At 47.7% G+C, this 71,036-nt stretch overlaps 2 protein-coding genes across 2 annotated transcripts; both read left to right on the top strand.

Annotated features, from left to right (window-relative positions):
• The first annotated feature begins 12,984 nt into the window (after positions 1 to 12,984).
• GGCT (gamma-glutamylcyclotransferase) lies at positions 12,985 to 22,715 on the top strand. The gene is made up of 4 exons (XM_056118332.1): positions 12,985 to 13,203; positions 18,061 to 18,206; positions 19,153 to 19,288; positions 21,419 to 22,715. The coding sequence occupies exons 1-4, from the start codon at positions 13,060 to 13,062 to the stop codon at positions 21,560 to 21,562; spliced, it is 570 nt and encodes a 189-aa protein (XP_055974307.1). The 5' UTR covers positions 12,985 to 13,059; the 3' UTR covers positions 21,563 to 22,715.
• A 22,614-nt stretch (positions 22,716 to 45,329) lies between these two features.
• On the top strand, positions 45,330 to 70,540 carry NOD1 (nucleotide binding oligomerization domain containing 1). The gene is made up of 12 exons (XM_056118365.1): positions 45,330 to 45,391; positions 47,823 to 48,240; positions 49,148 to 49,322; positions 51,151 to 52,975; positions 56,146 to 56,229; positions 57,704 to 57,787; positions 59,277 to 59,360; positions 62,255 to 62,338; positions 62,701 to 62,784; positions 65,563 to 65,646; positions 66,416 to 66,499; positions 69,444 to 70,540. Exons 2-12 carry the CDS (start codon positions 48,040 to 48,042, stop codon positions 69,514 to 69,516), a joined length of 2,862 nt encoding a protein of 953 aa, XP_055974340.1. The 5' UTR covers positions 45,330 to 45,391; positions 47,823 to 48,039; the 3' UTR covers positions 69,517 to 70,540.
• The last annotated feature ends 496 nt before the right edge of the window (positions 70,541 to 71,036 follow it).

Raw genomic sequence — 71,036 nt, 5'->3', positions numbered from 1 at the left:
ACTCAAAGATGAGCGAGACCCTCAGAGCGGATCATCCCAGCTCCAAAGTCCCTGAACCATAACAGCTGCATATGTGGCTCTGTAACACCTCCCAACTTCACAGAGCTGACATCCCAGAGAAACAAGAACAGTAGGTGGGAACATTGAGTAGAAGAAGCCAGAAGTTCAGTGAGTGAAACAGTAACACAGAAAGCCCCACTCACACCTGACAGCTCAGTAATCCTCAGGTTGTGGCTTTAGCAACACCATTATGAGATGTATGTTGGAATAAGCAATATAAGGTAAATTGATTAGGGAACAGACTTGGGGAGTGGGTGAGAAACTAGGGACATTAGTGGAGGGAAGTGCACATTGATGGTGGGACTGGTGTTAGAATATTGACTATCTGAAACAACTATATTGTGAACAATTTTGTAAATCACTTGTATCACTTTGTCATCCCATTGATCTTCGATTTGCTCGAGTGGGCACCAGTAACGTCTCCATTCATTCCTATTGTGTGCTAGTGTAGCCCAATGGTATCTGCTTGCTCCAGGAACACAAAGAGCCTCAAACTGTTTGTTCAGGGTTTTGACGAAGAAAACTCTGACCGTCTCGTAGGTGGGTGGCCATGCGACCTTTTGATGTCCTGTGGAATCCAGTCGGTAATGGCTCTAGTCCAGCAGTCGTTTCTAAATCGTATTACGTATCCAGCCCATCTGATTTTCCATGCCTTGGCAAATGAGATAGCGTCCCTGATTCTTGATCATTGACAGAGGTCAGAACTCTGGATTCCTTCTCTCACTTGAGTGAAATGTGATATTCCAAGCATAGCTCTTTCGATTCCTCTTTGGGATACCTGAATAGCATTCTCGTCCTGTTTTCATAGGGCCCTGGTCTCTGACACATATATTAGTGCAGGAAGAACAGTGGAGTCAAAGAGATGTGCCTGGAGCCTGAGTTTCTTTGTCCTCTTAACAAATTCTTTGATGCTCTTGAAGGCGTTCCACACTGCTCTCTTCCTCCTGCGCAGCTCTGGTGCTAAGTCCTTCCTCATGTTGAGTTCTTGACCCAGGTACACATAGCTGCTGCATTCAGACATGTTCGTTTCATTGAGAGCAAATGGAACATCAGGGACTAGTTCATTTTTCATAAACATTGTCTTGGTGAGATTCAGCTGCAGTCCAACCTTTCCACACTCACGGTCAAAGTTGGCCAGCATTTGTGCCGTTTGGCTAATATTTGGTGTTATTAGAAGGATAACATCAGCGAAGTGGAGGTGCTGTAGTTGCCAACATCTATCTTCACTCCCATTTCTTCCCATTCCAGTTGTCGCATGATGTTCTTAAGGGTGGCACTGAAGAGTTTTGGTGAAATGGTATCACCTTGCTGAACCCCTCTCTTGATGTCGATCATCACTTCCTTGTAGAATGGTGAGATTCTGGTGGTGAATCCGTAATACAGTTTGCAGAGGATCCTGATGTATTGAGTTTAAATGCCCTATTTGGCTTGGGCTTTGATGACCACTTCAGTTTCAACAGAATCAAAGGCCTTCTCTAAACCAATGAACATTAGACAGAGCAGCATCTTGAACTCCTGAGAAACCTCAATGAGCTTGGTTACTGTGTGGATATGGTTGATCGTGCTGAATCCTTTTCAGAACCTGGCTTGCTTGCATGGTTGTCCTTCGTCTAATGTTCTGCCTATTCTATTCAGGATGACTCTAGTGAACAACTTGTAGATGACAGACAACAGGCAAATCAACGAATAGTTGCTGGTGTCGCGGATGTCTCCCTTCTTGTACAACAGAACAGTCCTGCGAGTTTTCCACTGGGAAAGAACCTTGCATTCAGACAGGTAGCATGTGAAGAGCCGAGCCAGTGTATTGATGAGTACTAGCGGCAGATTCTTTAGGTGTTCGGGTCTTTGTCTGGACCAGATGCTGTATGCTTCTTTACCGATGAAATGGCCACTACCCAGCTGCTGCCACACTCCAGGCCACTTTCTGGACATCGCGGGCCAAGCCTCATGCATGAGTGAAGCCCCACAAAACCAGGTAAAGCAGAACTTTGTGACCTTGGACTCCAGGTGCAATTGGACCGGAAACAGAGATCCTCTGCCTGCTTCCACCAATCTCCGGCGACCCAGGGATCAGACCCACCCTGCCGGTGCCAGATAAATACCTCATCGTCCGACCTCTACTACCTCCACTACCCAGGTGCCGGCCACGCTTCAGGCCACTTTCCGGACTGTGTGATACATCATAAGACACTTACTATTTTCTATAATTACTGCACCATATTTTATGAGGTTCAAATATAGTGTGAACCATGGGGCGCCTTTAAGGGTGATTAGAAGCCACCCTAAAAGTTTCCATCCCTCTCAGAGAGCCCGGCAAGCTACTGAGAATATCCCGTCTACATGGCAGAGCCTGGCAAGCTACCCGTGGTGTATTCAACATGCCAAATTTTGTAAATCATGGTGTTTAAATAAAGTTTTAAAAGTGAAAAAAATTCCCCAGGCAAGTATGGGCAGTGCCAGGGTTTGAACGCTCGGTCTTGGGACTAGAGAGACAGTATAGCAGGTAAGGTGTTTGCCTTGTATGTGTTGAGCCAGGTTTGATACCTGGCACCCTGTGTGGACCTCGAGCTCTGCTTGGAGTGATCCCTGTGCTTAGAACCAGGAGTAAGCTCCAAGCATCGCTGAGTGTGGCCCCAAAACAAAACAAATTAACTCTCAGCTTTTTATTTACTAGACAAGTGCTTTAACACATTGACGCCAGTACTGCAGTTTGTGTTAAACTACACTCAACTGAGAACCACCGTGGTACATGACAGCATCAACGTGGTAAGCTATGTATTCAAAAATAATGTATGGACTCTCTTCCATCACGTGTGTTCAGGGGCCATGAGCCCCACCCTGGCCTGCAGCCATTGTCAATAGTTGCATGAACAGGGCCGCCACACTGGTTGGTGATCAGTTTCAATCTCCATCCAGCCATTTATTCCATTCTCCCTGCACACCCATTCCTACCTCACTGTGTGCCCCATTCCAGTCTCACACTGCCCCTCATTCCCGGCTCCTCTTGTCCTTCATATGAGTCTCCCCATAGCCAGTCTTCCAGCCTTAGTCAAGAGCTCAACTACACGTAGGTCAGATAGCACTATATATATATATATATATATATATATATATATATATATATAAAGCCCTTCCCCTCCTTCTGGGGAAGCTCTTCTAAGACAAAAATCCCCTCCTGCTAGGAGATCCGCTTAAGAGCAGAATTTTATCTAAGGACATACTTCTCCTTTCCTTAGTCCATAAACAGTCATCCTAGATTTACTTCTTAATGATCTTTCTAGTCATTTTGTATGGACACGGTAAGAGATAGATTAAGTTTAAAGGGTGGCTCTCCTGGGGACATCTCACTATAAATCCCAGACTACAGTGCTCAGGCCAGATTAGTCCTCCCTAACCCTAGAGGGTCCTTGTCTAGTCACTTCTTTTTGGGTCATGACAAAATCCGTCCACGACCATGCTCTTAGCTTATTAACTTATAGTTAAGTTTTATGGCACTTAGTCTGTTCCATTTCAATGCCAGAGTAGCTTACAGCTTGTTCTGGGTCCATCCAGTCCTTTTTCTGGAACCCTGCTTTTGGGATGCTAGGAATTAAGGGCAACTGAGGCTTAAGTCAAGTAAAAATGACAGATACCCAGGAATAAATATTATTTGGAGTCAATTAACTCCTAAGTTACAAAAGCATAGCATTAACTGTCTTCCTGTGTCTATACAAAAAGGACATTGTTTAAAATAAACTATGCAAAGGACATAAGGGAAAGAGAAAAGCAATATTTCACTTACAAATACAAAATACAGAGTCCTTGTTACAAGTCACAGGGTCTGAATTGGAGATATACGTGATTAACAGACAAGGAATGTAGAGCACAGAGAAGTTAAAGATGAATATCAAGGAAATAGGATTACTCCCAGAGCATTGTGATGGGTATAACCCAATAAACCTAAGCTCCCTCCGCAAGGGAGAAAGGACAAACCAATGTTACCCTACAATAAACCTCGAGCCATCTTCCAAATCCTCAAACTAGCATTCTGAATCCATTGCTTCTGAGTCTTATTAGGATAAATATGCTCCCAGATCCCAAACTGAGTTTAGTCACAGAAAGCCTACTCCCTATCCTATGAAAGCACCGCTGTCCCAAAGGTCCTGGCCTCAGCTTCCAGTGGTTCTCCTCGGCAGACATGCTGCCTTCTTTCAATACAACTCTTCGAATTTGCCATGAGAAGCAAACATTTTAGGTTGCAATATTTTGTTTTCTAATTCATTAAATTATAATGCTAAAATCAGTTACAGAACTCCTATTTAAAATGGATGAACAATCTGACCCATTAAGGGGTGGGGGTTGATAACAAGCAAAATTATATATATATATATATATATATTTATATATATATATTTGTTGTTGTTGTTGTTGTTGTATGTTGTTGTATTTCACTCTGGAGCTATTTAAGCCCATATATAAGAGAATACAAGCAAGTATGTTAAAACATACAGCGCAGAGTCTCCTGCCTCTACACCTGGCTGTCCTCACCGGGGCCCCTTGGAGGAGAGCCCCGGCAGCTGAAGACCTCTGGTTCCAGCCACAGTCATGCTTAAGACCACTCTCCACACATTTGGACGAGCCTTATGCATGAAGGAACCAGCAGAGAAGCCCAGGTATGAGGGACCCGGGTCTTAGATCTCCAAGCCTGCTCGAATCAGGACTGGGCCTCCTCCACCCAGATCCCCCATCTTCCAGTATGTAGGCGTTACACCCACCAACTGCCCCCGGCGCCATGGAATCCCATCAACGGCCAAGACCCAGAGACTATAAAACCTAGCTCCCAGAAGCACACAGCCGCAAATGCGCCTGTGTGACATCTTATTATCTAGTTCTTAGTCTGGAGAATCTGGCAGGCTACCGAAAGTATCCTGCCCGCATGGCAGAGTCTGGCAAACTCCCCGTGCTTATTCAATATGCCAAAACTCAGTAACAATGATGGGTCTCATTCTCCTGACTCTAAAAGAACCTCGAACATGGCACTTTCTAAAATCTCAGGGCTATGACGAAGGAGACATTATTGGTGCCTGCTCGAGGAAATTGATGAACAACAGGATAACAGTGATACAGTGATGTTAAAACAAAACAAATGTGTGTTACTTTTGGTACATAAGTGTGCTAGAGTATAAGAGGTTAGAGGGAAATTCAACCTGCCCCCCTCCCAGGTGCCCTGGTGAAGACAGCCTGGCTGGTGCAGGGTCAGGAAATTCTGCCCAAAATTATATTTTAAATTTATTTCTAATCTGCAATATCAGAAAGAATTCTTTTGCCTCAGCATCCTTTGTCCTTGCCTTTACTCTATTTAGTGAGAAAGCTTCTACACTAGTATAGAACATTCGCCAGTGGTGGGGCACTGTCCCTCACTCATCCCTTCCCTTTTGGTGCCTCATAGCTAACTGTAATTGATCTGTCCTTGGCTTAGGGGATTTACAGACAACTAACTCTCATATTAAAAATTCGGCAAAGAACTAAACTAAGGTTCTTATTAAAACTGCAAACACATGGAAAGAAGAAAGATAAGGCAGACATTTCTGTCTTCTGAATAAGCTTTCTATTACCTGTATTTAAAAATAAATGATGACATAGTAAGATCTCATATGGTCAGTGAAAAAAGTAGAGATTTGTGGGAGGACTATTTTAAACAGAGAGTTCTAGTTACAAACATATATATTACACACACACACACACACACACACACATACACACACATTTGGTTGCTTCTTATGGGGGAGTGAACCCAGGGTCTCAGACATGGAAGGGAAGTTCTCTACTACTGGGAACCCCCACCCCACCCCCCACTGCCGCAGCCCTCCATAGTATTTTAAGCAATTTTTGTGCGGAGGCAGGGGTGTAAGCCAGATTCTCATACAGACAAAGCAGGATCACTGCTGCTGAGCTACAGCTCGGCTCCACCATCTTTTGATTGGTCTCTTCCTGCATGAACTTGACTTCAGGACTAGTGAACAATTGATCAAAATTATCACAATTATTATGAGAGTTAAAGGAGTGATTTGTGGTTGTTACTTCATGTCTTTATGCATATATAATATACACAATCAAAAACTTCAAATTCCACCAAGTTAAAAGATGGCATCTGGAAGAAGTCTGAACTGTCTGTATTCTCAAGTGACTTAAAGTCAGAACTATTTTAAAGCATCCTTATGGAGAGGCGAGGGATTACAGGGCTCAGATGGCTTCGAGGTCATGAGGCCCACATACACTGAACACCTGTTCATTCTGCTTTTTGAATCTGGCAGCAACCTTTGTCCTCAAAAGATGACATGTTGTTAAGGTTAGCAGTTGCATACTCACCTGATAAGCTTACTTTATCATGTGTAAAATAAAATGCAAGTATAAAACCTCTGAAGTCAAAACTCCACTTGAAGTGGGAAATATTCACACCAATTAAATGCCTAGAAGCAATGCATCCTCAGTCAGATTTTTATCTCTACATAGCACTCCCCATCCTTAAACGTACAAGACTTTTTGGAGAAGTGGCTGATGCCAGGTCAAGAGCTGGTAATGAATTGCTCTTGGCATATTTTATGGCCTAAAGTCAGGAATCAGTCAAGATAAATGAAGTCTTCTCCAAAGACATGGGAAGTAACTTCTAGGAAGATCCACTGTACAAATTAGAACAAATTTATTCTTAAAAATAACAATGACTGAAATTAATTGGGAACATTAGATATGTAAAACATTTCCAGAACAAGTGAGCTCGAAAAGCCAGCTTTAAAACCGCACCATATATATGCATATATGTAGATAAAGATGTATGTGTACATAATTTTATTCACCTACCCACCATCCCTCTGTTGATGTTGTGTTAACCCATGGTCTCATGATCTCATGTTGGTCATGGTGGTCACACATTTAGTTGCAGTGTGGTGCTGGCTAGAACTGCCCTGTAAGGTGGTAGAGCTTAAGTCCCAGACTTAAGTCATGGTGCTCACACAAATGCTGCTGCTCAGACTCCCGGTCTGGTGCTCAGCGTAGGGTCTTGACTTTAGTTTCAGTGCCTGCACATAGTTGGCCTCGCCTGTGGGGATTACACAGCAGAGCTGCCATGCACAAACTCCAGTATCTCCAGGGCACAGGCTAGCCCTGGCCCAGGGAGGGACTGCAAACCTCACACCTATCAGACAGGTGCTTTCACGACTGCTTTGTCTCTCACCCCCTGCAACCTCACCATATGGGTCATGATAGGGGTGGCGATTATTCTGCCAACTCTTTTCTCTGAAAGAGGTCACTTAAACGAATAATTAGGTCAGAGTGAGAGTCCAAGTACTAGAGCACATGCCAGCACGTGCAGGGCCCTGAGTTCCATCCTGGGTGGCACCTGCTGCCCCTGCTTCACCCCTGGGTGTAGCTCTGGTGGCCTCTGAGCACCCAATGACTTGGCTGTGCAATCCCAGGTCCCTCAAGCTCCACTGGATTTTTTTCTACTGAGGAAATCAACCAATTCATTAAACACTTATCTTGCCTTTCTAGTTGCAGTTTTATTTCAGGGAAGCTAGCTGCCATCAATGGGGAAACAGTTCTCTTTACAAGAGCATGCTAACTATATAATGTAAAAATAAATGATAGAATTAGAAATCATTCCTTTGCACCCCCAATGTTAGTATTGGTTCATGCCACAATCATCAGTAAAGTTTTTTGATGAAAGGAATATAAGGAACATGATATCCAAGCCACCAAATTAACTCCAGAGATTACTTGCCATAACCAAGGGAAAAACACAATGTGGTGGAGTCTGCCCTTCCCACCTTGCCCATGATCAGTTTTACCATCACTGAAAGTGAACCCATCATATGGGACTGTGTCTCCTGATGAGCTAAAATACAGAGCACTGGTATCGCCTATGAAGTATCATTTCTAGAAATCATTAACTTCAATATATCCATGTGGAAGCCTCAAAGATGGAAAAATAAAGAATCAGAAAAAATCGAGAGTAAAAGATGAAACCACTCCCAGAAAAAATGCTTTAGACTCTTGAGTTAAGGTCAGTATCATTCAAGGAGAAAAGCAAGAACAACTAGGACCACTGCTGAGCTGCCTTGATCAAAGAAACCCAAGAAAGATAATATCCCAATGCAGCAGACTGTCCTTCATTGGGGTTTAGTGAACCAGGTGGAAAAGATACTCTGGGGACAACTGGGGTAAATCTGAATATGGACAGGAGGTTAAATGATGTTACATAATGTTTTTAACACTAGGTACAATCATGGCATTGTAGATACCATGTACCCTTGTAGAAAAATATCTATTTTAAAAGACATGTATGGGTGTACTTAGGGGTTTGATATTTACATCTTAATAAAATGTAAAAATATATGTGGGAACTATTAAATGCCAACTAATGTGTATATCAATGTTCATCTTGTTATTCTATTTTTTTTGATGAATAGACTTTTGGGTCACACCCAGGAGTGTTCAGGACTTACTCCTGATTTTTGTACTCAGGGATCACTCTTGGCAATGCTTGGAGAATTATAAGCACCTTAACCCCTGTATTATCTCCCTGGTCCTTTATTATTCTATTATTTCTATATATTGTTCTATATATTGGACACTTTCACGTTAAAAGGTAAAAAGGAAAGGGAGGTTCATGGAAATAGTTCAAAGGATTGGAGTGCCAGCTTAGCATTCAAGAGTCCAGGTTCAATTCCTGGCACAACATGGTCCCCCACTCAGCACCACCAAGAGTCAACCTCCAGTCCCCAGTTCCCAGTCATCAATAGCCCAATAGCCCCTGAGCACTACAGGGAATGACCCCCAAAACCAATAAAAAGAAAAAAATCCCCATGATGTTCTAAAAGTACTTGACATATAATGAACATTAAATAAGCAATAGCATCGGGACTATATCATCTGTAGAGAGAAAAATTTATATTCATACTTTACCTCCAAATATCAAAGCAGAACTTGGAATATGTATTTGATCATATTTGTATTTGATCAAGCAAAACTCATCTTTCTGGGCAGGATTCCTTCCTGGTGTGTCCCATCTTTGCACCCAAGCACGCAGGGTCTGGGGTGATACTCAGAAGGATGGCACATGCCTGGAGTGTGTGAAGTCTGTCTGTCTGCCTTTCACATGTTTCAGGAGCTGAAAATGTGAGTATTCTTTAATGAATTCCTTTGAAAGTCTTTGCTTTCTTTTCTTTTCCGATACTTCTTGCTAAGCGCCTAATTTCTCAGAAGCTGTTTTTTCACTGTACCATTTGAACACTTTTTTTTTCTAAAGTTAATCACTGATGGTTACTCAAACACAAAAATATTTTCTTACTCCCCTGAAGCATTTATTTAGCTTCCCAGTATAGATTTCAGTGTATTGACCCATGTCAGTCAACTCACAGAGGAGGGGGCAGTCCCCTCTGGTTTGCTTTTTTGTTTTGTTTTTGTTTGCTTGTGTCAGGGCTAGAACCCAGGGCCTCACACATTCAAGACAAGTGCCATACAATGAGCATCATCCCTGACTCGCCTTATTTTTTCTTTCTCAAATTAAATCAAAACCTATTTAATATCAGTCTACATTGATCACATATATTGCACCAAGCACTCACTAAACTAAATTTATATGTATATTATATATTTATCCTGGGATCTTAAAATAGCCCTATGCAAAAAGCATTTTTATCTTCATTTTACAGTTAAGAAACTGTAGGTGTAGTGGAATAATTTCTTGCCACTGTCATGCTCAGCAAAGCAGAAATGAACAGTCAAGCAACCTGGCTGTCTGCATTAAGTCCGACAGGTCCTTCCTGCCCCAGTGTCCCCAGCTGTGAAGTCCTATTGATTGACATGTAACTGGTTTTTATAGTAATGCCCTTTACTCTTCAGGACCTCAGTTACAGTCAACTGTATTCTGAAAATATTACTCACTGTAAACTATTTTGTGAGTGATCCCATTTACATGACTTATAACAGTATGTTGCTGTAAGTGTCCATGGATATGTTGTATTTATTATCAGTGATTGCTGTTAATCTCTTACTGTGCCTAACTTGTAAACCACCATACTTCACCATAAGCAGGGATAGACAGGAAAACACGTAGTGTGTATATGATTTGACTATAACAGCAATTTCAGGCATCCACTAGAGGACAATATCCCCCAGGGACAAAGGGTGACCCACTGCAGTCTGCGTTCAAGTGTAATCTCTTTCTTCAAATCAGAAAATATGTATTTATGTCCCCTCACAGCCACCTACTGATGTTGATGCTGAAGAGATGAATGTTAGTATTCTTTAATGAATTCCTTTGAAAGTCTCAACTTTCTTTCCTCTTCCTACACTTCAATGCTAAGAGCCTAATTCGTCAGAAGCTGGTTTTTCACTGTACCACCTCCCCTGGCTGTGCTTATCTGGCTTGCACACTTGCCTAGGTGTGCTCACTGAGGTTTGCCCTCCCTCAGCTGCAGCTCTGGAACACATGCCCATGGGGGCTCCAGGTCACGGCTGTGGTGCTTGTTGGGGGTCACTGTGGTGCCCACACACAAGCTTGGCAGCAGATCACACTTTCTGCCTGCAGCGCCTGAGGACCTATTAGCTGCTGTGCACCTCAGGGGTTGTTCCCCTTTTTGTGGTGCTCACACAAACATAACTATGGTGCAGCTGGAATTAAAATGTGTGAACACCACAACCAAAGCATGTGTAGACCCCCCCAGTTAACAGACACCAACTGAGGAAACAGTACATGATGTGGAAATTATACACACACACACACACACACACACACACACACACACACATATGCCAGAGAGACAGTACAGCAGGCAGTGCATTTGCTTTGCACACAGCTCACCTGGATTTGGGTTTGATCCCAGGCATCCCATCCAGTTCCCTGAGCTCCACCAGGACTAATTCCTGAGAGTAGAGCCAGGACTAACCCCTGAGCATCAATGACAAAGGGAGGACCAAAAATAACAGACACACACACACACAAATTGCAACTCAGCTCTCACCCACTGAGAAATATCTTTATCTGCCTGTGTTTTATCTGGATATTACAGTTAATTGCAGCCATTGTTACTTTTAAGGCTCAGTTTGTTCTCATTTTTGCTCAGCAGACATTCCTAGAAGTTGCCTCCCATGTCTTTTGAAAGGACTTCATTTTTCTTGGCTACTGCCTGGCTTTCGGCCATAAGATGTTTCAAGAACAGGAGCGAGAGAGTATAGAGGATAAGGCATTTTTCTTGAATGTGGTGGACCTAGGTTCGATCCTGGCACTATATATGGCCCCCTGTTTCACTTTCAGTAATGATTCCTGAGCATAGAGCTAGGAGTATACCCTGAGCACTGCTAGGTCCAAAACAGACAAAAAGATTTTCTAAGCATGATTCACTCCCAGCTCCTGTCTTGGTATCAATTACTTCTATGAGGAGCCTTGGTACCTTTTAGTGGGGCAGTGGTACGTAGAGATGAAAATCGGGGTAAGGAGTCATTGCTGTCTATGGTCACATCACCCTGAACGTGCCTGATCTCCGCTGATCTTGGAAGGAGTCATTGCTTCCAGGCCCTTACTTTGTAAAACTACTTTTCATTTCATATAAAGTTTTTACTCCATCTTTACACTCCTGTCATTTTACAGTGGCATTTTTGTACTTAATAACATTAGCAAAATTACCCATTTGTTTTCTCTTTTAAGTAAAAGAGTGGTTTTTTTTTAAATGTGTTTAGGGAAATGTGAATGGAGTGAGAGAGAGAGACAAAGACAGAGACAGAGAGACACAGAGAGACAGAGAAAGAGAGAGAGAGAAGTGGGGGACAAGTGGGCGGTGAAAGCAGAGAATGACTAAGACAGAGAATTCTTTTGGGAATTTATATGCAATTTCTCCAAATTGTGATGGCCTAAAATTATTCATCTGGATACTTTCACTAGCCCCATGAGGGCATCAAACAAAATGTTACTCAAACTCATAATCTTAATCTTATTTTTTTTTTACTTTTTAATTGAATCACCGTGAGGAAGACCTTACAAAGCTGTTCATGATTAGAGTTCAGTCATACAATATTCCAACGCCCATCTGTTCACCAGTGCACATTTCCCTGCACCAGTGTCCCCAGGTTCCCTCCCATCAACTCCCACCCCCACCCCCTGCCTGCCTCTATGGCAGGTGCAGGTGCTGTTCTTCCCTTTCTCTCCCCCTCCCCCTCCCTCTCTGTCTCTGTCTCTCTGTCTCTCCCCTTTTGGCCATTGTGGGTTTGCAATACTAACACTGAAAGGTTATCAAGAATATCCCTTTACCTACTTTTAACCCTCAGATCTTGTCCAGCGTGATCATTCCTGCTACTATTGTCATACTGGTCTCTTCTCTTCTTCTCTATCTTACCTGCCCTCAGCCGCCCCCACCCCCCCACCACACACACACACACACACACACACACACACACACACACACACACTCTTTAAAAGGAGGAAAAGTGACCAGGGGGGCTCAAGGTGCCTCTAACGGGGGCCAGCTGCTTCGGGACAGGAACCTGGGCGCGCTATTTCCTGCAGTCAAGGGGATCCCCAAGGCATTAAAGGGGCTTTTCTGGGAAACAGAGGGTCCTTAGGCAGAGATCAAGGTCTGGAGCGTCCTGGGAGAACTCCCGTGCCTGACAGCCCAAGCTCCGCCTGGCGCCCACCTACCCACCAATCAGAGGGCGTCTTGAGCTGGAAGGTGGGACTACCAAGAAGCGTGTCCAATGAGGACTCAGTCTCGTCGCCGCAGGACAAAGTATCTCTAGAGTCGGAGTGAAGGGAGTCGGCGGGATTGGCCAATCACAATGGGGGCGACTCAAGTTGTCCGGGCCGTGGTAGCCAATCGGAAGGGCGCTCTCCGCCCGCCCCCGCCCCCGCCCCCGCCCCCGCCCGCGGCGTGGGGCGGCGGGGCTGCAGACTGTGGCCCCGCGAGGTGCCCTGGCCGCTCCTCCGCCTCCAGCTGCCCATCTCTCGGCCGTGCGAGCGTCCGGCGGGCCATGGCGAGCTCGGGCTGCACCGGCCTGCGCGGGCGGGAGGAGGACGAGAGCTTCCTGTATTTTGCCTACGGCAGCAACCTGCTGACGGAGCGAATCCACCTCCGAAACCCCTCGGCCGAGTTCTGCTGCGTGGCCCGGCTGCAGGTCAGTGTCCCCGCCCCGTGCCTGCCACCCCACGCGCTCGCCCGGGGCTCCAGGGTCCCGAGAAGCCGTTCCCCCAAGCCCCGCGCGCGGTGGGAAGCGGGCCCAGAAGGCTGGGGCTCCCGAGGGCCGTGCTTGAGGGTCCTCCTGGCTGTCTCTTCCTGCACTCCCCGTTCCCCCCAGGTCACCCCAGCGCCCCAGACCCCCTTCTTAACGTGGCCATACCCCGCGCATTCCACCTGATCCTGCATTGGTGTCTCCCGGAAAACGGGGGACTGGGAGGGGTCAGGGCATTCACCCTGGGCGGGTCTGTGCTCCAGAACTGCTCTCCTGGCATTGGGTACACCTCTTTCCCTGTCCCTGAGCTGGGCCTGAGAGGTTCTGGAAGCTGGAATGTGCATCACACCCACCCTCACGCCTGGAGTCAAGTGAGTCTAGAAGTTGATGCCTGTCTCAAAGACCACTGCTCTTCCGCCCAGTCATTCACTGAGCACGTGTTCTCCCATTCCTAGACATAAGCAAGATCCAGTGTTGTGCGTCGAGGGCCTTCCAGGCTACAGGGGGAAATGTACAGATAAGTCATGCAGCACACCCAGTGCTATTCGTGGCGACCAAGACCATTGGGAAATGCTGCTTTCTGCTCGTGTCCTTGGTGTTCTCAGTTGCACTAAGGGGCCAGAGAGATAGTACAGTGGGCCAGAGAGATAGTAGGGCACTTGCCCTTGCATGAAGTTGAACCAGGTTCAATCCCCAGCAACCCATAGGTTGGATTCTCCAAGTCCACCCAAGATTGATCCTGGAGTGCTGAGCCAGGAATAAGCTCCAAGCACTGCTGGGTGTAGCCCCCAAACAAAACAAAACAAAACAAAAAAAAAAGAAAGTCACCGATATAAGCAGAAATCCTGTATTGAAAGGGTTCTTTGAGAGCCCAGGATTACCCGGAAGGTTGCATCTCAAAGCTGACCAAACAGGCAGGCACAAAGCACATGTAGCAGCTGTTACTGAGCCACAGTGAATGAACAGAACCTGCCCAGGGAGCCACTGCTGAACTTGCAACCGTGAAGTCTGCCACTGTCACTGCACGCTGCAGTTCCTAAAGTCTGGAGTGGCCACCCCCAGGAGGGGGTTGCTGTTGCCCCTGGGCATAAGTTTGTAATTCAGATCACAATGAGGTGGGGGACTAATGGGCCAAGTCTTCCGCAGTGTGTCATGCCCTGACCTCCGGCAAGCTGGGAGAACCGACTTCTGTCATTGAAAGCTGCTAATTGGGAGTCAGAAGGTGCAGTATCTTTTAGAGCAGCCCTTATTTTCATTCTGTTTGTATTTTATGAAAATACTGTGTTTTTGTGAAAAGATGTGCCACCTTTCCAGCTCCTGAGACAGGGAATTCCCCAAATATGGCAGAGAGCTTCAGATGCTTATAATCTGTGCTTATAATCTGGAAAAAGGGGGAAAGAATATCAAGTCTGTGATTTTTTAGTTACAGGAATGGTCAGTCTTAAAAGGGAGGCATGCCTTCCTTTCAGTTTTGCTGTGAATCCAAATGAAAAGAAATGGAAGTCTTCGCAGCCAGAGGGAAAGTGGTTAGATCTTGCATGAGAAGGACCTGGGTTCAAGTCCCAGCAACTCATATGGTCCTCCAAGCCCCATTGGGAGCAATCTCTGAACACAGAACCCGGGTTAAGCCCTGAACATTGCTGGGTGTGATCCCTCCATTCCCCCCCACCCCCCAAAAAAGAAGTCTTAAAGTAATGTCAGGAGGGGCCAGAGAGATAGTACTGGGTAATATGCTTGCCTTACATGTGGCTGATCTCAGGGTCACTCCCTTGCACCCTGTATGGTCCCTGGAGCACTGCCAAGTGTGATCTTATCTAAGAGACAGGAGTGATTCCTGAGCCCCACCAGTGTGGCCAAAAAAAAAAAAAGTTCCCACTGTGCCAAAAAGGGAGAGAAATATCCCTTTAGGGATATTTATTGCTTTAGGAGTGTATGGATTGGGGGTTTGACCCAGCTGAGATGTTCTGTAAAGTCCTTCCTGAAATTCACCTTTTATGCTGAGACTAGAATTATTTTGATGGGAGGGGTCGTAGCTGGAACAACAACAACAACAAAGCAAAATGGGAGGAATAATGTGTACGACAGACCCAAGTGTGGTCTAGAGTTTGGTGTGTGCCGTGAGACTGGTGAAACAGGAAGGACGGCGTCTGACAGGTACACAGAGTCTGGAGGAGATATTGGACTTTATCTCAAGGATCCATGCCGAGATAAAAGTAAAGATCAGATCTATGTCTTTGAAAGCTCATCCTGGTTGCATGGGAAATGTGGATGATGTGGACCCAAGGAGCAAGCTTTAGCAGGTTGAAGCAGAGCTGGCCACAGACAGTGGCTCGCTGAGCTAGAGCAGTGACTGCAGGGCAGAGAGCCTGGAGTTGTTAGGAGGCAGCAGCAGAATTGCCCTTGGCGTTTGGTTATATAAATCACCAAGGAGGCACTACTAGAGAAGATCTTAGGGGCTTCCCAAGCAGTGCTCAGAGGTTTGGGGGGCCTCTTCCAGGGATACTCAGCCAGCTGGGCAGGTGGTTTGGGTCTGGTGACCTGGTCCTGCTCTGGCCCAGCAGTGCAGAGCACCCTAATGGTGCTCAGATAACCGTGCAGTGCCCAGGATAGAATGTGGGACTTTGTGCATGCCATGCGTGGCCTCCAGCCACTCTGAGCTATTGCCTGACCATTGGCATGTTTGTTTTGTTTCCTTTTTTTTTTTTTTTTTTTTTTTTGCTTTTTGGGTCACACCTGGTGATGCACAGGGGTTACTCCTGGCTCTGCACTCAGGAATTACTCCTGGCGGTAGCTCAGGGGACCATATGGGATGCTGGAAATCGATCCCAGGTCGGTCGCGTGCAAAGCAAACGCCCTACCCGCTGTGCTATTCCTCCAGTCCCTGTTTTGTTTCTTTAGACGTCATTATCCACGATTTAGTTTTAGGCATACAATGGCTCAACACCAACCCTATCAACCATTGTCAACTTCCATCCACCAATATGACTTTTTTTTTTTTTGATAAAACAGGGTGGATGATGGTGATCTTTCTAAAGAGCAGTGAATCAAGTTGGAGAGGGAAAAAATCAAGATTTTGAAATCTAAGACTATTGAGTTTGAGATGTTTGTTCTATATCCAAATGAACAACATATGTGTAAATGTTTAATTTAAATTCACTGTGGGCTTGGTCATTTTCTAAGCACTTTTTAACATGGGGCGGCTACCTGGCAGTGCTGGGAGGCTGCTCCTGGTCCAATACTCTTGCTCTTGGGAGTGTTCTGGGGACCATGTGGTTCCAAGACTTCCTGCAAAGCATGTGCTTCAGGTCTTTGAGCCATCTCCTTGGCCTACGTACTTTTGAAGCTCAGTAGAAAGAACTCAGATGGATTAGAAGTTATTGAATTAGCCAGATAGATGTCTTTGCATGCCTACCATTCAGGATACTCAGGTTCAATCCCCGGCACTTCATGGTCCCCATAACACTGTCAGGAGTGCCCCCTGAACACGTGGCCTTAAGAAAAAGAAGGTGGCAATTGAAACCAATGGAGGAGATGAAAATGTCTTGAGAAAATTGCTGAAGGAATGGAGGAAAGGGCTGAAACTGAGCCCTGAAAAAATATGCACATTTTAAGACCAAAGAGTAGAGGAGTTGGCAGAATAGAGCTAAGACCCAGAACAGCCTGAGAGCCAGCAAGGAGGCATGGAGAGAGTGGAGAAGCCTGAGTTAGAATGAGCTGCAAAGTGGAACAAGATGAGGATTAGAATTTGTTTATTGGCTCTCATGTGGGGTTTCTTTTGCTTTCATTCCCAGTGGAGTTTTAATTCTGTCAGATTGCTCTATATCCTACCATAGATACTTGGTTCTAAAAGAACAAATACCCAGGATGCCAGTCCAAGGGCCTAGGAACTGAAACCACCTTTCCCCTCTAAAGTTAAAAAAGTGTTTTAAGAAACTAAAAGCTTGCAGGGTTAAGAATATAAATATTAGGGGACTGGAGCGATAGCATAGTGGGTAGGGCATTTGCCTTACACGTGGCCGACCCGGGTTTGATTCCCAGCATCCCATATGGTCCCCTGAGCACCGCCAGGAGTAATTCCTGAGTTCAGAGCCAGGAGTAACCCCTGTGCATTGCCGGGTGTGAACCCCCCCCAAAAAAGAATATAAATATTAGCTTTATTATTTAGTTTAATCTTTTGAATTTGTTGTGAAGGAAACGAAACACTGAAAGAACAGAAAAAAATTCTAGATCACTCATCCTGGTATGGATTTTTGAGGGGGAGCTACTCCCAGGGATATTTGGGGAAGCATTCCTAGTGAGACTTGGCCTGGCATTGCCCTGAAGTGTTCATCCTTAGCCCTTGAGGTTTGGGGGCCACACCCAGTATGACTTGGAGGGGTCTTAAGATGCTGGGGATCCAACTCAGGGCCTTTAGCATGTAAGATATGTATTCCCGGCCTTTGAGCCATCTCCTGAGTTGCAGTTTCCTTTAAGTAGAGTCTCCTTTGCAGGGATGCTGGGATCCCTGGCAGTGCTTGTGTGCTCTGGAGGACCATGCAATGCCAAGGGGTTAAAATGAAGGGCCTTGTGCATGCAAGGCGTAAGCTGGCCGATTTGATCTCTCTGTCCCAACTTCCCCTCTCTCTGAGAGGAGACACTGAGCTAGAGACCTGGCTCCTTTGCTTGCTTCTGGTATACAGGAGAAATTCAAAGTGAATGTTTTAATTCTACAGAATTTTTAAAATTTATTTTGAAGAAAAGTTTATTTTGAAGAAAAACCTAGAATCAAGTAAATGCTCATCTATCATTTGGTTTCCTTTGTAGGATTATAAGCTTGACTTTGGCAATTCTCAAGGCAAAACAAGCGAAACTTGGCATGGAGGTATAGCCACCATTTTTCAAAGTCCTGGCGATGAAGTTTGGGGAGTAGTGTGGAAATTGAACAAAAGCAATTTAAGTTCTCTGGATGAGTAGGTGACTTCTAATTATATGTTAAATAATTTTGAATTCAGAAAGTGATCACATACAAGTGTGTTTGTGTGAGTGGGGGGGGGGGTTCAAAACCATATACCAGATATACTCTTTAAAGTATTAGGATTAATATAAACAGTTTAATAATGTGCATTTGTTTAAAAGAAAAACCTAGAAAGTTTATACATTCTGACTGAGATTCAGGGGGTCATTTCTAATCTCTGCTGTAAAAGGTGCAATATCTTTTATAGCAGCCCTTATTTTCATTCTGTTTGTCTTTTATAAAAATATTGTGGTTTTGTAAAAAGGTGTGAAAATTTCATCATTACCTACTTTTATTCTTTAAGTCAGCAGTTGAATCAGTTAAAAATAATATGTAAAATTTTAAAGCATGTTATAAATGCCTTGATACTTTTTATAAGAGATCTTTGAAGAGTTATGTATAGAACTTTCTGTAACTAGAATTCTTGAGAGTTGTGTGGCAGAGAACTCAATACAAAGAAAGTTGGCAGGAAAAAGTAGGACTTGAAAAGAGCTTATTATTTAACATATCTGATTCTTACTTCTTTGTGGACAAGAATAACTCTTCATCTCTTCTTTACTTTGGCTAAATACTTTCTTGCTAACACAACATATAATTCATTTTGGTAGCTGACAAAGCACTGAGTTAGGGCTAAAGATCAGAAGAAGAGTACTGACGTGTGATTGTAGATAGCATAAATTTTGAAGAGTTGTCAGAAATATGCTGAGTCTTAGACTTTGTAATGAAAATGTGAAATTTAATTTTGACGTTGTATCCACAAGTTCGGCAAAATCCCCAAACACTTGGAAAGCAAGTGCATGTGCAAATAAAGTGTTAATCGTATACCATGACTTGACTTAAAGACCTTACCTAGAAATTAACTTGGCCAAGTCCAAAGTAAGATTTGGCTGGTCTGGTTTCAGGCAAGAAGGTGTTAAAAGTGGAACCTATGTTGTAATAAAAGTGACTGTTCACACCCAAGAAGGAAAAGAAATAACCTGTCGAAGTTATCAGATGAGGAATTACGAGAGTGCTCCCCCATCACCGCAGTATAAACAGGTGAACTACTGACAGATTTTCGGTGATTCTTTTTCAGTTTTTGCTGAAGTAGAGACTTTATTGATTTTGTGTGCTTAAGTTATCTATGATCAAATTATTTTATTTTATTTTTGTTTTGTTTTTGGGTTACACCAAAACCAAAGAATCTATGGTGCTCAGGGCTCACTCCTGGTGGACTTGGGGGACCATGTGAGATGCTGGAGATTGTATCCAGGCTGGCCATGTGCAACACAAAAGCCGCCCTACCTGCTGTACTATCACTTCAGTCCCGATGATTAATTCATTTAATTTAATTAATTAATTATTGCTTTTTTTTTTGGAGGGGTCACGCCTGGTGTTGCACAGAGGTCACTCCTGGCTTATGCACTCAGGAATTACTCCTGGCAGTGCTTGGGGGACCATTCGGGATGCTGGGAATCAAGCCTGGGTTGGCTGAGTGCAAGGCAAAAGTCCTACCCGCTGTGCTATCGCTCCAGTCCCTCATTTTAATTAAAATGCTTTAAATATAAAATTTCCTAATAAGCAAAGTAGAAAACGACTGCATCACTTTGTAATAATAGAATTGTCTAAAACTCTTTGAATTTTAGACACATAATTTCTTTCTTAAAGTAGAAAATAGTATGGACAAATTTATTTTTATATTTTTAATTTTCATTAAAATTTTTCTTGGTTTGGATTTTGGATCACATCCACTGATGCCCAGAGTTTACTCCTGGCTCTGCACACAGTAGTCTCTCCTGGTGGTGCTTGGGTGACCGCATAGGATACCTGGGATCAAACCAGGTCAGCCTTGTGGAAGACAAGTGCCTTACCTGCTGTTCTACCTCTCTAGCTTCACAAATGTATTTTTAATAGACAAATATATGTATATATATATTTCATGAATACCCAGATTAATTTAAAATTAAAAATATTTTATGGTTAGCTTTTGCGATTGGGGGTGTTCTACTCCCTAGCAATGTTTGGGGTGCCAGTGATTGAAGCCATGCAGAGTATCACTTGAGTCACATTTCCAGCCCCCAAACTCACTTTTATGAGGAAGAATAGAGTTCCTACTGCTGTTATGTTTTCTGTGTCAAATGGAGAGGAAAAACTCACACACTGCCTTTCAGAATCAGGGAAGCCATTGCTATAAGTACCAGGAAAGAGTCTGGGCTAGAAATGTCAGCATCCCATTTTATAGCCCAGAGTTATGGACTATTGGCAGGTGCAGTCAGGATATGGATATACCTGGAGTAGGTAACCCAGCTTCAGCGCGAAATATAGATCTGGGAAGTTCCACTGAATGCCGCTGCCATTTATACCTCATGTTTATTGTAAATTAAGAGTAAATTCCCTGAACTTCTAATTTTTTGTAGAATGGTGTCCAATGGTTAGGTAATTTCTATATAATAGGATATGTAGTTATAATGGGCTGGAGCAATAGCACAACGGTAGGGCATTTGCCTTGCGCACAGCCAGCCCGGCTGTGCTGGGTTCGATTGCTCCGCCCCTCTTGGAGAGCCCGGCAAGTTACCAAGAGTATCTTGCCCGCATGGCAAATCCTGGCAAGCTACCCGTGACATATTCAATATGCCAAACACAGTAACAACAAGTCTCAAAATGGAAATATTACTGGGCCCGCTCGAGCAAATCGATGAACAATGGGAGGACAGTGCTACAGTGCAGTGCAGTAGTTATAATACAAAAATTCATTCTGTTGGGTAGAAGAGATAGAACGGGGGTGAAGATACTTGCCTTGCATGCAGCGGACCTCGATTCTATCCCTGACAACATGCACAGTCCCCTCGACACCATGAGGAGTGATCCCTGAGCACAGAGCCAAAAGAAATCTCTGAACACAGCCGGGTGTGCTACTTCCTCCAAAAATTTTTAAACTATTTTTTGTCATCTTAAGGCAAATTGATATTCCTAAGAATTCATGGTATAGCTTTGGAAACTCCCAATATATTCATGCTCAATATGAGAGGAATATTTCTTCTCTTTTTGTTTTCAATCGTTTATTCTACAATGTTCTGTTGTTATCTGAACACTGATATTTTATACTTTGGTACCATAAATAGTACTGTAGTCTATTAAATTATGATCCTAACTAATGAAAGTTATTCTGTTTATTTTGCCCATTTCTAGGTCATTTGCCTGGGTGCAAAAGAGAATGGTTTGCCACTGGAGTATCAAAAGAAGTTAAATGCAATAGAACCAAATAACTATCAAGGAAAGGTCTCAGATGAAATTGAAGGCATTATAAGAAAGGAGGAAACAAGAACTCATTAGAACATACTAAAATATGTCTAAGGGTGTTTTTCCTGTGTGCTAATCGAAAGCATTTTTAATGTTTTTAAAACAAATCAGATATTTCTGTGTTTACTGTATTTTCAATAACGGACTGGAGAAATGTCTCACTTGGGTAATTTCTTGTTTCAGACTATACAAAGAAATAAGGTTAGGAGTTAGACGATTGAGGGGCAGAAGGCATCAGTGGGGATGGTGAATGGATGTGGGTGCTCCTTCTTTGAACACTACTCAAGAACATTCTTGCACTGTGGTGGACAGATTTGTAGTTTTACTGATGGTGCTGGTGGGTCGCTCTGCTATGGACTGTTTTATGACCAGCAGAAGTGTAAGCAAACTAGACAGTTGACCAGAAAAACTGAAATTAAAAAGATGGCATTTGTTCTAATGAGAACAAATGCATTTGTGACTTAATCTGAATCCTGCCTAAGTGTTACTTTTCATTTAGGGAGCTGGACTAAAGCAGTCACATGGACTGGGTCTTTTCTGGCTGTATCTAGTCCAGTCCAGAGAAGTGCTCCGTGAGTTTTGACTACTCATGACTCCTCCTCACCCGAGAAATGCAACACGGATGGCCACCCCCAGAAACACAATAGATTGATCATGGTTGGTTGTTGCATATTCAGAAACCTTTCACTATTGCCTCCCAAATTTTTGTGACTCTGATGATCAGTTGCATGACATAATATGGGGTCATAATCCAATCTTTTGTGAAGCTTGGGAGTAGAGGATTATTGCAGACTCAAAACAGGTAGTCTCGGAACAAACATCAATTTCTCTACTTTCTAATGGAGAGATACTTGGGTATGGCTCTGTGCCTCATTTTTTTGGTTTGTTTGTTTTAGGGTTTTTTGTCTGTAGAAGAAGAGTGAAAAATACCTATTAGAATTATTCTGAGGAGTACATATGAGCGACTGAATTTAGAACAGTTGTTAGCCATCATTATTGTTCTTCCTGAAGAATTCAGTTTGTGCAAGGCCATCATTGTAAAGGGAGTTGGAAGCAGAAGAGTCGACATTATGAGGAGGAAATGTTTTCTGAAAACTTTCATTGGATTCAGGGCTTATCAAGAAATGGTCATCTTAAATGTATTTACTGAATGAATAGAGGAGAAGAGTCATTAATAAAACAATGCTGGTTATTAAAATATCTTCTCGGTCTCTGGAACACAGTGAGCTGAACCTTCAAAACAGGTTACAAGAATGAGTGAACTTGCCACAGGAGCATAAGCTAAAATTTTGATTTGTTCTTTTGGGGTGAAATGACTAAGGATTTATTCACTAAATAGTGAGGCTGTGCCATGGAGTACAGGTGAAACTACATTATATATATATATATATATTTTTTTTTTTAAGGGAGGTGGAGGGATTTTAGCACACTCCACCATACTCAGAGCTTACTCCTGACTTTGTGCTCAGGCATCATTTCTATCAGGCCATGAATGGTACTGAGGGTTGAACCAGGGTTGGCTGTTCAAGGCGAGCATCCTACCATCTCTACTAGCTCTCTAGCCCTCATAGACCATGTTTTATAGTCCTTACTCCTGTCAGCTATACCCTCCAATGTTTTAGTTTTATCCTAGTTTTAATTTCTTCCAAGAGAATCACGTTTATCTGGGACCCCTGCTCCCAATTGTGGTAATATAGTGAGCAAGACTCAGACTCACTACAAGCACAAAAAATGGAATATTATTACACTAACATATTTTACCTACATAAAATGGCAACTTTGAGGAACTGAAAATACAAACACTAAAATCTTTAGTATGCTAACAAAAAAATTGGGTGACTGTGTGGGGTATGTGTGAATGGGGAAGTTCCCATCACGGATGGGCTTTCACCCAATCAGAGCCGAGAATCACGCTGCTTGATTGAGAGGCACAAAAACCAGTTTATTCCTCCAAGCCAAGAGGACGACACTCAGGCTGGGGATTCACGAGTTTGAGAGGAGCAGCACAGGTGCCCAGATGGTGATCCTGAAACCTTTCCAGCTTCCTGATGCCACACTGAGTCCAGCCTGGGACATGCCAATGTGGTCCCTTGTCCTTACACAGAATGGCGGGAATGGGGAAAGAGGAATCAAATTGAAGAAGTCATCAGTTTTTCCACCCTGCAGCAGCAGAAGCTATGCCCACTTCCAAAAGGACTTTACTTGACCCAGTACATTAGTGACTCAGCACACATCAAATGCTATTTAAAAAATAACAATGGGGGGACAGAGAGTTGGTTCAAGGGTTAAACCCCTTGCCTTGCCTGTGGCCAGCCCGTTAGATGCCTGACATTGATGGTTTCCTGCGCATCACCAGAAGAGGTCCCTGAGAATTGTTGAGTATAGCCCACAGCCCCAAACAAAGGCTAACACTAACTATACTGGTTTTGTTCACAGGGTCATACTACCAAATGGTATATTGAGAGATTTTTGTTTCTGCTAGTGATTTTAGTTCTTCTAACCACAACGTAGTCAGCATTACTGGCCTTGCAAGAAAATGAAAACTTTGAGGTACAACCAATGCTTGTGGAGAGAAGGCAGTAAATGAGCTAAGAAGCTTGAAAGTACTGGTAGAGATAAGCCTGGTGCTTTGGGATGCAGATGCCAAGAGCAGCTCAGCTGGTGGGTGGCAGGAGCCGGCTGAGTTGCTGAGTGAAGCCAGGACTCACCCCTGCTGAGAAGCCTGGTGATTTCCGGCAGAGCAAATACTCTGAAGAACACAATCTTAATTTGAAATTAAGAATTTCCACCAAACAAGGTCATTTTCCAGCTAATGGGTTATTGTTGTGGACACAATTACAATTGTACAACTGGGTTGGACTCTGAACGTTGGTCTTATTTCTCCAAACCAAGGGGTACATAAGTTGTTCTTGCTCACTTCAAAGACGGGCAGGATGCTCAAAATATGACAACTTCACACCGGTTTACATCACCCCCAAGCTCGGGGCAAGCTCAGCAGTGATGCAGGACTTAGAAGTGATACAGTCTGAAGTCTGCTTTTTGGTCTCCGTGGTGGTTGGTGCAGGGGAGACAGGAGGGCGTCAAACTCCAAGTTCGCTTTCTGCCCCTGTGAAACAGGCTTTTTCTCTTTCTCTTCAAGCTAATTTGGTTAAACCAGGTTCAATGGCAAAAGCTTTGCTTTGTGCTTGGTAAATGACAGGGATATTAATCGATCAGTTTATCCATCTGTGTGAATATGTTTTCTTTCTTCATCCCAGATAACAAAATATATTGTCAGTGGGTACCTAATGTAATAATAATACCACTAACCCTAATAAAGACCAGGGATTATGGCTCTGTAGCATAGTACGTGCCTCACAGATATGAGACTCTGGGTTCAATTCCTGGTAAATGAGAGGGGAAAAAATTAGTCAGGAAATGATACATCATGAGTGAGAAAAAACAAACAAACAAAAAAACAAATGTACATCCCCAAGGTAGTAGAATATTTAAATCCTCTAAAATCAGACTGAAATGAGCATCTCAGCAGACATTCTCTTCTAGGGAGACAGGAGACAGACCACTATTCCTTTAGTTTAGTTACATACCATGGAAATCTCAGAAAACTTTACCTCAGTGATAAGAGAATAAAGAGAATTCAAGGATTTTAGTATTTTTAAAAGAATCTAAAAGAATGCGCGTGCATGCGCACACACGCGCGCGCACACACACACACACACTCACGTGGGGAGGGGAGACATTTCTCTTTTCTGTCTTGTATCTCCACACAAGACTCTTGAGGGTGGAGAGAATGCAACCAAAACTAGGAACCTCAGCCCACAGGCACCACATGGTACTGAACTTCCTGTTTGGGGGTCCAGGGCCCGTATCTCAGACTTGTAGTGTAAGAAGACAGCCTGATGGCACCCTCAGCACAAACAAATACCAACCACCAAAGCCTGCTGCTAGCGAAGTCCTAGTAACCAGGATTTTAGAGAATAAACTCTACGCCAAATGCCACTGGGAAAAATTACTGGCCCTGACCTCTCTCCTGGGACACCTGGAGAATTTAGGCGGGTATTGGGAATGGTCACCCCATCCCCTGCCATCCCAGCCCCCTCCTTGTTCTCAGAGCAGTTGCCTTGTGGGAGCTGGCAGCATCCAAGTGTAACACCTCCTTCAGGGGGGTGTCAGAGGAGGCCTTTGTCACCATCAGGGTTAACAAAGACAGCTCTCCTTGTGGTGTGGGTGAAAGAGAGTAAGGAGTGGGCAAGAAGGAGGCATGTTTGCCCTCTTGCCCAGGACTGCAGTGGAGGCCTTGGGGAGCTGGATACCCACCTCCACTCAGACCCTCCCTTGCATCATAATAGGAGCTGGGAGTAGACCTCAACTTCTGCACTGGGAGCCAATGTTCTTGCCTCTCTCTGCTGGAATGGCTTCAGAGTGTGCCTGCCAGAGAAGAACATTCTATTCTGATTTTGGGGGTGTGGGGTTTGGGGCCACACCCAGCTGTGCTCAGGATGTACTCCTGATTTTGTGCTCAGAGTCACTACTGACAGTGCTCTGTATCAGGGTTCCAACTGGGGTAGGCTGTACACAAGGCAAGAACCTTACCCCATGCTATCTCTCTGGCCCCAAATGAGAACATTTTCAGATCCACAGCCTCACAATTTCCAAAGCGTTCAGGTTTCACTTGAAAATCATTCACATTCTAAGAGCCAAGAGTACCCCAAACTAAATGAAAACATGGCTTGCTGCTTGAACAGACCATGGCAGATACCTTAGAACTAGCTGACAGATTTTTTTTTTAACATGCCATTGCTCTTTACTTATTTTTGTTCCCTCAATTCCACAGCGGTAGGGCGTTTGCCTTGCACGCAGCCAACATGGCCGACCCGAGTTTGATTCCTCCGCCCCTCTCGGAGAGCCCGGCAAGCTACCGAGAATATCTCGCCCGCACGGCAGAGCCTGGCAAGCTCCCCGTGACGTATTCGATATGCCAGACACAGTAACAACAAAGTCTCCAGTGGAGATGTTACTGGGCCCGCTCGAGCAAATCGATGATCAACAGGAGGGCCTTTACTTTTTTTAATTCCTTGTTGTTGTTGTGATGCTGTGGGTGCCATTCACGTCTCACTGTGGTTCTTGCAAGGGGTTGTGAATCAGGCTCTCTAGTGCTCGCACATGTGTCCAGGCCTCTCACTGTGGTGTGCAGCCCAATTAGCCCCAAGCATTTTCACGATCAACTTCATCCCAGATCCAAGCATTGCTCCGTCAGGCCTGTATGACTGGGAGTGCCCCTATTTAAAATAATAATGATCACTTGATCACTTGACATGCCGTTACTCATTGATTTGCTCGAGCGGATGCCAGTAACATCTCCATTCATCCCTGTTGCGTGCTAGCGTAGCCCAATGGCATAGCTCTTTAGATTCCTCTTTGAGAGACCCAAATAGCATTCTCATCCTGTGTTCGTAGTGCCCAGGTCTCTGAGTCGTATGTTAAAGCAGGAAGAACAGTGGAATCGAAGAGATGTGCTCAGAGCTGGAGGTTTTTCATCCTCTTAGTTATTTCTTATATAATAATAATAATAATAACAACAACAACAATGCACTACAGCACTGTCCTTCCATTGTTCATCAATTTATTCGAGCGGGCACCAGTAACATCTCCATTGTGAGACTTCTTGTTACTGTTTTTGGCATATTGAATACGCCACGGGGAGCTTGCCAGGCTTTGCCGTGAGGGCGGAATACTCTCCGTAGCTTGCCAAGCTCTCTGAGAGGAACGGAGAAATCAAACCCGGGTTGGCCATGTGCAAGGCTCTACCTGATGTGCTAATAATAATTCTAGGTACCTACTAGAAGATAGAAAAAAATAAAAAACAGAACAAACAAAAAGTAAAATGCCAGACCAACTCTAAGATATCAGGAATGAAACTTATTTTAAACACAACTTGTCAGAGTGGACTAAAAACATGACCCAATCTTATGATAATTGCAAGAAGCTTCAATAGTACCCATAAAAGCATTGGGAATGGGGCAAGGGGCTGGAGTGATAGTATAGCAGGTAGGGCGCTTGCCTTGCATGTGACCAACTCTTCTCTGACACCACATTTAGTTTCCAGAGCCCTGCCAGGAGTGATCCTGGAGTACAGAGTGAGGAGTAAGCCTTGAGTACCACCAGTCGTGGCCCAGCTCCCCTTCCCCCTTATAGAAGCAGTTATGAAAAAGAATGGTGATGCCAGCATAATCAAAGGGAATAACACTACATGCAGTCAACTGGATCAAGCCTCTGGGAACGAGGCTGAAAGGACCAACCCAATCCCCAAACATCTCACACTGTACATGCTACTTGCAAAATATTCTCTCTCTCTGTTTCTACCCCCTTATCTTTTTCCTGTTTAATACAGAAGTATTTCTGTGTTCTTAATGCAACTAGAGAGCAAAAGTTTTAAATAAAATGAAAACTCGGGAGTGACAGAGCAAAGAATTATCAGAAAGAGAATCTGAGGATTCAAAGAGCATTGGTCTTGAACATCTTGAGTTTTATTTTATAGAAAGAGTGTGAAAACACTGTTCGGGATGAAATAGAACTTTAAAAGATGTAGTGAGCTTCGAATCTGTATGCTTAAATTAACTGTGTATGTTGTCATAGCTGCCTAGATGCATTTTATATTTCTTTACAAAACATTCTTGAAATAGCAAACTGTAGTAATGGAGCTCAGGGATCACCATTGGGGTCGGGGGGGGGGGGGCGGTCTGAATGAGGGATAGCTGCAGTGAGAGCAACATTCTATATCTTGGATAAATCATGCCAACATCCCACTGTGTGAGATGTGATCTGCATCACATCTCTGAGGTGTGATCACCCTATGCAAATCTCTCTGTGTCCATATTTGTTTCCAAATACATCAACATGGGTAATTTCCCTTTTCCCTTCCTGTTTTGGTAATGATCCAGAGTCACACACTAGGTTGCAGTACTGGCTGGGGTGGCACGGACATCTGGTTGCACTGTCTCTGAGATAACACACTTTGCTGTGCCACCGTGAATTACAACAGGGTCTTGTGGCACATGTGGTGATGCTGAGGATCGAACTCTTGGTTTCATGCCTGTAAGGCAGAAACTACCATGAAGCATTATTTCTTATTGACTGCGTGTGAATTTACAATGCTTTCAAAACAAAAGGTTACTTTAAAAAAAATTACATCTGAATTCCCACCCCCTCATGTTCCAGGGATCAAACCCAGAATCTCACACATTTGAGGCAAAAATTCTACAACTGAGTTACATCCCCAGCCTTATATATGAATCTTTTTTTTTCTTTTTGGGTCACACCCAGCAATGCACAGGGGTTACTCCTGGCTTGGCACTCAGGAATTACTCCTGGCGGTGCTCAGGGAACCATATGGGATGCTGGGAATCGAACCCTACCCGCTATACTACTGCTGCAGTCTCATATATAGATCTTTGATGAGGCACTCAGCAAAGAACAGTAGACTGTTAAAAATGACCAAGGAAACAAGAAACAGACTCTCAGAAAGTAGATTATAGCATTGCAAACAAATTCTCAGAAAGTAGATATATTATTGCAATTAAAACTTCATTGGGGCCTAGAGAAATAGTCGGACGGGTAGGATGCCTGTGGCTGACTCAGGTTCAATCCCCTGGACCCCATATGGTCACCTGAGTGATCCCTGAGCACAGAGTCAAAAGTAAGCCCTGAGCCCTGCTGGGTGTGCCCTCCCCCCACACCCTTACCCCTGCAAACAACAACAACATCATTAACAAAAAGAAGTTAACTGGGTGCTGTTCTGGTTTTGTATTGCCACTGTAGCAAGTTGGCACATGTTGAGTAACTTGAAACAACACAATTTTGTGACCTTATTGTCTGCAGGGCAGAAGTCTCACAGAGGCTCCCTGACTAAACAGAGAGGCCACTGCATTCCTCTCAGAGGTCTCCTCTCCTCTTTCAGTTCCCAGACACTCCCTTTCTCCAGGGCTCAGTCCAGCAGCTTGAGGCTCAGGAAGTTCTCACACTGCCATCATTCGCTTCCCCTTCCGCTCCTGCTTCCCTCTTTGCTGCTAAGGGCCGAGTGATAACCTGGTACCCGTGCCAGTATCTGGGGTCATGGTCTTCCCAGGTCAGGTGCTCAGCACCCTTCCTTCCCAGAGAGTCCTGAATTCTTTGCCCTACTTACAGACTCCAGGTACAGCCAGCCCGGTGGAGGGAGGGACCAACCACGGAGGGGTGAAAAGGCAGATTCAGGTAATTCCTGAAGGCAGAGAGAGAGAGACATGGAGGCAGGCAGAGAAGCAGAAGGTGCAGACTGGGAGACAGAAGCAGAAGACGCAGCATGAAAAGAAAACCCAGAAGAACATCTTTCAGCCTAGGCTGGAGGAGCTGGTCGCTTCAGCTCTGCACTTCACGGCTCACCAAGTTCAGGCGCTGCAGCCCGCCTGGCACTCTGCGGCCAAGTTTCACTTTTGGGTTATGGGAATACTTCCTTTTCTCAGAAGAAAGACTTGACCGCCTTTGCCAGGAATCTCATGACCGAGAGTTCCTTTGGCGTCAACCGACTTTTGACAGCACCCGTCTGTCTGCTTGCAGACCTTCCCAGCTCCAAACGTGCACCTCCCTGGGAAATTGATTAGGATATTGACTTCTGGACAAAATCATAACGGAGCGGTGTACAGGACAGAAGATGGACACTGCCAAGATCTGAGGACAGAAAGAAACAGCGCCCAAACTGGAGTCTGGGGGCGTCCCCCCCACTGCCCGTCCCCCGTCCCCCAGAAGCGTCGGCTGCGAGGTAGGAAGCTGGGTTGCGGGGAGCAGGTGTCTGTGGTCACCGGCCTCCCAGCGGGGGCCCAGGCGTGGTCTTCGGTTGCAGCCCAGCTGGGTGGGCACACGGAGGGGCGCCGGGCCCGGGCTCGCGGCCGCTGCAGAGGCGCCGGTACGGCGAGTCCCCCCGCGTGCCGGCCCTGGGCGGGCTCTCGGGGCTGGGGCCGAGGTGGCCGCGGGGTCCGGGGCGCGGCCGCGCGGGCAGTTCCCGTTCCGGACGCTCCGCCCTGCCCCGCGCGCGGCCTGTGCGCGCTCCCCGGCCTGCAGCGCCGACGCCAGGTAAGGCAGTCCCGGGGCCGCGGCGGGGTTGGGGACTGCAGCCGGGTGCGCTGGGCTGCAAGGGCTCGGGGGAGCGGGGAGGACACCGAGATCCGGGGGTTTCGGAAACGCCGCGCCAAGTTCCCGGGGATGAATCTCGGCGGCCCGGGACCTTCACCCCTCCGTGGTTCAAGCCTGGGCGCCCCGGTCCCTCCCGCAACTTAGAGCTACACCTGGGGGCGGTGTTCGACTCCCAAGGCCCAGACCAATCCCGGGAGAATCCCTGGGGGTGGGAACCAGGCCTCTAGCCTAGAAAGTTCCAGATAAGCGCGGGGCACCGGGAACACCGGCTCTGCCACGGGACTCCGGCGAGATTCCTGCCCGCCCATCCCGGCCACTCGGTTGTCGATGGCTGGTTCTCATCCTGCGGGGCCGTGGGGACCCAGGGTCCACCTTCACTGGGCAGCTTGAGCTTTAGAGGAGACCCTGCAGGGCCATCCCAAAAGCCTGTTTTGACGACCCAGCACTAGCTTTGCACTCTGAGGCCTGGGTTTGATGCTGGTCCCGCGCGGTCTCCTAGCAACCTGAGCACAGGGATTGCCCCTGGCATCACCGGGTGTGAGCCCCCAAAGGCAAACAAGCAAAGAAACAAAAAGCAACAAGTACAGGAGCCCGAGTATTCACACAGGCTGTGTGTGTGTGGGGAGTCCCAAGCGCGCTGCATTCCAGGAAATGCCATTGTTGGCATTTGAAATTGAGTTATGGAGTCTCAGTAACCCTGATCTGGACAGCTTCTGACTTCTCAGCCTGGAGGATGTAGCCAGCTGAGCGCCCCCGCAGGAGAAGAGAGGCTTCCAGGGGACCCGAGAAGAGGTTTGTTTTTGTGCAAGGGAGAGATCAGTCCTAGTTTTGGAGCCGGTCCCTTGGAGCCCGTCCCACCTACACCCTGTTCAGAATCTGCTCTTTCTGTGGCATGTAGCTGCAGTCTGCCCTGAGCCCTCCATGCCTTATCTCTAAAACGGGTGTAAAGGAGTCTTGAGGGAATCATGCAATGAAGTGAGATGCTGCTTACACAGAGCAGCCTCAGGTTGAGGGAGTGTGTGGCAGAAGGTCATAGGCGGTCGTGGTTAGCCATAGATGTGATTTCTGGCCCCGTTGTTTGGTTAGTAGGCTGAGGTGAAGGAGGGAAGAGCAACTTCCTCAGCCCTGCTCAGGCCCAGCCCAGGGAAGACTCCTGCCTTCTCAGGCCTTCAGGGGGCTTGGAGATCTGGAATATCTGGCCGCTGGCTTCTCCGAGGCTGATGCGGAGCACTGGAGTGGCACCCATGTGGTAGGAATGCATTTCCGATAAAAGGAAGTTGAGTTCTCTTATCTCAAGACTTCCTCCACCGGCCGCCACAGCTTTCAAAATTGAGGTTCCTTATATCCCGCTGATGAGAGTGATTGTTCTGTGTCTGTCCCACTCCCTGTGACTAACTCCACTCAGTACAATCCTCTCCAGATCCATTCAGTTGCTGAGGTAGAGGAGAAGATACTAGAAAGACATGAAATGGTTTCATTCCTAAGTGGGACATCAAGAAACATAATCTGACTTTTGTCCCAGGGTCCAAAAGGAGAGAGAGAACAAAAGGGAATGCCCTTCCACAGAGGCAGGGTGGGATGGGGTGGGATGGAGGGTGGGAGGGATACTAGGATCAGTGGTGGTGGAGAATGGGCACTGGTGGAGGGATGGGTACTCCATCATGGTATAACTGAAACCCAAGCACAAACACTTGTAAGTCTACAACTGTACCTCATGGTGTTTCACTAATCACTGTTGTCACTGTCCTCCCGTTGTTCATCGATTTGTTCGAGTGGGTCCAGTAACGTCTCCATTGGGGACTTTGTTGTTACTGTGTTTGGCATATCGAATACATCACGGGTAGCTTGCCAGGCTCTGCCGTGCGGGCGAGATACTCTCGGTAGCTTGCCGGGCTCTCTGAGAGGGGTGAAGGAATTGAACTCGGGTCGGCCATGTTGGCTGCATGCAAGGCAAACGCCCTACCGCTGTGCTATCGCTCCAGCCCCTGGTGTTTCAATAATAAAAATTAAAAAAAAAAAAGAGGGCTGGAGCGATAGCACAGCGAGTAGGGTGTTTGCCTTGCACGCGGCCAACTGGAGTTCGATTCCCAACATCCCATATGGTCCTCTGAGCACCGCCAGGAGTAATTCCTGAGTTCAGAGCCAGGAGTAACCCCTGTGCAAAGCTGGGTGTGACCCAAAAAGCAAAAAAAAAAAAAAAAAAAAAGAAACCCGACACCATAATTGGGGCATAAAAAATGCCCAAATGTGGTAGAAAAACAGAAGGGCAGAAGCACTGGGAGGCAAGCCTTGGGGGAGGGGTGGGGTGGGATAGGATGGGGAAGGGGACACTAGGACAGTGGTGGAAGGAAGTGGTCCCTTGGGATGACCAAGGTGCTAGAGGTGGGTCACTTGTTATGCATGAAACTTTATCAGTAACAAGATTGTAAACCACAGTGCCTGAAAGAAAGAAAAAATGTTGTCTATCACAGAGGCAGGCTGGGGGGTGGGAGAGAAACTGGGGGCGCTGGTGGACAGAAGTAGGCACAGGTGATGGATTGGTATAGGAGTATTGCCAGCCTGAAACTCAATAATGACTCACCTTGTAGATCTTGGTGCCTCAATAAAAACAGTTTTTTTAAAAAAAAAGGGGGGGGGGGGGAAGGGAGTTCCCAGGAAGCTGAGCAGTCCTTGCCTGTCAGGCAGGGGGTGGAACCCCGGGACTTCCTGCTGCCCACAGGCCCAGAGCCCTGCCCTCTGCCATCACTGCTCTTGCCTGGCTCCTGACTCAGGGAACCATAAAATCTTCTTGATAAGCAAAAATGGGAATTAGGAAAGGGAGACCCACATCCTGCAATTGTCACGGCTTCAGGCCCAGCTGACCCTGTCTCCCACGTCCCCACTCTGCTCTGACCTTGATAACAGCAGAGTTGAGATTTGCCTTAGAAACAGACAGTGGGATATAGAGCAAGTGTTTTTACAGGGCAAGTATGATGGTGGATACTCCTCAAAGGAGAAGAGCAACTTGTTGTATCATCCAAAGAAAAGAGTTCATGAGTTCTTTAAAATCTAAGACATAAACCCATGATCTGAGGTTTATACCACCAGCATCTTCTGCAGTTCTTCTAAAGAGGGTTTTAGGCAAAGGGAAAGGAGAGAAGCAAAAATGTGTGCTGACTTTTTGTGTGTGTGCTTGTGTGTTTGGGGTAGGGGTGGCAGCGGTTGTGGCTAGGAACCTCCCCAGCTCTGTACCAGGACCTGGAGGCCTCCTGGCAATATTTCCCAGCAGCGCCTACCTGATGGTTAGATGCTAAGGTAGGATCCGGTGATGGAGGACGAGGTGAATGGGACAGGGCTCCGGATCTGGGTGCTGGGGATTGTACACCACCCCTTTAGGACTTTTTTTCTAGACCAACTCCTTTTAAAAATGTTTTTGTCTGGGGCTGGAGCGATAGCACAGTGGATAGGGCGTTTGCCTTGCACGCGGCTGACCTGGGTTTGATTCCCAGCATCCCATAAGGCCCCCCCCCCCCAAGCACTGCCAGGAGTAATTCCTGAGTACAGAACGAGGAGTAACCCCTGTGCATCACTGGGTGTGACCCAAAAAAATCATTTTTGTTTCAGTGTAACAAAACTTAGCAAGAATGTTGACTTAGCAAGAATCATTTGAATGAGGCATTTAGAAAGTTCCAAAGGAAAAAAATTAAAGATAATTGAGTATCTGGAGTTTATTGAAATGAAAAAGGAGACCACCTTACAGGTGTGTCTATATTTGCTAATTGGTTTCATTAACTATATCACATTCTATTTTATAACCTTTTTATTTTTGTGTTACACACTGTAGTCTAAAGAGACTGGTATCAGGGAAAGAACAAAGATATTGGATGAAAGAGGGTTATGCAAACATAAAAAAAACCTAACCTACGATTCAAAAATATTTAATGTAAGTTCAAGGATGGTACTTTGAGCAACAGCTGAATGAATTTTTAGTAGTTTCAATTTTTATTAAGCATACTACCTGGTTTTACAATGGCACTATGTTTTAAATTTTCTCATCAAAGGGTTTTTTCTTGTACAGTAGAAATGTCATTTGTTTAAAATAATGTTGTTCTTGTTAGGACCCAGTTTAGTTTATGAAAATATATTTTTCCTTTAGAATGAGAAAATAACGTTATATATAATAAAACTCATTTCTCTTGTGCAAAACAAAACAAAACAAAATACTACCCTTTCGAGCTATCATCCAGGCCCTTGTGCAAATTTTTTGTCATGCAGAATCTGTAGGCATTTGAAAGCTTTTGGAAGTTCTGTGTTTTTTTCCCTTTTAGGCAAAGGTGGTTCTCATTCAGAGCATTTCCTCTGATCCATCCACAAAGTCTAAATTTGCTTCACAGAAACCTCTTGGATACATCAGTGCTCATTGTAGGAAAGTGGTTTTCAAACTTGTGTCGTGCTTCCTTAAAATCCATAGGGTACTCTCTAGTCAATGGCTTACCTTGGGATTTATTTTCTGAAAAATAATTTTCCTTTACATTATGAAAAACTGGTTTAGAGAGTTAATACAGCCAGACCTAATCCTTAGCATCACCTGTGGTCCCCTTGGCACAGCCAGGAGTGAGTCCCTGAGCAGAGAGCCAGAAAGAGCCCGCATGCATGGCCGGGTGTGGACCCCAAACCACAATCCCAGTAAATAAAGAAATGAAGGCCCATATAATTGAGTGCCCTTCTAGGTTATTTTGGTTTTCAGGCCATGCCCTGATGTGCTCAGGACTTACTCCTGGCTCTGTGCCCAGGGATCACTTCTGGTGGTGCTCAGAGCACCAAATGGAATGCTAGGGACTGATTCTGGGTCAGCCACTTACAAGGAAAGCACCCTACCCGTTACTATGGCTTGATCGCATGGTAGGTTAATATTTTAGTCAAACATGAAAAGTTACTAGGATGTTACTAGGTATTTGTTCTTCAGTGTCTATTCCCCCCAAACCAGTGAGGGACAGGAAAGAATTGGAAGGATAAATAAGGGGATGGATGTTTCCAGAGCAGCGGTTTCCTAGGAAAATTCTTACCTGCTAGAAGAACTAAGAGCATATGATGAATTATTTGGGAAAATCCTTGCATTATAGTAATAGCCCAAATGTAAAATCTGCCAACTGAAAACTCTCTGTGCTTTTAGTATTATTTTGTGTTTTCAGCAGATTTTACATTTGGGCTATCAGCATAATGCAAGGATTTTCCCAAATAAATCATCATATGCTCTCAGTTCTTCTAGCAGGTAAGGCTTTTCTTAGGGAATACGCTGTGCTTGGGGCTCCCCAAGAACCCCGGCTCCCCACATGCAGAGTCTGTGCTCCCTCCTGTTGATCCTTTTCTCCAGCCCTTAGCTTTGTTTCGGCAAAGCAGTTGCAGTTGCCGTTCATGAAAGCATGCTAAACCTTCTAGAATGAGTTGGGTGGAAAACTGGACTTTTCTTTTGGGAATATTCAAATTCCCTATTTAGAACAATGGCCCCCTTCACGGGAAAGGGCCTTGTGAGCTGCTTTGAGCAGGCTGTTGGTTTGCTTTTAATTTCAAATCAGGCAGATGGATGATTTCAAGTGGAGATAGTAGACCTGTAACAAGTCTCAGAGAGGCAGAACTTACTAGTTATAAGAAACTAAAGCCGGGGATCTCTTTTTTCCTCACAGTGTCTTCTGTTTGAAACTTTTTTAGACCACAGGTTGGCTGAGTAATTGAAGCCTTGGAAAGTGAAGCCCTGGGTAAGAGGCCAACTGTATTTTAAGATGATAGTGATTATAACGATTACCTGGGTCCAAGTGCTGGTTTGCCGTCTTTGAGCTGTGCAGCTTTGGGAAAATATTTATGAACCTCCATTTGTGTATTGCCAGATGGAATAATTCTGTTTGAAAGGGTTGCTTTCAGACTTGATGAAATGAAATGAATCTGAATATGTCTGATCAGGTCGACTCTACATAATTGCCAGCACCTCAGTGGCCACACTCATTTGTGCTCTATTTTATGTTATTACTTTTTGTTGTGAGGTCACACCTGGTGATGCTTGGAGTCTTGTCCTGGCTGGAGGCTCTGGGGATCATGACATGCCAGGGAGCAAACTGGGTACTCTCACATACAAAACGTATGCTCCAGTTCTTTGAGCAAGTTCCTGGCCCCCATCTTTAGGTAAGTTTGGGTTTTGCTCACCTAATCTTCTAACAACCCTGGGCAGAAGTTATCATTTTCACCATTTTACAGATGAGAGAACGGAAGCGTACTGTGATGAAGTAACTAGCATCAAAGCCCACAAAGACTGAGAATTGTCCCAGGATTGAAGAGGGTTGTTCCAGACACCACGTTGCTGAGTGAGTCTTGCTTGCACCCGTCCATCTGATGCTGACCACAGGGTACTGATGCCCGCGGAGTGGGAGGGGGTGCAGAGAGCTCTGTTTCTGGGCCAGGGTCCCAGCTTCCAAAGTGAGACACACCCACCCCTCATATTTGTAACTTTTCAGTGTTAACCTTGGTTTTCACTAGTTGATCCAATATCCGCTGAAGGAGGGAAGGATTGGGAACCTGATGGGACCCTGTTATTGGCATTGGCTAATGCTATTAGAGTGGAGTATGATATTTCTTTTGAGATAACTGACATATCAATGTCCTAAGATTGTTAGCCTGGGTGTAAGGAAACACACCTCCCCGCAGACAGGTGTGCAGGGTTGTGGTCAGCCTTGAGCTTCCCAGGGTATGGTGACACACCCATATTTGAAGAACATTGTATCAAAAGTGTAGTGACCCCTCACAAGAATGGTGCTTTTTGCTTTTCAATTTTTACTTGTTAATTTTTGTACTGAGTTGACCTCGTTGGACACGCTTCAAGAGTTCTTTTCCACACATTTCAATGTAAGGGTTGGACCACACCTACCCCGAAGGGCCAATTACTGCTCCATCACATCTTGAATGCCCTCCACTTGCCCCATCTAGAAACCTGATCTTGTGATTTAAATCCAGTGGTTCCCTTTGGATGGGTTTGCTTGTGCCCTGCATATGCCAAGCTTTCATCTTCCCTCAGAGCTGAGAAGGATTCCACTGTGCCTGCACCACCTCTTCCACTCGTCCAGGTAGACCCTAGGATTGTTTCCATGTCTTGGCAACTGTCCCTAATGCTGCACTAAAGGAGTCTGTGTTTTCAAGTGAGAGTTTAATATTTTTTGGATAGATTCCTAGGGTTGAAATAGCTGGATGGTAATCACAATTTGTTTCCCCTCCCCGCCCCCAGCATCTTGAGGAATTTCCAGAACTAATTTCCAAAGAAGTTGGACTACTTTATGTGTTCCCATCAGCATGTGCAAGGAGTTTCTTTTCTCTATGTCCTCATCGACCCTTTCCCAGGGGTATGAGGTGCTGACCCATTGTACCTTTGATTTACGTCGCCCCATCATAAGTATTGATGAGAGTTTTTTTTTTTCACGCACTTGTTTTCTTTCTGTGTATTTACTTTGGAGAAGTGTCTAGTCATTTCTTCTGCTCACTTTTTGATGGTGTCATTTTGTTTGTCATTGTTGTGTCTTCTGAGTTTTCACTGTGACTCAGATATCAGCCCCTTGTTGGATGAATGATAAGCAAATATTTTTCGCCTGCTCAGTAGGGTGTCCTTTTGAGTTATAGATAGTTTCTTTCACTTTGGAAAAAAGCCTTTCCATTTGATGAAGTTCCAGATTTTTATTTTTGCCTTTATTTCTCTTGCTGTTAGAGTCATGTAGCCAAAGATACCACTGAAGCTAATATCATGGAAAGTTTTCCCTTTTTTCTTTTTTATTTGTGTGTGTGTGAGTGAGTGTGTGTGTGTGTGTGTGTGTGTGTGTGTGTGTGTGTGTGGAGGGGTGCGGTGGTAATGGGCCTGGAAGCCAGGGGCCCCTCCCAGCAATTCTTGGCCACGCTGGCTGGTTCTGTGCTAGGGCTAGAGATGCTGCTCAGAGCTAACCCGAGATGCTTGGGGGACCATGGAGTGCTGGGGGTTGAACTACATCATCTGCGATGCAAGTGTCTTAGCCCCTGCATGATCTCTCTGGCCCCTTGCCTGTGGTTTCTCATTTTTAGTTTGTTTTCTCTGTATTCTATGCTTTCATGTACTTGTACATGGTGTGAGATAGCAATCTACTTTCTCACTTTTGTAGGTAGCTGTTCAGTTTCCCATCACTATTTGTTGAAGAAATGTTCTCCATTGTGAGTTCTTGGTTCCTTTGTCATCAGTGAACGGCTCATGCTAGGAGCCATAGCCAGCAGTATTGAAGGCATCTGGGGCTACTATGACGGAATTCAGTGAGTGTGAGAGGGCAACCAAGGCTGTGTCCCGGGGTGTTTAGTGGCCATGCAATGCTGGGATCAAATACAGGACCTAGCATGCATGTAGTATGTAGTATGTAGTATATTCTACCACTTGAGTCTTCTGCAGGCAAGAGCACTGCCTTTTACAGGACTATCCTTACTCATCTTCTATTCCTTTGTACCTAAGTAGCTTTTGCTAGTCTTCCAAATGCACCTAGCTGGGAAGGCCATATCTCTTGTGTTTTTTGTTCTCTCAAGGTGGGGGGGTGGTTTAATGGCTATCCAGGCTCATATTGAAGGCTGTTAGCTATTTGGAACTCCTGTTTCCTCTTGGTTCTGTGGGGCTTTAATGCTTCAACACATTATCTCAATAAATCCTCTTAGAAGACTCATTGTCTGGCCCAGTGCTATTTGCAGGCTCTTGGAGAAGAGAGAGGTGATAAACTCACACAGAAATGTGTAGCTGTTCATGAAGGAAGTGAAGACAATAGTGCGTCACAAGCTGGGGTATCAGCTGTACTAGGATTAGGAGAGTTTCCAGTTCAGACTCGGGGAGGGGAGGCATTAGGCCATGCCAAACACAGGGAACAGCATGTTCGAATGATCAGAAGTGAGAAAGAATATGGTGCACTGAGGAGGGAGTGGAGAGAAGCTAAAAGATGAGGAAAGGAAGATCAGGCCAGATGGATCTTCTGGAGCTGCAAAACATTTGGAATTTCACCGAGAAGGATGATGGGAGAAACTCTAGGGAGGGGAAATCCCTCTCACTTGTGCTTCTCTAATCTACAAGGAAAAAATAACTCCTGTATAGTAAGGTTTATAAAGTCTGCCTGAGTTTGTGAGCCAATTCTGGGGATGGAAACAGTGTCCTGCAATTTTAGATGAAGGAACTGAAACTCAACACCAAGTAAAAATGGCAGAAAGAGCTTTGGGACTCTTCACTGGCCCCCGGGGAAATTGGGACGAAAGGCCCCAAGGAGGAGAGGGAGGTTGGGAGTATGAATATCTGCAGGTATGAAAAGTGGAGACCCCTTGGAGATCAAGGGAAAAGGGGTTGGGCAATTTTTTCCTGCTAACTCTTTCTGTTTCCCTGAACTTTATCCAAAAAGCTTAGAAAAGGGTAATTCAGTTCACCTTACTTCATACCCTGACAGCATCTGCCCGCCCCTTCATCTTTTAAAATTCAAATTCAATCACCAGTAAACTTTTTGCATTTGAAAGATCACAGAGAAAGCCTTCAACTCTCCTGTTAAGGGCTCCACCTTTTTTTTGGGGGGGGGGGTGCTATAACACCCAGTGATGCACAGGGGTTACTCCTGGCTCATGTACTCAGGAATTACTCCTGGCAGTGCTCAGGGCACCATATGGGATGCTGGGAATCGAACTTGGGTTGTCTGTGTGCAAGGCTAACACCCTACCTGCTGTGCTATCGTTCTAGCCCCAAGGGGGCCCCACCTTTGCCATACCATATCAGTTTGCTTTGGGGTATCTGTCAGGACCCCCTTTCTTCTTCCAGAGTTGAAGGCAACATAGGGCAGGCATGCCTTGTTGGAGACAGGCATCCCTGTAGTGTGCGGGTGCTTTAGGCCTGGGAGTGGGGAAAAGATGGTGTCCCTCAGGCCCACATCACCCCCCCACCCACGGGCACCTCCAGCCGAGCTCCCTGCTGTTTGAATGTGGGCTGCCACAGGCTCTTCTGGATCCTGTACCCTGCTGGGTAGAGGTCTCCAGCTGCGTGTTCTGGCCAGTTCTCAGAGCGCTTATTTGTTCAAGGCCAAGTTTCACTGTGGCCTCTCGGGTGACTAATGCATCTCCTGGAGGGAGCCAGCCCCAGCATGCTCTGCCAGTGCCAAATGCCTGTTCTGGGCTTCCAGCTTGGCTCTCCCTCCAGCATTTTCTACCACAGGAGCACTGAACCCACTTGGAGCGCTGTAAAACTCACGAGTAGGCTATGGGGTCTCTTGACCAAAATCTCGTTTAGTATTCTTGAGAACACAGTCCTTCATATTCATGCACACATGTATTCATGGGCTGTTGGGTTTTACCATCAGGTTGGTGGAGATTATTCTCATCAACAATTTTGCAGGGTGCTGGAACAATAGTACATCAGTAAGTGTGCTTCCTTGCACGCAGCCGACCTGCATTTGATTGATTCCTGGCACCCCATATGGTTCCTCGAGCCCGGAAGGAGTGATTCTTGAGTGCAGAGCTAGGAATAAACCCTGAACAACACTTGATGTGGCCCCACAACAAACAAACAAAAAATTTGCAATCTGAGTAATCTCAGCTTTTAGGTTCACAAATGACGGTTTTCAGATAGTCATAGGATGATGAGTTGGCTTATCTTAAAATTAAAGTCAAGAAATGCAAATGACTTGTATCTGTTTTCTAGGAACATGATAGGCAGTATGTTTTAGAAGCCATACGTATTGTGTAGAGCAGGTTGTGATTCTGCTAGCGATGGTGTTTACTAATTTGAATTTAGTAATAGGATATACTTAAGAGAAAGGAAGAAAAAATATAAAATGAATTTATTGGTCATAATGACCATTTGGGTGAGGAATAGAAATATTGGGTGGGCAGGGATAAATGCCAAAAAAAATGAAAACATTCAGCGTTACACAGAAGTGGTTAACCGAGATTACTTCCCAGGCTTCTGAGTCTTGTGTTACATGAAAGGAACAGGAAATGAGGAAGAGGCGAAGAGGAACGTTTGATGATCAATAAGCATTTCTTCAATAGACATTGCTTGAAATCCTAGAACTTAAATGGTCTATTTGCAAGGTTGTTGGTTGTTATTGGTTGTTTTGTGTCACGTTCAACAGTGCTCAGGGTTTACTCCTGCATCTGTGCTCAAGGATTATTCCTGGCAGGTCTTGGGTGACCATATGCAGTGCCAGGGATTGAACAAGGGATGGCTGAATGCAAAGATTCAAGGCAAGTGCCTTATCCCCTGTATGAGCTCTCAACCAGTCTGGAGCTTTTCAGAAGGCACATTTCCAGATTGGAATATTATTTTGAGTCTGAGCCTTTTAACAGGCTGCAATGGTAATAACTGGAATGGGTTTCCTGAGACCTCCAGCTGTGTTTGTTCCTGCTTTGTGCTTCGTGAGCTCCTCCGTACAGACAGACTGTCATGGCACTTTGTAAATCTCAGATTCTAATCGTTGTTTGCATGGTGGGCCTGCTACAAAATGGCATCTCATAGATGAAAGGTATTTGCAGCGGAACCGCAAACTCATAGGCCCATCATTTTGTGCCTTTAAAAAGTATTCTCCTACATTAAAATGTATTCCCCTGCCTCTCCCGTTGGGGATCTGCTCTGTCATCGAGAGTTGCATGCTTCACCTGACGCTGCTGCCACAGAGCTGCGGCAGCATGGTGGAGCTCAGAAACATCCTGGGGTGGAACACACACCCTGTCCTGCTGAGTCTGAGGCATCACCAGTGGCCTCATTTCTTTAATCTCCTATATCTGCCTTTCTGAGAATCTCATGTGAAAAGGCAGTCGGGATCCTTGAAAGCTCGGGAGTTCCCCGTCTCCCTGGCCCGACTCTGGTGCTTCCTCCAGGCACTGCAAAGTTCTCCCCCATAGCCACAAGGAAGCATGTGACTCCCCGTGGCCCGCATGGATAGAAACCGGAAGAGTCAAGCACATGCCTGATTGCAAATTACTGTAAAGAGGAATGTAAATGATATCAATACTTTAATACTGATTATTATTTCATATTGAAATAATTTTCTTTTTAACTTGGAAGTTCTCAAGGAATCAAACTGGAGTTGGCCACATGCAAGGCAAGCCCCTTTACTCCTGTGTTAACTCTCTGTCTCCTTAAAATAATTTTTATTGCTTTTTTTGGGGGGGGGGCTCACATCCAGTGATGCTCAAGAGTTACTCCTGGCTCTGCACTGCACTCAGAAATTGCTCCTGGCAGTGCTTGGGGGACCATATGGGATGATGGGGATCGAACCCAGGTCATCCGCGTGCAAGGCAAGCACCCGACCCACTGTACTATCGTTCCTGCCCCTTAAAATAATTTTTTAACATGTTGGGTCTACAACAATTTTTATAGTTTGTTCCCACTTTGATTATTTATCAGTTTGTGGTTTGGGGCCACGATCAGTGGCGCTCAGGGGTTGTTCCTGCCTAAGCTCAGGGATCACTCCTGGTGCTGCTGGGGAGACCACATGTGATGCTGGGATCAAACCGGTTGGCTACTCCCTGTGCACTACCTCCTCTGCCCACTTTTCCCCCCACTTTTATGCCTACTAGAACATTTTCAGCTGCACGTGTGGCTAGTGTCTTATTTGAGTCCACCATCTGTTGTCCCTAGTTCTTTTCCCCCTTCAACGTCTCTCCCCCACCCGCCTATGGTTCTTTGTTTCCAGAGCAGCGTCCCTTTGAGATGAGGCTCTGTGGCCTTTATGCTAGTTCAGACTAAATATCGCACCATGGTACCTGGGCACAGGCGTGGAAGGGGCCACGTGGTGACTTGAACCTGGGATTCTCTTAGCAGGAACCAAACCTCTCCAGGGCAGACCAGCAAGAGATGGAGGGGATGGCAGTGCCCTCTGTCTCCTGCCCCCCAACTCTCCAGGGGCTCCTTCCTGCCAGCACTCTGCCCCTGCTTGCCCCGACCTCGGGCTGGTGCGGTGGGGGTGGCTCTTCCCGGTTAGTTCTGCCTTTCTGGGTGGGTGCTGTTCTCTGCTTCTCCCCCTGTTTCCTGGCTCCTTCGTGTCCCAGGCTCAACGCCTGGCCCAGCCTTGATCTTCTGTTTGCTGGACAAAGCAGATTCAAAGATCAGATCTGCTGGCTGTCAAGTGTGTCCCCCCCACACACTCTATCAAGTAAAGGCCCCACTCCTGGTGAGACAGGAGCACCCTAAACCTCTCGGGGACTTCTACTGGCCAGGTTCCCAGGAACTGTACTGCTGTGCCCTGCCCCAGGATTCCCAGTGATGCCTCCCTGGCCTCCCCTGAGGTTTTGTCTGCCAGGAAGGCTCAGCCTGGCTTCCTCTTCCGCCATCCACACCTTGCCAAGCTGCTCCTGCCCAATTAAGTTTCCCAGTGATTCAGACGAAACGTCCAGCCAGGGGTTGGGCCCTGCCCAGCAGGGTCAGGGGTGCTCCTGGCAGTGGTGGGAGGGGAGGACCATGCAGTGCTGGGGCCTCACCCTGGGCCTCCAACATGGAAAGTGTGTGTTCCAGCCCCCGGAGAGAGCTTCAGACCCTTGAGTGATACTTTTAAAAAATCTACAGTAGTGGTTCATTCCGTGAGGTCAGCTTTTCTTTAAAATTGGTTTCTTCTCCAAAAAAGTTAGCCCATCAGAGTTATTATTTTTGGTTTGAGGCCACACCTGGCAGTGCTCGGGGACCGCTTATGGTGGTGGTGGTGGTGGGGGGGGTGTTGCAGGGAACCCTATGTAGTGTCTGCACTGGACCACCTGTTTGAGATTTAAAATGAAGCTATTTTACTTTATTTTCTGTACTTGTGGGGCCTCCCATACAGGGCTCAGGAGCCCTTGGAACCCTGCCCAGAGATCCCCCGCCAACCAGTCTTATGGTTCAGTGTGAGAGCCTGGACATGGTGCCAGGGATTTGCCAGATCACCCTGGTGGGGCTCCAGTGTGGTGCTGGGGCCAGAGAGATGGCACAGCAGGTGCTGTGCATGCCTCACATACAGCCAACCAGGGTCCAATCCCTAGCACCTCATATGGTCCTCCCAAGCCCTGCCACGAGTGATCCCTGAGCACACACCTAGGAGTAAGTCCTGAACATGGCTAGGTGTGGCCTAGGGGCCACCAAAAAACAAACAAACAAACAAACAAACAAACAGCAACAGCAAAAAACGTGGTCATGGTGCTTAAGCTTAAACCGGAGTCGGCTGCAGGCAAGGCACATACCTCAACCTTACTGGCTTAAATAGTTTTCCAGCCCAGCATCAACACAAATAAGACACAGTGAGCTTCAGTTTTGCTGTTCCCCAAGAGTGATATGCTGGTTCAGAAATGTGTCCTGAAGGAGAAGGGGCCAATGGCACTCATAGATCCTCCAGATCTGGAGGATTTTCCTGGGGCCAGAGAGATAGTCCAGAGGGTGACGTGCTTGTCTTGCCTTTGAACCAGCAGAACCTGTTCAAGCCCCCGACCCTGCCTATGGCCCCCAGCGCAGCACCACAATGACCCAGGAGCACCACTGGGTGTGGGGATCTCCCCAACAATGATCCTATTTTAATTTCATTTCTTTGTTTACCGTACATCAGATAGACAATAAGATTTTCATACATTCTTTGATTTTGCAGATCCCATAAAAAAATAGTTGGAATTGAAGATTTAAGGAAAGAATGTTGCTGTAACATATTCTGATTGACTTCAAAGAATGATGCCAGGAACTTAATAAAGGTATAGTTAGCTAGTAATTTAATTTAATAATATAAACTGGTATTCCTTTTTTTGTTTGTTGGGGGGGGGGGTTGGCCACACCTTGTAAAGCTAGGTGCTACTCCTGACTCTGTGCTCTGCGCAGCTGGCAGGATACAAGTCAAGTGCCCTGTACCACCGCTCCAGCCCTTCAAGAGAACCATTTCCTAATGCTATGGATTTTAAAGTGAATAGAATTGACCACCACAGAAAAGGCTGAATCACTATCTCATAGATTACTTTTGGTGGAATAACAACTAATAACTGTTTTCAGTTATGTTCTTTCTTTTTTAAAATGTTTTTTATTTTCAGACTGGAGCGATAGCACAGTGGGTAGGGTGTTTGCCTTGCACACGGCCGACCTGGGTTCAATTCCACTGCTTCTCTCAAAGAGCCTGGCATGCTACCGAGAGTGAGAGTATCTAACCTGCACCGCAAAACCTGGCAAGCTACCCGTGCCATATTCGATATGCCAAAAACAGTAACAACAAGTCTCACAGTTTATTGTGAGATATTACTGGTGCCCGCTGGAGCAAATCGATGAACAACGGGAAGACAGTGCTACAGTGCTTATTTTTTGCCTCACAGGCAGTGTTAAGGGGGTGGAGGGAAGGGGAGAGAACCATGTGGTACCGGGCTTGAGTGCTGGGTTCCATGTGTGCTCCAGCCTTAGAACCGCTTTCTCCGCCCGTTCCTTTAAGTTCCTTTCAGTAAGGCTCTCTCTCTCTCTCTCTCTCTCTCTCTCTCTCTCTCTCTCTCTCTTTCTCTCTCTCTCTCTTTAATTTTTATTAGTGAGACACCATGAGGTACAGTTGTAGACTTACAAATTTTGTGCTTGGGTTTCAATTATACAATGATCAAATACTCACCCCTCCAACAGTGCCTTTTTCCACCACCACGAATCCCAATATGCCCCACCCCCCATCCCACCCTTCCTCTGTGGCAGGGCATTCCCCTCTGTTTTCTCCTTTGGGGTGTTGAGGTTTGCAAAAGAGGCATTGAGTGGCAATCATGTTTGGTCTATAGTCTACTTTCAGCATGCTTCTCCCATCCTGGGAGCATCCTACCAACACCCTTTATTTGGTGCTCCCTTCTCTATCTGAGTTGCCTTTTCCCCTAGCATGTGTGGCTGGCCTCCAAGCCATGGAGCAAAATTCTGGTACTAATCTCAGCCATTCTTGGGTATTAGTCTCCTATTTTGTTACTTTATGTTCCCCCAGATAAATGCAATATTTCTATGTCTATCCCTCTCTTTCTGACTCATTTTGCTTAACATGATACTTTACATGTAGATGACTGGTTAAAGAAACTTCGGTAAGGCTCTCTTATCCTCTGTTCCTTGGGTAAATTGTACTATCTCTTGTTCATGTTACAAAAGTGGAAGGCCGGCCAGACCCTAAGGCTGGCAATGCTCAGCAACTTGATCAGGGAAAGAATTAAAAACAGAAGTGTGGGAGCGAGCAGGCACCCCTCGTGTGGTGCGGTGGGAACAGTCAGAAGTTCAGAGTTGGAGTGCTAGCAGATGTGACCTTCTGGCACAAAGGCTTCTGACCATATAAAAGGTCTGGAACTTCTTGAGCACAACAGAAAGTTTTCTGGAATGATCTTTTGGCAATGTGTAGACTTTCATATCTAAACAAAGTGATTGGCTTAGGATCTCCTTACTTGCAAGATTACAGTCCATTTTCCATTTTATATACACAAGTGGGACTGAAGAGATTGTACGGTGGGTAGGGCATTTGCCTTGTATGCCGCTGACCAGGGTTCGATCCCCGGCCTCCCATATGGTCCCCCTGGGCACTGGCAGGAGTTATCCTTGAGTGCAGAGGCAGGTGTGGCCCCCAAACAAACAAATAGAAAAAGAATTGTATACACAAGCATGAATGAAGAAGTGGCTTAAGGTGTCTTATGCAATGAGAAGGGAAAGCACTGCAATTGTGGGGTAATACATGTGAACCCCACCCAACCCTCCTCAAAATAAAAACCAAAACTAGAGAAATGTAACTTGGTTCTTCTCCTACCCAGAAAGGAAGTTCAACACAACACGAGGTTTCCCTTTAACCTGATTATGTAAAATAATACATTTTCTTTTTATCTGTCACAGTCTAGGATTGAGGTACAATTTTATTTTTCTAAAAGTTTTTATATCTCTATTGCTCTAAAGTCTTGCTTCACAGGTTAGTTGTCTACTATCCTCATCATGAAACCCTGCATTTCCCAGCCAGGATATTCCAAGGAGGCCAAAGGGAAAATTCTGTGAACAGGGCACTGAGGCCTGAGACTCAGAGGGTCGGGGGGCACTCAGGAAGGAAAGAAGGCCAGGAGACACCATGGTCCGGGAAGGGTTGAGAAACAAAGACTGAACCCACACAGAAGAAAGTGAAATGACGAATCTTTCTTTAATATATCTTAGTGCCTTCAGCATGACTCACTCCTGCTCCAAGTGGTGAGGCTGCAGGACCAGGAAACGGGTCTCCACACCCCCACAGTCTTGGCTCTGGGGGTGAGCGCTCTGGTCTCCTTGGGCTTGGCACCGAGAGCCAGGGGTTGGCCATCTGACTGTCCCCTGCTGGGAAGACACACGCGGCCCAAGATGACTCTGCAGGAAGTGGCCGCTTGCTCCTTCGGCCATGGCCATGCCAGGCCCTGGTGAGATGGATCCCGGGCTGAACGTGGCCCAGTCCTACGGGAGGTTGTTGAAAACTCACCGGGAGTTTCTGGTCACGCACATCCGCAACACTCAGTGTCTGCTGGACAACCTACAGAAGAATGACTACTTCACGGCAGAGGACGCGGACATCGTGGGCGCCTGCCCCACAAAGCCCAGCCAGGTGCGGAGACTGGGTGGGGGCCTGGTCCAGGGCGAGCTGGGCAGAGCTTCCTGCATGGGGCTGAGGCTCTCTTGGGGTAGGCTGTTCGCAGGACTGAACACTGAGCTGTGGGCTTAGACACAATCCTCATGTTCATGATGAGAGAAAGTGCCTTGTTCCTCTCAGCCCTCCCTGCTGTGTATGTGGGAGCAAATCACTTTTTTTTTTTTGAGGAGTTCACACCTAGTGGTGCTCAGGGTTTACTCCTGGCTCTGTGCTCAAAAATTTTTCCTGGTGGGACTTCAGGGACCACTGGGGTATTGGGGATCGAATCTGGATGCCCAACTTGCTGTACTGTCTCTCCAGCTCCAACAACTCATTTTCAACTTTCAGTTAAACAAAAGTGAAAGCAAGCAAATGAGAAGAGAAAGTTTGCAGAGTTGGGTCAGAGCAATAGTGCAATGGGTTGGGCATTTGCCTTGCACGCAACTGGCAAGAGTTTGATCATATGATCATGGGTCATCACCTATGATCCCTGGATCCCCGCCAGGAGTGAATCCAGAATACAGGGCCAGAAGCATTGCTGGGTGAGGTACCCCAAACAGAAACAAACAACCCCCTTCCACCACACACACACACAACAGTGACAAAGAAGAAAGCCAGCAGAGTTGGGGTATTTACACTCTGGGGAGACTGAGAAAGGATGCCCCCAGAGTGTGGGATCTGAGCTGGGAGAGGGTCTCCTGCTCTCGCTCTGGGAACTCTTGTCAGCCCAGGTTTCACTGTTGCTTTGTGTCACCTTCTGCAAGAGGAAAGTGGAGGCACCAGAAACTCCTCTCCAGTTAGTGAAGGACAGAACCTGTTTGGAACATGATCTTGACGAGCCATCACCTGCCAGCTCACACCTTCCTACATGAACCTTCCTCAGGTCCGCAAAATCCTGGACTTGGTCCAGAGCAAGGGTGAGGAGGTGTCTGAGTTCTTCCTCCACGTGCTCCAGCAGCTCGAGGATGCGTACGTGGACCTCAAGCCCTGGCTGTCTGAGACCGGTTTCTCCCCTTCCCGCTTCATTCAGAACAAAACTGTTGTCAACACAGACCCAGGTACTGACCCCCGGCTGGGTAGGTGGGTGGGTGAGGTCACCTGGACTTGGACTTGGGTTGTGCTGCAGGAGGTGTGTCCAGCAAAGCATGGAAGTGTGTCCTGAGGCGGCTGTGTCCTTTAGGAGAGAAGAGCTGGTCCTGTCACTCCAGTGGTGAGGGGTCCATGAAAGGGACCTTATCTAGAGGGTCTGAGGATTGGGGCGTTGCCTCTGTTCCAAACTTTGCACACAGCCTGCTTGATGCACGGAGGCATTCATGATCACACACAGTCAGGGTGGTTTTTTTTTTTCTTTTTGGGAGGAGAGTGTGGGTCACACCCGGCATTGTTCAGGGGTGACTCCCAGCTCTGCACTCAGAGGTGACTCCTGACAGGGCTCTCGGGATCATATGGGATGGCAAGAATAGAACCTGGGTCAGCCACATGTAAGGCAAGTGTCCTTCCCTGTACTATCATTCTGGTCTTGGCACGTTTTTTCTTCTAGAAGTGGGTTATAGTGACGCTGGTGGAAGTTTAAACATTTACTAAAAACCTCGACTGGTGCATAAGAGCAATGTCTTCATGGAACGAAAATGAAGTCATAATTGGCTTTAATACATAGATCCATGTCCCAGAGGCTCACTTGATCACTTCCCGTTAATTGTCGATTTGCTCGAGTGGGCGCCAGTAACGTCTCCATTTGTCCCTGTCACGTGCTAGTGTAGCCCAATGGCGTCTGTTCGCTCTAGGAACATGAAGAGCCTCAAACCGATGGTTCATGATCTTGATGAAGAAGTCTGACCATGTGGTAGGTGGGCGGCCACGCGATCTTTTGACATCCCGTGGAATCCTGTCGGTAACAGCTCTAGAGGCTAGGCACTCAAATTGGACAACAGTTGGGGTTTAGTAATCAATGAATTTGGAAATATATAATGGGGGTCCAATTTCTCTAATTATAAACAAAAATCCAGAAATGAATTTAAAGGAAGCTTCTGTGGTCTGGGGAAGGAGCACTTCCTTCTGCTGTTAGCCTCATTTGTAGCTCAGATTTTCTGGGCACCCAGTGGGGCCCAGGTTGGTTATGAGGGGCCCCCTCCCCGAGTGGAAGCCAGGAGTCACTGTGGGTCAGTCGCTTGGCTGCCCAGTCCCCACACCACGGCCTGGGAGAAGCAGGCCTGGAGTGTAACGTCCAGTGTGGAAAGGTTGCTGATCTCCCTCGTCCCCTGGGCTGTGCTGAGGTCACTCAGGCACTGTGCCTGCAGCCTGCACATAAATGTCCAAGGTTGTAACTCATGAAGTTCTGGCTTTTGAGGGTCGTGAGAATCTGTTCCTTCACGGGCAATGGAACACGGGAAACGAATGTGGGCCAGTGGCTCTTTCCTGAGTTCCAGTTCACTGAACAGAAGGGTGCTGATTCAACAAGGGTAGGGGGCAGTGGGGGTGGATTGGTGCAGTGAGTTCAGGGAGAGCCTGTCCAGGGAGGACAGGAGGAAGCTGGTCTCAAGCCCTGACCCCAGTTGAACTTCATCCCGGACCTTTGTGTGGACTTGGTATTTTTGGTTTTGTTTTGGGACCACTCCCAGCGGTGCTCAGGACTTCTGGTTCTGCACTCAAGGATCACTCCTGGGGGGGGTGGGGGGTCAGGGGACCACATTGGGATAGGAGGTGTGCCAGGCAAACGCCCTACTGGCGGTACATCACACCAGCCTGGCTCGTGAGTTCCTATTTACTTCTCTCAGCACGGGTTTCTGCCCCTTTCTCTCTGCCCATCCCCCTCCCCACTCCCCACTGTACACCCACCCTCCTCCCCCCCCCCCCCACCACACACACACACACACACACTCCCTGCAGTGAGCAGGTACACGCAGAAGCTGCGCCAACAGCTGGGCCGCGACTCCAAGTTCATCCTGTGCTACGCGCAGAAGGAGGAGCTGCCGCTCGAGGAGCTGTACGTGGACACCATCGCGGAGCTGGTCAGCTTCAGCAACGAGAGCCTGGGCAGCCTGGGCAGCCCGGCCGGCCTGCTGGACCACTCGGCGGGCGTCCTGAACGAGCAGGCCGAGACGGTGTTCGTGGTGGGCGACGCGGGCGTGGGCAAGTCCATGCTGCTGCAGCGGCTGCAGAGCCTGTGGGCGGCCGGCCAGCTGGACGCGGGGCTCAAGTTCTTCTTCCACTTCCGCTGCCGCATGTTCAGCTGCTTCCAGGCGAGCGCGGCGCTGCCGCTGCGGGACCTGCTCTTCCAGCACTACTGCTACCCGGAGCAGGACCCCGAGGAGGTCTTCGCCTTCCTGCTGCGCTTTCCGCACACGGCGCTCTTCACCTTCGACGGCCTGGACGAGCTGCACTCGGACTTCGACCTGAGCGGCGTGCCCGACGCCTGCTCGCCCTGGGAGCCGGCGCACCCGCTGGCCCTGCTGGCCAGCCTGCTCAGCGGGCGGCTGCTCAAGGGGGCCCGCAAGGTGCTCACGGCGCGCACGGGCACCGAGATCCCGCGGCCGCTGCTGCGCAAGAAGGTGCAGCTGCGCGGCTTCTCGCCCGACCACCTGCGCGCCTACACCCGCAGGGTGTTCCCCGACCGCGCCACGCACGGCCGCCTGCTCGAGCAGCTGGAGGCCAACCCCAGCCTCTGCAGCCTGTGCGCGGTGCCCCTCTTCTGCTGGATCATCTTCCGCTGCTTCCAGCACTTCCCGCGCGCAGCTGACCGCGCGCCGCAGCTGCCCTCCAGCTGCCTGACGCTCACCGACGTCTTCCTGCTGGTCACCGAGGTGCACCTCAACCGCACGCAGCCCACCAGCCTGGTACAGCGCAACACGCGCAGCCGGATGCAGACGTTCCGCGCCGGCCGGCCCACGCTGCTCTCGCTGGGCCGCGTGGCCCGCTGGGGCCTGGAGAAGAACCTCTTCGTCTTCAACCAGGAGGAGGTGCAGGCGGCCGAGGTCCAGGACGAGGACCTGCAGCTGGGCTTCCTGCGTGCCGGTCAGGAGCTGGGACTGGACGGGGCGCAGCCCACCTACGAGTTTTTCCACCTCACGCTCCAGGCCTTCTTGGCCGCCTTCTTCCTGGTGGTGGACCACAAGGTGGGCACGCGGGAGCTGCTCCGCTTTTTCCAGGAGTGGGCGCCGCCCGGGAAGGCCGCCGCCGCGCCCTCGGGTTCCTGCTTCCCTCGCCTCCAGTGCCTGGGGGGTCGCGGCGTCGTCGGGGAAGACCCCTTCCGGGCCAAGGACCATCTGCAGTTCACCAACCTCTTCCTGTGCGGGCTGTTGTCCAAGGCCAAACAGAAGCTGCTGCAGCACCTGGTGCCCGCCTCGTTACTGCGAAGGAAGCGCCGCGCCCTGTGCGGCCACCTCTTTGCCAGCCTGCGCGCCTACCTGAAGGGCCTGCCCCGGCTTCGCAGCGGGGGCTTCAACCAGGTGCAGGCCATGCCCACCTTCATCTGGATGGTGCGCTGCATCTTTGAGACGCAGAGTGAGAAGGTGGGGCAGCTGGCAGCCAAGGGCATCTGTGCCGACTACCTCAAGCTCACCTACTGCAATGCCCACTCTGCCGACTGCAGTGCCCTGGCCTTCGTGCTGCGCCATTTCCACAAGACCCTGGCGTTGGACCTGGACAACAACAACCTCAACGACTACGGAGTGCGGGAGCTGCAGCCTTGCTTCAGGCACCTCACGGTCATCAGGTGAGGCCACCGGTGTGGGAGGCTGTGGGGGGCGTGAGGGTGGTCCCAGCAGAGAGTGTGCACTCCTGGGTTCTTCTGATGTCCTCTAGCATGGGGACATCCCCATCTTCTGGACCTTGGAGAGAAAAAGCTTTAAACAGAGGGGCAGAATAACCCCAGCTGGGCACCCCGACCTAGCCGCTCAGCCTGAGTCGCTGTGCTGACGCAACTCAGTAGACACAAGCTGATTGGCCTTGATTGCACATGGGTGCAAAGCACCACGAACTAGACCTCACCTCGAGGCAGGGCACGATCTCACCTGTACAGAAGGGGGGTGGAGGCACAGAAAAGGGAACATGTGGGCCAGGGCACACAGTGGGACCGCAGCAGGCACTGAGTCAGCAGGACCCGGCCTTGTGAGAGACCTGGGAAGCTCAGGGAGAGCCCATGACGTAGGGCCCATGGAGTGCTGACAAGGCAGGAGCAGACTTGGTACAGGGGGACCCCGGCTGCTTTTCATGGACTAAACTGGCAACCCTGAGCCCCGAGGGGTCTGAGCAACAAGGATGCTGCCCCTGATGACAGCCAGGCAGAGGAACAGCTCCGACATCAGTCTCAGTAGGCCGGCTGAGGGCATGTCCCCGGGGAAGCACCAGTGTCTGACCTGTCATGCACCTGCAAGGACTTTGTAGGCCTCATACAAACCTCGGGCTGCCTGTTTCCCAACCCTGGCCTAGAGCAGTGAGGTCAGCCTCTTTCCCCCGGTTAGCAGTTCTGGAGTAAACGCCACCGGCTCAACCTTGCAGTCTCTCACATCACTGTCACTGGCTTGGGCATGCCTGAAGAGCAGAAGAGATTTGGGGCTAAGGTGGGTGCCTGTCACGGCCCTGCCAGAGTGTCTAGTGTGAGGGCTGTGCAGAGCTCAGCGCTGCCCCGGCCTGGGCTGGGAAGGCCTGGAACCTTCCCTGTGAAGCCTCCTGGGCCTCCTGCAGCAAATGCACCATAGAGGACTGGTCCTTGGCGCTGGCTCCAAGTGACAGTCGTTTTCTCTCCTGACAAGCAAAGGAGAAAGCAGGGGGAACTGGGAAGCCCCAACATTTGGAGCCGCCTGAGGGTGCATTAAAGATCAGATTGGGTTGACAGAGAAAACTTAAAAATGATATTAGTGGGGCCCAGGCATGTGAATTAGTGGTTGGTCAACTTGCCTTGCATATGTTGAGCCTTGGGTTTGAGCATCACAAAGCTCAGTGAAAAGGGAAGACGGGAGTGAGGGAGGGAAAGTTACAAGCCTGTTTCTCGTCAGGCAAGGGTCTATTGAGTGGTAGTTCTGAGCTGCTGTGGCACCTCCCTGCTGCCCGGACCCCAGGTTCTCTCCTGTCTTAGTACTTTCCCATCTTCACTCCCCGACTTCCACCTCTTGGTCTAACGTGGCTGCCGAGTTTCATCCATCAAGTCTACATGCCACTGCGAAGAAGAAAGAACAGGAACGACACATCGCGTTCTTTTCAGAAGACTTCTCAGCTATTGCTCACGAGACTTCTACTTGAATTTCACTGGGCAGACCTTTCACTGTGCCCAGCTGGAAATTGGGGGATCTTATTTCTAAGAAAGTCTAGCTTTGGGGAGTGACTCTTAGCTTCTGCCAGCCTGTGGTGGCTATGGAGTATGATACCTCCTGCGTCCTGCCACACGATGGACTCGGGACTGGGGCGGTGGAGAGGGAATTCAGAGTAGCTAGTTGGCTACTTCGATGTGGCCTAAAAATCAAACTTTTACCTGCTGCTTTTTACTCATTATAGAGGTCAACCTGTGTGCCCTAGTTTGGCCCTGAACTGTGTTTGTAAAAAAAAATGCCAGACTATTTGTTTGCATATTGATTGTTTCACACTGCGGGGGAATGTTTGTGATAGGGACTGAAGGTCTTGAAGAACCTAAAATATTTGCTCTTTGTCCCTTCAGGGAAACGAGTGCTGACCACTAGTCTGTCTCCTCCCTCACCCCCAACCCGACCTCCTTCCTCATGCCTGCCCCTCCCAATCCAATCCTGCTTCTGTTCCTTGGAGGTTTGGGCCAACAGAAGCAGTTTGGCTGTAGAATGGACCGAGGATGGATTACGTGACCACCTCGTGCAGCCTGCTAGAGCAGTTCCGCTGGGTCGCTGAGTTGACTGTCCTCATCCAGGGTGGGCCCATCCTGAAGTTCCTTGTCCTGCTCTCACTCCCAAGCTGGGCCCACGGAGGCAGCATCTGCATTCAGGATGAGTTGGCCATGATGGTGCAGATCTGCCCGTTCTAGTGGTGACTGCTCACACTCCATCATGCCAGGTTTTGCTCATGCGAGCTATTGTCAGCAGCAGCTGAGAGACTGTTGGCACTTTGGGTAGAATGTTTCTGCTGGGGACTGTTCTGAAGTTCCTGGGAGGGACCCTCTCTGGTCACTTGCAAGGTAGTGGGGCCTAAAAGAAACTGGAGGAGGGAGGGAGAGAGAGAGAGAGAGAGAGAGAGAGAGAGAGAGAGAGAGAGAGAGAGAGAGAGAATGTGTGTGTGAGAGTGTGTGTGTGTGGGTGAGGAGAATGTGTGTGTGAGAGTGTGTGTGTGTGGGTGAGGAGAATGTGTGTGTGTGAGTGTGTGAGATAATGTGTGAGAGAATATGTGCATGTGAGAGAGCATGTGTGAAAGTGTATGTATGTGCGTGAGAGAGACTGTGTGTATGTGAGAGAGAATGTGTGAGAGAGTGTGTGAGAGAGAATGTGTGAGAATGTGTGTGAGTGTGTGAGAGAGTAAGTGTGTGTGTAAGAGAGACAGAATTTCTGAGAGAGTGTGTGTGTGAGAGTATGTGTGTGAGAGTGTATGAGAGTGTATGTGTAAGAGAGAGTATGTGTGTATGAGAGAGAGTCTGCCTGATGCTTTCTGGAACAGGATCTCAGAGGTTCAGGGGACCTATCCCCACCTTTCTTTCATGTGTCCCCACGACTCCCTCTGTTGAATCAGGTGCTGAGGGGCTGGCGCAGGTACGGCTGATAACCAGGCTTTAGAGGGGCTCTTCTGCTGTGGAGGGATGGGGGTGTTCAATGCACTCAGGGGAAATTCATCTCATGTGCATCTCTGGGGTCTTTGGTTCCTGGATCCCTGTGGAATTCTTCCTAATGAGTAGCTTCTCCAATCTGTCTCCCTTCCTCTATTTTGTTTCAGACTCAGCGTGAACCGGATCACGGATGGTGGGGTAAAGGTACTCTATGAAGAGCTGACCAAATACAAAATTGTCACTTTCTTAGGGTAGGTATCTCCCAAGAGCACCGGGCCAGCTACATAGTTATAAAATAGAGCAGCGACACAGTGCTTCACATGTGGCCCTGAAGGTTGTCGTTGAGGTCCAGGCACCCAGCAAAGGATGTCCGGTGCCAGAAGCTGCTTCTGCCATGGCCCAAGACTGGAGCGACTCAGGAGAACTCAGTCCCAGCCCCTCACTTGTGCGACTGGGTTCCCATGAGTAGTTTCACCATGGCTGTTGGAGGAAATGTGATGATAAAATATCAGGGGATGTGCTCTGTGAACACCGGGAGAGTGTTTATGGATTAGGTTTCCCACCAAGGGTCCAAGATCCCTTATCCACACCATGTGGGGAAAGATATGAGACTAAATTCAGGTACATACTCAAAACTAAGGGGATGTGACAATAGTTCCTGCTATTAATGGGGTGAGGGTAATACCCCCACACCCTGAAGTATATTAATGTTTTGCAGCGGAATGCATGCATACTCAGGCCAGGTGGGGTAAAGATAAAGACGTGTACCGTAACTGCTAGAACAGTGATGAAGAATGTTGTTGTTGTTTTTTCCTTTTTTTCTTTTTGGGTCACACCGAACAATGCTCAGGGGTAATTTCTGGCTCTGCACCCAGGAATTATGCCTAGTGGTGTTCGGAGGACCATATGGGATGCCGGAGATCGAACCTGGGTCGCCACATGTAAGGCAAACACCCTACCCGCTGTACTATCGCTCTGGCCCCAGAGTGTTGTATTTTTAACACCTTTGGGGTCTGGGAGTTGGACATAAGGGATCATGGGTGAGTCCAGCCTTCATGCAGGCTCAACTGGAGCCAGTCAGTCACCATCTCGGCCTGTGTTCCCTTCATGAGGACACTGAAGAGGGCATCCCCCACTCCAGCTTTATGCCCCCACCAAGCTGGAGTCTGAAAGAGAAAGTTCCACTTTTCTCTTCTTTCTGTCCTTCTGTCGCATGCTGGTGATGCAATGACTGGCAGTCAGGCAGTGCTGAGGTTTCCAGAGAAGCAGCAGTTCCCCTTTGAGATGCTGATTGTCATCTTAATCCCAGCCACCCATCAAGCACCATTACTGACTCTTGGGGAAGGAGTGGGGCTTGGAATGGTCTCATCTCCTCTTCATGACAGTTCTGTGTGAGAGCACAAATCCTGTCCTGTATTGTAGATGGATAAAAGGGGCATGAAGGGTAAGCAACTTGTCTATCGTCAAAAGCTGGGACAGTGTGGACCTGCTCTGAACCCAGTCTGTGTGCCATGCGCGACTTCTCCATACCCCGCCTTTCTCCCTTCAGCCCAGATTTCACAAAGCAGCAGTAGTATGTATTCAGTTAAAAATAGGGCAACTGAGTGTGTATTACTGTGGACGGAATCCATGTCTCACACATGTAAGACTGATGCTCTGTTACTGAGACACACCTTCCACATAACACTGGGAGTTATAGTCTCGTGGCTGTGTTTTCTCTCAAAGGCTGTACAACAACCAGATTACTGATGTTGGGGCTGGCTACGTGGCCAGGATCCTGGAAGAATGCGAAAGCCTCACACACCTCAAGTAAGTGTGTGTTTGTAGAGAGGGAGGTAGGCATGTGTGGGGGAGGGAGTGCATTTCCTTAGTAGTCTCTCTCTTTCTCTGGTTTTTTAATCATACTGGAAGTGCTCAGGGCTTACTCCTGGCTCTGTGCTCAGGGATTACTCCTGTGGGTTCAGGGGACCATTTAGTGCACCAGGAATTGAATCTGGATCAGTTGCTTGTCAGGCAGGCACTCTGCCTTCTGTACTATTGCTCCCATCCCAGTTTCTCTTCTCTTATATCCCGTCATTAGTCGAATAATAAAGAGCCTTCACCCCAAAGTCTTGTCTGCTTTCCCCTGAGCCAGTATTCATATTAGGAACCCAGTTTGTGGAAAGTGAGCTTGACTGTGGGAAGGGACATTGGTTACTCTGTGTGTGTGTGTGTGTGTGTGTAGGTGGGAGGGAGGGACACACTTGGCATATGGATGACATTGATTGTCTGCAGAAGAATGACCACAGTGAACCCTCTTTCTGTAATCCTTTTTCCTCTTGAAGGAGTTTCTCACTGTCTAGTCTTTGACAGGACTAAATCCCAATACTACTTACTAGGTGTCTTATAAGCACCAGAAAATAAGTTCTCACATTTCTAGAGGGCTGAAGTTCAAGATCCAATTCTGAGTTCACTTCCTAGTGGAAAGTCATTTCCTGGTTCGCTTCCTGGTGAGAGGTCATTTCCTGATTCACTTCCTGCTCTCCTTACCGTACCCTCACATGGTGGGAAAGGAGACCTTGGAACTCTCAGGGCCTCATGGACTCACTGATCCCATGTGTGGCAGTTCTACCCACATGAGCTCAGGCGCTCCAGGGGCTCCATTTCCCAGCACCATCTCTAGGATTTTTAACTTGTGAATTTGTGGGGGACATCTAGGCACATGTGGTCGTAAACAAGCACTGAGCCCTGGAATGTCCTGGACACAGACTTGGAGCCCCTTGTTCCTCCCTATGATGGGAATACTCCTTGATCATGGCAGTTCACATAGCAAACTCCCCACCAGCCAATGGAAACGAGGGACAAACAAACAAACACTGTCCTCCCATTGTTCATCGATTTTCCTCAAGCGGGCCCAGTAACATCTCCATTTTGAGACTTGTTGTTACTGTGTTTGGCATATTGAATATGTCATGGGTAGCTTGCCAGGCTTTGCTGTGAGGGCGAGATACTCTCGGTAGCTTGCTGGGCTCTCTGAGAGGGGCGGAGGAATCAAACCTGGCTTGGCCGGGCTGGCTGCGTGCAAAGCAAACGCCCTACCACTAAATAAGGGACACTGGAGGTCATTTAGAACCTGTGACAAGGCCCAGGTCCCAGTGTTTTGCAGAGATCCCCTGAGAGGATGTTAGGGCATGAGTGCTGTGAGCCTCAGGAGGAAGTGCTCACCCTCCAGGAAGTTCAGAGCATCACACCATGCTCTGTGTGCCAGGGAAGTGTCCCCTCATATCTCCAGGCTGACAGGGCCGCACTCTCTCCACAGACTGGGAGCAAACAAAATCACAAGTGAAGGAGGGAAGTGTCTCGCCCTGGCAGTGAAAAATAGCAAGTCCATCTTTGATATTGGGTGAGTAGAGGTGAACGTATGTGTGCGCATGGCGGTGTTTTGTACGTAACCATAATGGAAGGCCCTGGGGGCAAGCATGCATAGAGGTATTGAACACCCACTCCTGATACCCATGTGGCCCACTGATGTTTCCTGGAGAGGATGGGGAGGCCTGGGATGTCTGCTCGTCCCTGCATAGACTTCTGTTGAAATCCTGTGGGTTCAGCCAGTCTGGTGCATCTCTAAGGCACATGTGTATCTTAGGGGTTTGTTTTATAAATGACGGCACAGTCGTAGAGGAGAAAACCACAAACAATCATGAAATAAAGTTACCAAGTCAGATTGGAGGGGGAGAAACCTCCAATATGCTGTATTCTCTGGAGGCTTTTTTAAAACGTTGTGGTGAAGTATATGTAACAGGAAAGTGACCACCTGCACCATTTTTGTGTGTGCAGCCCGATACATCCTTCTTTGTGTGGCCATCATACCACGCCCAGCGTGATTTTTGTTAACTTTCCCCATAAACAATCCTTCCCATTGACCTCTCCTCTAACCCCAGAACCCACCAATATTTCTATTTGCGGTTTTTTTTTGAGGTGGGTCCATACCCTGAAGTGCTCAGGGATTACTCCTGACTCTGTGCTCAGGGATCACTTCTGGCAGGGCCCATATGTGGTGCTGGGGATAGAACCCGGGTCTGCCATGTACTGCACTATCTCTCTATCCACCCACCAAAGTGCGTTCTGTGTGTGTGTGTGTGTGTGTGTGTGTGTGTGTGCATGCACATACACACAGTATTGAGATAGAACCCTGGGCCTCACACAATAAAACATGCTTTATTTTACCAAGGCACATCCCAGGCCTAGTATTTGTCTTGTTATTATTTAAAATTTATTTTCATTTTTTCTTTTTGGGTCACACCTGGCGATGCACAGGGGTTACTCCTGGCTCTGCACTCAGGAATTACTCCTGGCAGTGCTTGGGGGACCATATGGGATATTGGTAATCGAACCCAGGTTGGCTTCATGCAAGGCAAATGTCCTACTCGTTGTGCTACGGCTCCAGCCCCTGTTTTCATTTTTTAATTAAAAAGCGTTTTATAGGGGCCACATCCATGGTTTTGGGGGGATGGCATGGGGTGTTGTGGCCCAGACTCAGGGTATCACACTTGCTCCGCCTATGTCTGTCCTGCTGCTCATCCTTCAGTGCCCACTGGAAAGGGTTTGTCTCTGGTAACCCTTATTTCTCTCGGCATCCTGTGTCCCCCATTCACCAGTGGCTTGTCTCTAGAGGTGCTTATTTGAGGTGGGTCCCTCAGGGTGTCCTGAGGGAGGAGAGGAGAGTTTCTGCCCGGCCCAGCCAAATGGTGGCCACTTCCCCATGAGGCCGGCTGATATCCCTGCACGGGGAAGGACCAAGGCCAGCGAGTTTCTGCTGGTGCCTCCTGAGAACTGTCTCAGGCTGAGCTGTGGCTCTGCCGTGGGCACGAGCTTCCCAGGGATCAGGCCCCAGCTTCCACCCCCACACTGTGTGCCCCTGCCCAACACCTCTAGATGTGTCATCACCCCACTCCAACAATAAAGCCAAATAACAGATTTACAGTAAGCTAGCAGCCTACCCAGCACCACATGGGTGTCCTGGGGCACAGAGCCAGTACTGGGCACTGAGCACTGCTGGATGTGGCCCAGACCCTGCCCCTTCTCTCCCACAATAAGAAGTGTCTCAGTTCCTGCCCAGCACAGGCTGGGAGCATGGCACATGCCTGGCATGAACACCCCTAGTATGATGTCGAGTATAGGGTGGCAGCTGCCAGGAGCTTTGGGTACAGGCGTCCTCGGCTTGTGGCGGCTGAGCCCAGATGAACCCACAGTGAGGAATCTCCGAAGCTGGAGCACTGACCACACGGTGCACCAGAAGGTGGAGGTAGTTTGCCCTGGCGAGGGCGTGGCCAACGGGGGTGAGGTCTGCTGCCAGCACCCGAGTTTCAGGAAGCGGGAGTATCGTGACCTCCACCTGGGGCCGGACGAGCATTCAAGTCCATGGAATGAGAGTCACTACACAGTAGTGAAGTCAGAGGTCTGCAGTGGAGGCAGAGAGAGCTGGGCACGTGCTGCTGTTTCTGGAGCGGTGATGAGTGCCCACTCCCAGCCAGCTTGTCCCATGCACCCCAGGCTCTCGGGCTTCTGTGGTACTCGGGTTCTGCCTTGCCCTTTTTTTAAAAAATTTTTTTATTTTTAAATTTTTATTAGTGAAACACCATGAGGTACAGTTGTAGACTTACAAATTTTTGTGCTTGGGTTTCAGTTATACAATAATCAAGTACCCATCCCTCCACCAGTGCCCATTTTCCACCACCACGGGTCCCAGTATTGCTCCCACCCCCCACTCCCCCATCCCCCGCTGTCTTTGTGGCAGGGCATTCCCTTTCGTTCTCTTTCTCCTTTCGGGTGTTGTGGTTTAGCCAGAATCTGGAAAAAACCCGAGTGCCCGAGAACAGATGACTGATTAAAGAAACTTTGGTACATTTACACAATGGAGTACTATGTAGCTGTTAGAAAAGATGAAGTCATGAAATTTATATACAAGTGGTACTACATGGAAAGTATCATGCTAAGTGAAGTGAGTCAGAAAGAGAGGGACAGACATAGAAAGATTGCATTCATCTGGGGAACATAAAGTAACAAAATAGGAGACTAACACCCAAGAGTGGCTGAAATTAGTACCAGGAATTCTGCCTTGCCCTTTGAGCGGAAACCCAGTGCAGCTCTGAGGGATGCTGAGCTTGCCGCTGCTCCAGGCACTGGGCAGATGGTGGGTCGACACTTCTTCTGCTTGGGGAATGTGCAGGCGAGTGGCTGTGGCAGGAGAGAAGGGCCGTGTGTGGTCCACACTCACGGTCTTGTCTCTGCCCTCAGGATGTGGGGCAACAGGATCGGAGATGAAGGAGCTGTGGCCTTCGCCGAGGCACTGAGGAACCACCCGAGCTTGACCAACCTGAGGTGACTGAGTCCCTGAGGCCCCTGTTGTTTTCAGGCAGTAGTTACTTTCCTCAGATAGCCGTGTCTGTGTGTCTGTGTGTATCTCTGTGTGTGTGTGTGAATCTGTGTCTCTCTGTGTGTGTATCTTTGTATATGTGTGTCTGTATGTATGTGTGTGTGTGTCTGTGTGCGTTTCTCCCTGCATGTATACGCGTACATGTAGATGTGTGAATTATCTCCTGACGTGGACAGGATAGACACTTAAGTCAATCCTTCTGCTGATTTGGCTGGGTGAGTGGGCCCCAGCCCACTTGGGGGTACAGTTATAGAATGTGGGGGTGTCTGTGAGACGGTCTAATGCTCCAGCGTGTGTTTCTTCCTAGTCTTGCGTTCAACGGCATCTCTACGGAAGGCGGGAAGAGCCTTGCACGGGCCCTGCAGCAGAACAAGACTCTCAGAATATTCTGGTAACAGCCACAGTCAGCCGGACGGGGTGGGGCTCAGGAATGATTCCCAAGGTTGTGACTGCCTGAAATTTCGTGTGTGGGGGGGGAGGGGTACTGGGGGATGGGGCACACCTGGTGATGCTCAGGGGCTACTCTTGGGTCCTGCTTGGGGGTGGGGGACTCACCATGTGTCCCCAGGCATTGAGCACAGGCAGAGCACATGCTGCAGTCTTCTAAACCGTCTCCCCAACCCCTAGTCTGTAATCTTCCCCCCCCTTTGCCAGGGGGACGTTGGGGGCCACACCCAGAGGAGCTTAGAGGTTATCCCTGGCACAGGGGACTCTACAAGGGATAGAACCAGGGTTGACTACATGCAAGAGAAGTGCCTTGACCCCTGTATTATCCATCTGGACCGCCAGCCTGAAATCTTAACTGAAGAGCTTCTCTAGATGGAAAAAGTTCTAGGCTTTTCCTCAAAGTGAGGCTCATCATTTTATCTCCTAGAGAAAAGCCATTCCCAGAAGCAAAAGTGGGGTGCGGGGTTAGACACCCTAACTTCTTTGCTGCCCTGGCCTCAGGGAGCCAGGAGTCCAGCTTCCTTCCACGGGGCTCTTCCCCTGCCCCCCCACCACACCCCCTCTCCTAGGAGCCACACCAGGATTTGCCCTTTCTACTCCAGCCACCTGTCACCCGTCCTAGGAGGACCACAGTCCTCTTCTGCTCAGGAATGTCACCTCAGGCAGGGAGAACGTTTGGTGGCTGCACATGTCATTCAGTCCATCTTGGCTTGCATTTGCTCCCCTGGGCCCAGTGCTCCTGGAGAAGGGAGCTGCACTGCTGGCTTATCTCTTTTCTCACAGCTCAGTCCCAGGCTGACCTCAGCCAGAGCTCCAGTGATGCCTGCTGATGCCAGTACTGATACCTGCTGGGTGCATTGCTAAGACTTTCCCCCTCAGAATATATGTTTTAAAAGATTTTGGAAAGTAATATGTGATTTGAACCAAAGGAAAAAAAAAGAGATGGAAATTTGAAAAGTAGGAAGAGAAAGTATCCCTCCCCCCATACCCACCCATTTCCCAAATAGAACCTTCCTTCTGTCTTGGACTGTATTCCAGCTTTCTAGCATTGGTATGCATATTCACATACATACCTACATGTATATTTAAATTATTTTAAACTTAAAATAACAGAATCGCATTTAGTAAGTGCTTTTAAAAATCTGAACCTTCGGGGGCGGGAGAGATAGTACAGTGGGTAGGGCACTTGCTTTGAAGTTAGCCAACCTGGGTTTGCTCCCTGGCACCTCAGCTGGTCCCCTGAACACTGCCAGGAGTGATCCTGAGCACCATCAGGTCTGTTCCCCAGACAAACAATCTGAAACTTGTATTGGACCATCTCACCACATTTCATATTACTCAGCTTTTCCCAACCTCAAGGCGTTGGATATTTTGGTATAGATCAGCCTGTGATAGGAGGGTCACCTGTACACTTGATCATGTTTAACAGCTTCCCTGGTTCCTAATGATGTCCCACAGCTGATATACTTGGTGTCCCCAGTGATGATCAAGAATGTCCCCAGCCACTTGCTAACGTCTGCCAGAAGGGGAAGTGCCCTTACTGAGACCTGCTCCCCATATGACATGTCAGAGTGGTTCTCCGGTGCTGGTGTGCTCTGTGCATTGCTTCCTATCTTCCTCACATGTTAATGATCCCCTCACCTCGCTGGCCAAGCCAGTCCCAGACCCCTGCAGCTCCAGGGCACTCAAATCCCCCAATCTCCACCTCCTTCTTTGCACCCCCTCCTTCTGGCTGCACAGTTCCATTGAACCGTCCCGATTTCTACTATTTGCTTGGTCTCTTCGAGCTCATGGTTTGCATTATGGCAGATAATACTGCCATCAGCCCTGCATGCAGAGATGGATCCTTGTGTGAACTTCTTTGCACCTTGGAGGGTCCATTCCCAGACATCTAATCATTGTTCCAAAGCAAAAACACACTGAAGGTCTGGATAGACACCATTGAATTATCCATCAAGGAAGATTTTTTTTAATTAAAAGTTGCTTCCATTCCAATAATAATTCCATTCTTCTCTGTATCTACTGGCACAGAGGGGTTCGATTCTTTTGGCGTTGGGGTGCTCCAGGCCCTCTCTGCTTTATCTAGACCCTTTCTGGTTCAGGAACAATTGAGAACCTTCTTGTGTCCACACTCACTGGACCTGGGTCCTTCACAGTGACCACTGCATGAGGCACTGGGCACATTTTGGTTTGGGGCCACGCCTATCTGTGCTCAGGGCTTACACCTGGCTTTGCACTCAAGCATCACAGCTGGAAGTGCTCAGGAGTGTCAGGGATCAAATCCAGGTCAGCTGCCTGCAACACTAGGCAGTTTAACTCCCAGGCAACAAGCTCTGCTTGGTCTGCACATGACTGACTTTGGTAACACTTGTCATTTGTTGGGGGTTGGAGATCGGACAAGGAGGACTTGAGCCCTCTTCTTGGTGGACTCATTTTCTGGGAGACCTGAGGGCTGAGAATGGCTGGGGAGAAAGTATAGGCTTCTTAGAAAGAGGAGCCTGCGGAAAGGACTTGCTCTGGAAATGAATCTCTGTGGACTCATGGTGCTCTGAGGCCAGCCAGAGGGCCCGGCTGTCTGCAGGGTTTCCAGCAAGGGCTTGGCTGCATGATCTGGAGTGACTTGGGCTGGGCGTTCACTGCTGTGAGGTCATTCGAAGGGAGAGTGTTAGAAGGGGACCAGGCATGGAGGACTGTCCTGAAACAACACTTCCTTCCTCTCTAGGCTCACCAAAAATGAACTCAATGATGAAGTCGCAGAGAGCATCGCAGAAATGCTGCAAGTCAACCAGACACTGGAAAATTTATGGTAGTTCATATGCTTCTTACAAGAAAAGTATTTTTTTTTGAGAGGATTGGGTGTTTTGTTTTTGTAAAGTCTTACTGGTGCTTCCTTGGATATTAACCCTTTATTAGATGAGTGCTGGGCAAATATTTTCTCCCAGTCTTTGGGATGTCCTTTTATTCTGGTTCATTTCTGCAGCCGTGCAGAAGCTTCTTAGTGATGCAGATCTTTGCTTCCTCTTGCTTGGCCTTTATTCCCATTGGGAGTGGATATCTGAATCTAGATTTTATTCCTCCCCAGGGCACGTGCATAAGTGACGATGCTGCACATGTGCCCGCAGAGTCACAGGCACCAGTGGTGCTGCTCAGCCTGTTCTGTGCACCTGGGGGTCCCTGTGGTGCCTTCTTGGGTGTCCCACTTCGGCTGCAGTGCTTGCACACACCAGGTGGTGGCGCTCCAGAGGCACTGTGATCTAGTGATAGCACCAGAACTGAACCTGGGATCTTGCTCTTGTTTCTGCCACTGAGCCAGTCCCTTGGCTCCCTTTTGAGTTTGAGTTCCAAATTCCAAATTTATTAATATTATTTTCAATGCCAGGGATTGACCCCAGCACTGCACATATGCAAGGCAAAGCCTCCACTGCTGAGTTATATTCCTGGCCCCAGATCCACTACTTTATTCTGCTCTGTGTGATCTAGACAGTCTTAGGTAGGTGGGATGCAGTGGTCAGAGACGGTCTTCCCTCGGCAGATCTGATGCCCTCTCGTTTTGTGACACAGGGTCTATTTTTCAGGCTCATCCAGAATCAGATCACAGCCAAGGGGGTGACCTGCCTAGCAGATGCCTTACAGAAGAATACGGGTATAAAGGAGATATGGTAAGCCGCTCCTCTGGCTCCCGCTCATGACAGTGGCCACTGGCTCAGCCCAGGTGCTGTGCGCCAGGCATGCGCAGATTTGCATCCATTTCTGGCCTTTCCAGCGACCTCTCAGGTGGGGAGCTACTCTCTGTCTCACAGACGCAGAAACAAACCCAGACCAGCCTCTCACCTGAGAGGAGAAACAAGATTCAGAACCTTGTCCCCGGGAAAGGAGTTCCCACCAAGGATGAATTAATTGGGGATTATGGGTCTGTGCCATCGATGGGCAGGTGGCTGGGTGTGGGGGTGGGATGGGGTGGTTGTTCAGACCCCTTTGTGGGATTCAGGAGTCATTTCCAGGCTGCCTTTCTCAACTTCCGGTTGGCTTGCTCCTGCCAGTAGAGAGAAATCAGGAGGCATGGGGCTAGAGCCTGCAGGCTCTTTAAGTTGGCCATAGGCCCCTAGAGAGGTGCTGAGGACACAGGAGCTGCAGGACAGCAGTGTGAGTGAGGAAGGACAGAGGACCCCTGTCTGGACTCTGCCATGCCCTGCCGAGTGAGCGAGCGGCATGGCCTGGAGACCCTGGTGGGCCCTGAGCTGGTTTTTTTCCTGGCATGCAGCTGCCGGGGCTTTCTTCTGGAGCTGAAGTGCAACCATGCTCTGATCACAGACTCAGCCCAGGGGTAGCTGCTCATTAACTACTATCCTTTGTGACCAGAGAGGAGAATTTCACAGCCAACAGCAGCAACAACAGAGATCAGACAGAGCAGAGTCCCTGACCTTCACTTCTGGGAAAGAGTTTTTCCAAATTCTGCTTTGGAACTTGTTAGCGGGTTGGGATGTCCTTTGCAGTGGGTTGTAGCATTGCTTCTAGGGTGGAAGGGGGAGAATGCAGTGCGCAGAGTTGTCTCACTTATTTCTGGTGTGCGTGCACATGGATGTGGCTCACTGGGTCAAGTGTCTTTTCCACTTAGGGACACGGCCAAACATTCGAAAAGCAGTGTGAGAGCCGCTGAGGATGAGCATCTTACAGGCCACTGCAAGACAGGCCCTTACTGCTCCCTCCGGCCCTGGAACATGTCAAGATAGAAAAGTTCTAACACGCATTGAGCTGGACCCTGAGTAAGCCTTTCCATGTCTTGTTGAATATGGCTTGCTGATATTTTGAGGATTTTTACACCTATAATCAAAGTTCAAGACAAGAAAGCTTCAAAGAGAACTTCTACTAATACTCAAAGATAATGCTTATACTTCTCAAATTCTACAGAAAATTAAAGAGGAGGGAGACTTCAGAACTCATTAAGAGCTCAAATCACCCCGATAGCATAAATCAGGCAAAAACACACCACACACACAAATTACAAGCCATTATTCCTGATGAAATGGATGTGAAGGGGTTCAGAGAGGTAGTACAGCAAGTAAGGTACTTGCCTTGCATGTGACCAACCCAGGCTCAATCCCTGGTGCCATATATTGTCCCCCAAACCCCATCAGGAGTGATCTCTGAGCACAGAGCCAGGAGTAGGCCTTGAACACAACTGGGTATAGCCCAAAAACAAAAACAAAAAAAGAATTGAAGCTTATTCACCGTGATTAAGTGGGTTTTATTACAGGGGCTGGAGCGATAGCACAGTGGTAGGGCGTTTGCCTTGCACGCAGCCAACATGGCCGACCCGAGTTCGATTCCTCTGCCCCTCTCCGAGAGCCCGGCAAGCTGCCGAGAGTATCATGCCCGCACGGCAGAGCCTGGCAAGCTCCCCGTGATGTATTCGATATGCCAAACACAGTAACAACAAAGTCTCCAATGGAGACGTTACTGGGCCCGCTCGAGCAAACCGATGATCAACGGGAGGGCCTTTACCTTTACCTTTACCCTATTACAGGGACACAATGATGGTTCAGCGTTACAAAACAACATGATATACCACACATTAATAAAAGGAAGAATACATATCATATGGTCATGTCAATAGATGGAGACCAAGTTCATCATTCATTTATGGTTTAAATATAGTTAGACTGTCTTTAGTACGTGCAGGGAAAATTGACAGTCACGTGTCAAAGTGTGAAGCTGGACCTCCTATCTTATACCACACATCAAGTTAACTGAAAATGAATGAAAATCTTCAGTATAAGACCTTAAAACCATGGACTTCCTGAAAGAAAACATAGTGAACTCCTTGATGTCGGTCTTCGTGATATTTTCCTGGATTTGACCTCTAAGATAGGAGCAGCAAAAGCAAAATAAGCAAATGGATCTAAGACTTCTGTCTGTTAAGGGAAGCTTTTGACAAAATGGAAAGGTAATCACTGGGAAAGGCATTTACAAATTATATACCCAATAGAGGGGGAATATGAAGACTATACAAAGAAATCATACTTCTTAATAAAAAATATGAATAAAAATGGACAAAGAAATGAGATAGAGATTTTCCTAAAGAAGATATACAGACAGCAAACTGGAACATTAAAAAAAAAGTCTAATCAGCACAACAGTACAGCGGGGAGGGCATTTACCTGACAGGTGACTGACCAGGGTTTGAACCTCAGCATTCCATATGAAAACTGAAAAAAAAATTGAAAAAATGTCCAAGAAATATGGTCAGTAAACACTGTGAAGACCATGTCATGAAGTATACAAATGTCGAATCATTTATGCCTTACACTTGAAATAAAGAGCCTGTTCAACTCCGCTTCAGAGAAAAGAACACAGGCAGGACAAATGCCTCTGAAGCGCAAGAAAGGAACCGAAACTTTGATTAAGTTCATGGCTACAGAGGTTGGTGACAGCAGTGCGATGCCATTCCTAGAGGGACACTGGCTGCAAAGGGTTAATATCATTATCACACATGTAGCTTTAATTTCCTAGTCACATGAAACACCGAAGCATGCTAGCAACACTGAATGAAACGAGGTATGCAGCAGCCCCTGATGCTTGACTTCTTTTGTTTCCCTCCCACAGCCTAAATGGAAACCCCATCAAGCCCGAGGAGGCCAGTGTCTTCAAAGATGACAAACGAATCGTCTGTTTCTGAGAGGACATTTTCCTGCATGTAGATCTTGGCCCCGGGAGACCATCTGGTATTGTAGCCTGTGCCATGCTGTAGTCAAGGCTAGTGCCCTGTGAGGCGTCTCCACCACGGGCAGCCGAGAACCTCCCTGCCCTCAGCCTCCTTGTGGGTATGGGAGCGGCAGACTCAGGCGAGTGCTGATTTTCCAGGAGACTGCCCTGGTGAGCTGCCTGAGGAACCGTTACAATACTAAAGAGGTCTGAAAGCTCTCCCGGAATCTACAGACCTGAGACCGGGCTCACCAGAGCCTGTCCGTCTCTAAGGACCATCTCACCACTGCTTTCACAGAAGGACTGAGAAAATGCAGTGCCAACCTGGTGCCAAGCTGCCCGGAGAAGAAGTGCTCAATGAACAGGAAATATTTTACCTGAAAATTCTCTTCCTCTCCTTCCCTTGCCCATGTGTTGCTATAATAGGCAGCTTCCCAACTCTTTGCACAGGCCTGGGATTTGATTCATCCAAAGGTTTTGCTGGGGGTTGGTACCGAGAAAAGGGCTTGTGTTTTAGTCCTGGGGTCTCGCTGCTAACACTGAAGACCATCTCAGCTGGCCTAAGGGGAAAGGACAATGCCTTCACGAGGCTGAATTCCTACTCAAGCCTTCTGACCTTGAGTCAGGCTGACCTCCTCGGTAAGGCTAATATGATGGGCAAAGGTGTTTTGCTCCCCAGGGAAAAACCTCCTGTGTTCCAGAAGGAAGGAGCTATCACATGCCTCGGTGCAGATGCCCCTGAGTAGCTGAGAATGTGCCCGAGTTGGCGAGCCCCCCGGGAGGCTTTTCTCACTGCTTACCAATATGGCGGCTTGGTGGTGAATGCTGAGCAGAGGAGGGTGAAAAGGGCAGATAACTCGTTCCTCTGCCAATTCTTTTGTTAATAAAATACTGAAACACTCACTTCAAGTCGGGGATGTTTTCAGAGAACTCAGCCAGGTGAGCTGGGATCCCAGAACTGTATGCCTGGCTCCTTCTGTGTGCTCTCAGGCCAGCTCAGATCCTTCCTCAGAGCTTGGTGCTGAGTGGAAGACCCAGGGGGGACGATGCACTGAGTGGGGTCATGGGGGGCGCCCAACATTCGGGGGCCACTGCACTAGCCTTGTCTATAGCATGGCATAAGCTATGATACCAGATGGTCTCCCAGGGCTAATTTTTAGGTAAAATAGAAAAAGAATGACTACAGTTCTTCCTGTTCTGTATAGCAGCAGTGGGAAGGTGTCATCAGGAGTCGGGCTCAGTGTCATGCGCAAACCCAGTAGTGGTGGCACCATTTCCCTACAGCGCTGCCCTGGGGCTTCCCAGCCCACCCTCCCCTCATCTTCCCCAGGCTCTGGATGTTCACTCAAGTGCCCTGTCAGACAAACCTCTCCAGAACACAGGCTCTGGCCAGCAAGTGTCCAGAAAGCTCTGACAAATAAACTTGTCAAAGGTGCTCAGGCTTAACCTCAGATTTTGCAGAGAACCACGCTTCTCAGCTGAACAAAACTCCTA

The sequence above is a fragment of the Sorex fumeus genome, unplaced genomic scaffold, assembly GCF_029834395.1.
Source record: "Sorex fumeus unplaced genomic scaffold, SorFum_2.1 ptg000037l, whole genome shotgun sequence".
NCBI lineage: Eukaryota > Metazoa > Chordata > Mammalia > Eulipotyphla > Soricidae > Sorex > Sorex fumeus.
This window is presented reverse-complemented; position numbering and strand designations above follow the sequence as displayed.

Bases quoted from the DNA above. Each gene is read 5' to 3' on its own strand.
- GGCT (XM_056118332.1), top strand. From the start codon at position 13,060: ATGGCGAGCTCGGGCTGCACCGGCCTGCGCGGGCGGGAGGAGGACGAG. The intron at 13,204-18,060 runs GTCAGTGTCCCC...TTTCCTTTGTAG, and splicing joins GCTGCGTGGCCCGGCTGCAG to GATTATAAGCTTGACTTTGG. The intron at 19,289-21,418 runs GTGAACTACTGA...GCCCATTTCTAG, and splicing joins CATCACCGCAGTATAAACAG to GTCATTTGCCTGGGTGCAAA.
- NOD1 (XM_056118365.1), top strand. From the start codon at position 48,040: ATGGCCATGCCAGGCCCTGGTGAGATGGATCCCGGGCTGAACGTGGCC. The intron at 49,323-51,150 runs GTACTGACCCCC...CACTCCCTGCAG, and splicing joins TGTTGTCAACACAGACCCAG to TGAGCAGGTACACGCAGAAG. The intron at 65,647-66,415 runs GTAGTTCATATG...TCTATTTTTCAG, and splicing joins CAGACACTGGAAAATTTATG to GCTCATCCAGAATCAGATCA.